At 39.3% G+C, this 60,948-nt stretch overlaps 1 protein-coding gene across 1 annotated transcript; it reads right to left on the bottom strand.

The window, feature by feature from the left end:
- Positions 1–22,168: 22,168 nt before the first annotated feature.
- On the bottom strand, positions 22,169–28,525 carry LOC104094963 (thioredoxin O2, mitochondrial-like). Its single transcript, XM_009600987.4, has 6 exons — positions 28,099–28,525; positions 26,712–26,777; positions 26,573–26,623; positions 26,254–26,333; positions 23,927–23,971; positions 22,169–22,488 (listed from the first exon to the last, which is right to left on the bottom strand). Exons 1-6 carry the CDS (start codon positions 28,352–28,354, stop codon positions 22,390–22,392), a joined length of 597 nt encoding a protein of 198 aa, XP_009599282.1. The 5' UTR covers positions 28,355–28,525; the 3' UTR covers positions 22,169–22,389.
- Positions 28,526–60,948: the final 32,423 nt, after the last annotated feature.

Genomic DNA, 60,948 nt, shown 5'->3' with positions numbered 1-60,948 from the left:
CATGCAAGCTTTTCCTTGCTGAATAAGCTAGTCAAGAAGGACCTCGTCCGTGGATTGCCAAAGTCAAAGTTCAAGGATCACAAAGTGTGTGATACATGTGTGAACGGAAAGCAAGTCAGGTCCTCTTTCAAGCCAAAAAAGGAAGTAAGCACTTCAAGGCCACAGGATTTTATCCATATGGATATGTGTGGACTTATGAGGGTGCCCAGCAGAGGAGGAAAGAAATACATTTTTGTCATTGTAGATGACTACTCCAGATTCACATGGACCCTTCTCCTCAGAACCAAGGATGAAATATTTCTAGTCTTTGCTGCCTTTGTGAAGCAGATTCAAGTGAAGATCAGCCATAATGTTGTAAGCATAAGATCTGATCATGGTACATAGTTTGACAATGAACAATTTGACGAATTTCGTGCTAAAAATGGTATAAGTCATATTTTTTCAGCTCCCAGAACACCCCTACAAAATAGTATTGTGGAGAGAAAAAATAGGACTCTTGAAGACATGACAAGGACGATGCTAATTGGCAGTGGTGTACCAAAGAGCTTTTGGGCTGAGGCGGTGAACACTACCTTCTATTTGATAAACAGGTGCATGATCAGGTCCTTCCTAAACAAGACCCCGTATGAATTGCTAAACGGGAGAAAATCCAAGCTGACTTACCTGAAAACATTTGGTTGTAAATGTTTTGTTCTAAATAATGGTAAGAAAGCGCTGGGAAAAATTGATGCCAAAAGTGATGAAGGGATCTTTCTTGGATATTCTTCACAAAGTAAATCATACAAGGTCTACAACAAAATGACTCAATGTGTTGAAGAAAGTGTATATGTAATCTTTGATGAATCACACTACTTAAGTGGGAAAGATGCACATGCTAAGAATGATCAAGACGAAGAGCAGTCAAAGGTTCCTCGAGAAGTAATGGATATGGAAAACGGGAAGGCAGATCTAATGAGTCACATCAAGGAGTCTAACGAAGAAGAAGCAACAGAACCTCCAGCTGATTCAGAAGAACCTGGTTCCTTCATTACAACATCTGAAGCAGAAAACAAAGTTGCTGATGTTGTGCAAGGAACTCCCGATGCTGAGCAGAGAAGTGGAACTCACTCTTCCGTGGATGCAAACGATGGATCCCACTCGGAGGAACCTAGGTCTTCTCACAATGAGATTCAGGTGTCCAACTAGAAGCACAAAAGCTCATATCCTCTCTAGAATGTGATCACTCTTCTTGATTCAGGGATTCAAACTAGATCAAATACAAGAAGCATGTTTGCCTTCTCAGCTTTCCTCTCTCAAATTGAGCCCAAACATTTCAAGGAAGCATTGAAAGATGCTGAGTGGATTGTTGCTATGCAAGATGAACTCCATCGATTTGAGAGGAACATCGTGTGGCACCTGGTTCTTCGACCTTTAGATAGAACTGTTGTTGAAACCAGGTGGCTGTTCAGAAACAAGCTTGATAAGTTTGGAAATTCAACAAGAAACAAGGACATGTTGGTAGTTCAAGGTTATAATCAAGAAGAAGGAATTGACTATGATGAGACTTTTGCTCCAGTTGCACGGATGGAAGCCATCAGAATTCTCATTGTATTTGCATCTCATAAGGAATTCAAGTTGTTCCAAATGGATGTCAAGAATGCATTTCTGAATGGATATTTAAAGGAAGAAGTTTTTGTCAAACAACCACCTAGTTTTAAATGTCATGAGCATCCTGAACATGTATTCAAGCTCGACAAGGCACTATATAATTTAAAGCAGGCCCCTCGTGCATGGTATGAAAGGTTGTCCAGGTTCCTTTTGGAAAATGGCTTTACAAGAGGGAAAATTTATAATACTCTCTTCCTGAAGAAAAGAGGGAGGAACTTGTTAATTGTGCAAGTTTATGTTCACGATATCATATTTGGTGCAACAAATGATTCCTTATGTGAGGATTTTGCCAAGCTTATGGGAAGCGAGTTTGAGATGAGTATGATGGGGGAACTAAAATTCTTCCTAGGTTAGCAAGTTAAGCAAACCTCTAAGGGAACGATGATAAGTCAACATAAATACATTAAAGAGCTTTTGAAGAGGTTTGATATGGAAAGCTCAAAGACTATTGATAACCCTATTGCCATAACCACTCATCTGGACATGGACGAACCTGGTTTCCCTGTGAATGAAACCATGTATCGGGGTATCATTGGTTCACTCACTAACCTGAAATTCAGTTTATTGCGGAATTATGTGCTAGATTCCAGTCAAGTCCAAAAGAATCTCATCTGAAAGCTGCAAAGAGAATTCAGTGGTACCTCAAAGGAACACATGACCTGGTCCTCTACTATCCCTCATGAGATAATTTTGACTTAATTAGGTATGCTAATGTTGATTATGCTGGTTATTTGGTCAATAGAAAGAGTACATCTGGGATGGCACATTTTCTGGGATCATGCATGATTTGATGGGGGTACAAAGAAATAAAACTCTGTATCTCTTTCTACAGCTGCAGTTGAATATGTTGCAGTTGCTTCCTGTTGTGCTCAATTGTTCTGGATCAAGCAACAACTATAAGATTTTGATATGTTTTCTGATTTTGTGCCACTATTGTGTGACAACACAAGTGCTCTCAACATGGCAAAGAATTCGGTTCAGCATAAGAGGACAAAGCACATTGATGTGTGACATCATTTTCTTAGGGACAATATTGAAAAGGGTCTAATTTGAATGAAGTTTTGCAAAACAGAGGACCATGTAATTGATATCTTCAACAGAGCATTGAGTAGAGAACATTTTGAAAGAATCGACTGTAGTTGGGACTAATAAAATTGAACTGAGAACCTGGTCCCTCAATGACTGGCTATGAAGGAATGTGATGGTAAACTACTAAAAAGTATTTTCTGGCAATTTCTAACTTAATTCTATAGAGTTAATGATGTTGCAATTTGGTAGAAAAATGAGGCTCATATTTTCAAAAATCAGTCACGGAACCTGGTTCGTTTCACTTAGGTTAGTAGTTCCTCTTACACTCATACACATTTTAAACTGTTAAAAGTTCCACGTCATTAAAATGTGTCTGTACTTTCTCTCATATCTTTTTAATCCCAAACGTCTCATTTTTTACAAACCAACCCAATCTGTTGCACCCAGTATTAACCGATCCCTCATTCCCTCTAAATAACCCCTAAACACTTGTCTCCTTCATAACTGTCGATATCAAAAGCCATCAAACTCTCATCTTCTCTCAAAACCCCTTTTTCTTGTGTCTTTATTCTTAAAAATTACCATGTCTTCCCAAAAGCCAGAGTCCCCTAAAGCCACCTTTGTCACTCCCACTGTGTCTTCATCTTAAGATGCACAACTGCCCGAGTTTGAGTCTTTACCGTCACCCAGTGAAAACCCCATCTTCGACCAAAAACCACCCACTGTCTCTTCTCCGACTCTATCAAGTTCTTCTTTCCACTGTAGCCGAAAAAATCTAACACCCAAAAAGTTTGTCGCGACAAACTCTCCCTCTGCTATGCCTAAAAATAGCAGAAGACGAAGAAGAGGGAACATAGGTTTCTAGTCAGCAAGTTGACAAAGTAACTGTAGCCCAAGAGGATGTTGTAGGTTTTGGTGAAGTATCTGGTGTGTCTACCACTCCTTCTGCTTCGGCATTTTATCTGAATATTGCATCACCATCAGGTAATTCCTCTCTCGCTTGTACTGATTCTACATTGGTGGATGTGAATGAGAAGGAAGCCATAGAGAACATGCTATTTATTGCTACTAAAGGGGGTTTGGTTGGGGAGTATGTGTCTGGTGATTTGAGTGCTGAGACTCAGAGGGAAGAAAAGGGTAAGGAGGATGGAAGTGTGGAACGGGTACCTCAAGGAGAATTGGTACCGGTTAGTATTACGGGAAAGCCATTAGAGGGACCTGCTCCATCTGTCCAAGAAGATCACTTTGCTACTACTTGAGATGAAACTCCATGCTCCATTAAAAAGCCACTGATAGTATTAACCCTCTCCCTTCCGCTCATCTAGATGCAGTTCCTTTAGATTTTGTGATTCCTGAGATGAAGCCTTTATCTGAAGAGGAATATGATGAAAGTGAGAAGGATTATGATGATATGCATGTGGCATAATTTTTAGTTGCTAGAAGTAGTAGGGCAGTCCCCAAAGAGCCTGTTCTTAAAAGACCCACTACTAGGCAGCAGAAGAAAGAGGCCCTTGAGAGTGCTTTGAAAAGCAATAAGGAGAAAAAGAAACAAAGAAGGTTGGTAAAAGGAGGGAAATTAGTGATTGAGGAGGATTTGCCTCCGGCAAACATTATGGATGTTAAGGATGAAGAGGTGAATGAGGAACCTGCTTCTCTTGTTCGTAAATCCGCTAAGAAGTCGGTGCTTGTGAAGCACAAGAGAGGATCGTCTGTGAAAGATATTGAGATTGATAAAGAGAAGAGTATTGACGAGAAGGAGTCTGGTGAGAAAGGTAAGTCTGAGAAGAAGGAGAAAAGTGTGAAAAAGTCTTAGAAGAGAAAGGTAAGTGACAAATAGGAACCTGGTTCCTCCGAAAAGGCCAAAGTGGAGGTGTCGGAAGCTCACATAAGAGAAGACCTGGAGAAGCAAAGGGTACTATGGGACAACGTGTTTAGTGCTGATATTCTTGAAATATCATTCATGAGATAATTGGTTGCAATCTACAAGTTCCAGAAGTGGACTCATCTGTTTACCATTCAGAGTCCTAAAGTTTATGAATAAGAGGTTCGCAGTTTCTGCGGGAATCTGTTCATTGTGGAAGACGACAATACTAACTGAAGATTAATGGAGTGGATTTTGTGATGGATGAAGCTGTACTAGGAAGTATCTTGGGTGTGCCCACTGATGGTCTCTCATCTGTTAAAGAGAGTTGTTCCCCTGACTTTAGGAGGATCATTCTAAATACTTAGACTGTTCAGAGAGGGGAATGGGTGCACAAGAAGGCTTTGCTTCCAGAATATCACTCATGTTTGAGATGGTGAACAAGGTCCTGCTCCCTCTCGCGGAAAGACGTTCCATTACTTCAATAGCGGACATGTTCCCTATGGAAGCATTGAATTGATACACTACCATCAACCTACCTGGTATCATGATTGAACATATTAAAAAGTTGGCAGACTTCAAGGACGGGAACCATGGTTTGCCTTATGGGTTCTTACTCACTTGAGTGTTGGAATATTTTCAACGTCCCTTTAGGAAGAGCGGCGGTGGGAACTCGAAAGCAAACGTTCTTAATGACTACCTTGGAGGAGTGCGAGTGTATAGATTAGAAGGGAGGAGTTGGAAGGAATTCTACGATGCTCAAATTGCTGCTAACGAGGAAATAAGGAGGCTGAAAGCTAGGAATGCCATTCTTGTGGGAGAGACCAGTCAAGCCAAAGAGGAACCTCGTTCTAGCAGTGCACAATGTATAGAGGTTGCGCGCTTGACGGCTGAAAATGGAGACCTAAGGAAACAGGTTGAGAACCTGAAAGAGCAGCTGATAAACGAGCAGTGGTCTGCAAATGCTCGAATGGATATTATTCTCAAAGACCTTGCCTCTACATCCTTCCCTCCCTCTTCTAGTTCCCCTTAAACAATCCCCTTTTCAGTGTCCTGTTTATACGAGCTTGTCTTAGTCTAGTGTCCTGTTATGGCTTGTTGTTGTTTTGACTATGGTACTTTAAGTTTGTTTATTGTTTGGATGTTTTGTAATAATGGTACTAATGCCTATGTTTTTTTCCCTCAAATTAATCAATGAGCATCTCGGTCTTATGTTATGCATGTTATACTCATGTGCTATGTTTTCAGCTATGTTGTGTGCACACAAGTGGGATGAATTAATTTTGTTGGACTTCTTTTTGCGTTTACTTGCATAAATTCTTTTTATGATGCAAAAAAGGGATAAGAATAATTGAAGGGGAGAAGGAGAAACAAGTTCTCAAGGGGAATATAACTAATCTACATGGTGAATTGTATGAAGATCTGGTTCTCAAGGGGAACTTCAATTCTAAGCTTGTCATCATGAAAAAGAGGGAAATTGATAATTTATGTGCCTTTATATTTTGATGATTTAACAAACTTCATATGAGAACCAGATAGGGAACCTAATGCAAAGCCCCAAAGTGCTCAGAACAGCAAGTCACATATCTGACACAAGTTCCAATAATATTAGTCAAAGAAATAGTAGAAGGAACGAAATGGCTATCCGTTCCTACGGTCACACTACAAGTTAACTCCTTACAACTGTTAAAACCCTTGCACTGCACACGCAACAGTGCAACAGTTACTTTTTGGAGCATGCTGTGTACCAGATACTTGATTACATCATGTCAATGACCTAACTTATATATTACCAACATGAGGCAAGGCAAAACACACTTACAAATCCTAAATCATTAAGTCTCACTCAAGTGTGTTGTCACCTTCATTCACTCCAAGGCTTGAAGAACAAAGTAGCAATAGAACACAGGACCAGATCCCAGTACTGAGTTCATAGTGTGTCCTTAGTATTGTTGTATCTTTGTTAATGTTATTCACTTGTAATTCCTATTCAACTTAGTTAGAAGCATTTATCACGCCCAACTATGCCTTATAAAAAGGACTAAGCGGTTGTTACAAATATAATCCGGTTTACAAGTTCGGAGTCGAATCCCACAAGAAATTAACGTATTAATCACAAATGCTAGTTTAACTAGAATTCAAGTAATCAACTTTCAAAAATATTGAATAATGAGTGGAGTGTTTACCAATTAACAACGAGATAATTAAAAAGCTGTAATTTTATTACTAACAAAGCAAATGTTGTAAACAAGATTGGAAAGGCGAAAGGTTATGATTTCACCTCTTATCGGAATCCTCTCTACTACGTCTCCTATAAATTTGCCTAGATACTCTCTACCGATCATGAACACTTTAGGTGTCGTAATTCTCTTCCGAGAAAATACAACAATTTACTACACGTATTCTTCAGAACTACTCTAGCTAGCACTAGTTTACCGCTCACTAAGGTCGCACTAAGGTTTTGTTATTCCTAATCCCACCTTTAAACCCTCCGTATTGATCCCTCAAATACGTTAGGAGTGACGTTGTTCAACAACTACCTAAATATGTACCCTTTTCCAAGTAATACACACTAAATAGGCATAACCGATTGGGGGCCCTTCAATCAACCACAATAATCACGTTGTTGAACAAGTAGAGAAAATCCAATGGCAAATTTATATTAAACGCAACAAAAATTCATACTCCAAGAGGTTCCATTAAACCATATAATACGGAGTTTAGATACTCATAATTGTTTTCACAACCACAATATAAGAATGCATCACCAATACTAGAAAAAGAAAGATAAAAACTTGTTTTCTAATATTCCATCTTGCTCCTTGCATGTTCTTGCCTTCAAAGTTCTTCAAAAAACCAAGATACCCTCTTTTTGGACGAGTTGGGCTTCATATAGGTCAAGGGAAGTCGCCTCAGGAATTACAATTTTAGCCCTGAAATATTTTTTCTCAGAAGGACATGCGCGGCCGCGCACCTGCGCAGGTGACTGCGCATCTGGCCGTGCACTTTGGCCAGTTTCTGCTTGACTTGCGCGGCCGCGCACCTGGGCAATTTACTGCACTCTCCTTCGTTCTTCTTTTTAAGTGCGCTAACCTCCTTTGATCCTGGAAAGAATTCTCAATTTATTCCATAAGCTTTTACTTGGCCTTCAACGCTTCATATCGGCTCAAAAAATTGTCCCTAACCTCATTGTAGCCCGAAATTGCTCCCGTAAAGCATAAAGTACTCAGTCAGAGTAATTTACTGCCTTCTAACGCTCAAACATAAGTAAAGTGCAATAATTTAGAGTTCAAATAGTGGCCAAAATACATAGTTATAGCCTACCATCAACACCCCACACTTAAATCGTTGCTCGTCTTCAAGCAATCAAACCATACTTTACATAGACGCAACCTCACTGAGCGACTTTCCTAACTCATCACACCAAGAATATTTAAAATATACTAAGCACAGTAGTGTAACATCTTCACCTCAAGAATTTACTCACAAGCACCACACATTATTCACAACTTACTCACTTACTCTAACACAAAGGTCAAGAATTACCTTTTCTTCATGAATCAAGTGCCCTCCCACAACAAAAGAGGATAGTTCCACAATCAATCAAATTCAAGAACAATTAGGAACTCAAGATAGACAGAAGTCATTCACTCTCAGAAACGACATTCATGTGCCACAAAAGATGCACCATAGACTTGCCCGTAGTGTACTACTCTACTAATTGAGTTCATTCAGTCAAGGATCAAGTAGGACTTTTAACTGGTTGTAATGTAGGCTGCAGGATGGGTAGGATACATTTAGATATAAGCGCGACTACACCTCCCCAAGAACTTTAATACATACACTTTAACAGTCAAACCCCACACTTATGTCAAACCATATCTCCAGCTTCATATCATTATGCATCAACTCCCTACTTATTTAAGCACATTTACATCAAGAGTCACCATTATTTTCACAACAATACAAAACATTTCCAAGGTGACTCTTACTTTTTCCAGAACATTGCACCCTTCTCCTTATTTCACTAGTTCCACTCAAAAGCCAAACCAACCACCTCACACTTCAACTATTACAAAGTTCATAGAAATTTTAAGTGTTCATGGTTGGTAAATGGTTCAAATAGATGGTCAATTCAAACAAAAGGGTAAGGCTTGTAATGTGGCTGCCAACAAAACATGATTACAGTCTCAAAGGGATTAACTAAGATACATAACAATTAGGTGGTAAAAGCATATCACTAGCTCAACAAAGAAATGCTTATGTCACTTCCTAGGCTGACAAAACTACTATTTCTCTTTGCAAACACACGGGGCAAGTTCTAGACATCAAATGTAATGCACAGAATACAACAAACATCACACGCACATGGCACATGACTCACTCAAGATTGGATCATCAAGACACTCTAGTCAAAGCAGTTAAGAAAAGTTAAGAACATACAATTTAAGACATTTATACAAGAGTCAAAAACTGAGCCTAAGCGTCACACTAAAGCACTCACTATTCTCAAGGCATAACGAAGTCAAGAGACATGTTTTCATTTCAGCCCATAGCACAAGGGTACCTACACCAAAAAAAATAAAAACTAACTACACCCGGTTCAAACAAAAATCCTTAGAAAAGAACCGCGGCACAAAGAAAAATCAAGGGGGATTTAATACACTACCTACAAAAGAAAATCTTTTTGTCATTTTCTTTCGATTTAAATTCCTCAAGAAACCCGTCGATTAATATCCATCGTCAGGAAACGTCGAAAATTTTAAGTTTTCAGGTTTTTATTTTTACTACTCAAACTCCCAAAAGAAACTAAAACTAATATACATTACTACATATATACAACATAAATACAACATATCCCCCACCCCGCACTTTAAGTGGTGGCATGTACCCATGTCACACAAAGAAAAATGTAATGCAAAGAAAACTTTCCTGATAGAGTCAGTCCGTGTCGGAGACCGTATCGGGGTCTAGATAGCAAGCCCTGCCAAGAGCACGCAGCCATGCCATGACCTTTGTCTCGGACTTGGCATTTTGGGTTGCAAGGGCATCCACTCGAGCTCCCAAGTCTGTGATAGAAGGACACATCCCCGCCATTTCCTTCTCTAAGGCCCCCATTCTTGTGTCCCATCTGACAATTGAGGTTCCCTCAACAACCTGCTCGTGCGGGGGTGAAGCAGCAACAACCTCAGCTTGCACTTCATTACCCTCTTCTGGTGCATCAGACTCATCGCTATTTGCCTCAATAGGTCCAACAGGGTCCTTTCTAATTACTACTTTATCAGCCCGAAACTTATGTTCCTTTTTTACTTGCCCATCCAAGTCCCTGTATTCCGGTACTCATGCCGTACGGCATAACCGAGTGATTGTGGATGGAAATAAGAACCCATACCTTTGCACATGACAGTGAATGAACATCTCGTCGTGAATAATCTTAGCCACATCAAAATCATGGCCATTGATAAAATACCATATCAGTTCAGCCCTGGGACCATTCACCTCAGTGGTATTGGAGGAAGGCAACAAGCACCTATTTATGACATAAAGCCAACACTTCCCTTCAAAGGTAAGCGATGCCGAATGAAACTTCCGCCCCGGCATAACCCACACTACCTCCTTGTTGGGCACACATATTGTGCTAAAAAACAATTGCCACGAGGTTGGTTCTCCGATATATGTGTCATAGTAGACCCTCTGAATGGCCTCTATGGATGCGCCCACACTCTTCTTTCGAACCGTGCAAACATGGTTAACATGTTCCGGGCAGTTCGCATAAAACTCCCGCACAACCATTAAATTGACTTCGTTAGGTTCTTCAAACAATATCCCCAACCCTCGCCAGATCAATTCACGATACATATTGGGGCAGCCATTTTGGAGGGACCTCATATCAATTCCCCTCTCAGGTATGGGTTTCTTGGATGCCTTATTATAGAAACGTTCCTGGGACTCACTAGATACGAACATGTTAGTATCAAACTAGCAAACATTGGCAGAAGATCGCGGCGGGGACGAGCCAGCGTGATCCCTGGAGGAGGCACCTGTGGTTCTTCGTTTCTTGGATGGTGTCATAATACCTGAGGAAAACTTATGAGGATTTGGGTTAGGGAGAAAAGGAAGGAAAGCAGAAGAAAAGAGATGAGAGAAGGGGGTATGGTTTGATTTATTGGGGGTGTTTAGGAAGGGGGAGTTCCAATTTAGGCTAAGTAGAAGGGGGTCAGGATTTAGGTTAAGTAGAAGGGGGGTCAGGATTTAGGTTAAGTAGAAGGGGGGTCGGGATTTCAAAAGACAAAAAGAAGAAAGAAAAGAAAAAAATAAAAAAATAACATACAACACGGGTGCCCAATGTGCGATCGGTGCACGGCCGCGCACGTGTGGCAGTGAGAGTCCGAAAATTCGCGGCCAGTTGCGTGCTCGATGCGCGGCCGCGCACGATCTTTTTTTCCTGCCACTTTTATCCTTTTTTCATGATTTCTATACCCCGAGTCGTTCCAATTCAAAATCAAACATGAAAAATAAAGAAAAACACAAAAAATCGGATTGTCTCCCAAGAAGCGCCTGATTTAACGTCGCGGTACGACGAATTACAATAAACCCATGGTTTGACTCCCAAGAAGCGTCTGATTTAACATCGTGGAATGACTCGGGCTATCCCTTATCAAGGATCTTTCAAGTACAAGGTCGAGATCACTTTATCTTTCTAACCATGCCCTAATAATGTTTTAGTCTTTGACCATTAACTTTGAACTTGCGAGCGCCTTCTTCCGATGTATTCTCGACGGCTCCAGTTGAATGCATCTCTACCACACGAAATGGTCCTGGCCATCTTGACTTCAACTTGCTCGGAAATAACTTCAATCTTGAATTGTATAGCAATACCATATCTCCAGGTTTAAAATTCTGCTCAAGAATATTTTTGTCATGCATCATCTTCATTCTCTCCTTGTATAGTCTTGTGCTCTCAAAAGCTTGGTAGCGAAACTCATCAAGCTCGTGCAACTCTGTGACTCTATTTGTACCTGCATCTTCTATATCGAGATTCAGCTGCCTCAATGCCCACAAAGCTCTATGCTCCAACTCCACTGGTAAGTGACATGCCTTCCCAAATACCAATTTATACGACGACATGCCAATCGGAGTTTTGAAAGCGGTACGATATTCCAAAAGTGCATCATCTAACTTTCTCACCCAATCCGTTCTTGTAGCACTCACGGTCTTTGTCAAAACGCTCTTTATCTCTCTGTTCGAAACTTCCACTTGCCCACTCGTTTTTGGGTGATATGCGGTGTTGACCTTGTGGCACACACCATATTTTTCTAACAACTTTGCAAAGGCACGGTTGTAGAAGTGAGTGCCTCCATCACTGATTATTGCCCTTGGAGAGCCAAATCGGGTGAATATATTCTTTCTCAAAAAACCAATGACCCCCTTTGCATCATTTGTAGGGAGCGCTACAGCCTCCACCCATTTTGACACATAGTCCACAGCTACGAGTATGTACTTGTTTCCATATGAGCTGACAAAAGGCCCTATGAAATCGATTCCCTATACATCAAACACTTCTACCTCCTGAATTGGGTCCATGGGCAACTCATGTCGGCGGGAAATATTCCTGGTTCGTTGGCATTAATCACAACCCTTCACCCAGAAGTATGTATCTTTGAACACTGTCGGCCAGTAAAAGCCTGACTCCAACTCTTTCGCAGTTGTCCTTACTCCCCCGAAATGGCCACCATATGGGGATGCGTGACAAGACTGCAAAATAGAATATTGGTCTATCTTGGAGATACATCTCCGGATCATGTTATCAACACAAATCCTAAACAGATAAGGCCCATCCCAATAATACATGCGACAATCACGGAAGAACTTTTTCTTTTAGCCAGAGGAAAGGTCGTAGGGGACAATACCGCTCGCCAGGTAGTTTTCAATGTCTGCATACCATGGTGCTACCTCAAGGCTCGTGGCCAACAATTGTTCATTCGGGAAAGTCTCCACAATCTCCTCCACCTCAACCTTCTTCTCTACTCCTTCCAGCCTAGACAAGTGATCAGCCACTTGGTTCTCCGTTCCATTTCGGTCACGACTTTCTAAGTGAAATTCTTGCCACAGTAATACCCATCGAATCAGGCGCGGCTTTGACTCCTTCTGTTCAATTAGGTACCTGAGAGCAACATGCTCAGTATAAACAATTACCTTCGAGCCTATCAGGTATGACTTGAATTTGTCAAATGCGAACATCACTGCTAGCATCTCCTTCTCGGTCACTGTGTAATTTAGTTGGGAACCAGTCAAAGTTCTACTTGCGTAGTAGATTAGATGTATGACTTTATCTTTTCGCTGCCCAAGAACTGCTCCCACAACATAGTCGCCTGCATCACACATCAGCTCAAATGGTTACTCCCAGTCGGGTGCAACTATGATAGGTGCAAACACCAACCTCTTCTTCAATTCCTCAAAAGCCACCCTGCAGTCATCAGAAAACACAAAATGGTGATTTTTTTCAAGCAATTTATATAACGGGTTAGCAATTTTGGAAAAATCTTTTATAAACCGCCTGTAGAAACCGGCGTGGCCAAGGAAACTTCTTATTGCCTTGACGGAAGTGGGTGGTGGCAACTTTTCTATTATATCAACCTTTGTGTGATCCACTTCAATGCCCTTACTCGACACTAGGTGCCCCAAGACTATACCTTCATGTACCATAAAACGGCATTTTTCCCAGTTTAGTACAAGATTAGTCTCCATACACCTCTTCAATACTCTTTTCAAGTTCATAAGGCAATAATCGAATGAGTTCCCCACCACTGAAAAGTCATCCATGAAAACCTCCATTATTTTCTCTACCATATCTGTAAAGATGGCCATCATGCACATTTGGAATGTGGCGGGTGCATTGCATAGACCAAACGACATTCTCTGAAAGGCATAGATGCCATATGGACAGGTGAACGACGTTTTCTCTCTATCTTCCGGGGCAATAGAAATCTGATTATACCCCGAGTATCTATCCAAAAATCAAAGTGGGACCTCCCTGCCAATCTATCTAGCATCTACTCAATGAATAGCAGTGGGAAATGGTCTTTCCGGGTGGCCTTGTTCAACCTTCTGTAATCCATACAGATTCGCCATCTTATGACTGTTCTTGTTGAGATCAACTCGTTGTTCTGATTTTGCACTACTGTCATTCCACCCTTCTTTGGCACACACTGAACTGGGCTGAACTAGTTACTGTTAGAGATGGGGAAGATGATTCCCACATCTAACCACTTAATCACTTATTTCTTTACCACTTCTTTCATGTTGTGGTCCAGCCTTCTTTGATGTTCTTTGGACGGTTTGTGCCCATCTTCCAGTAGAATCTTATGCATACAAAATGCCGGGCTGATACCCTTAATATCAGCAATGGTCAAACCAATTACAGTCTTGCACTCCATCAACACCTGTAAAAGTTGTTCTGCTTGCACATCTAACAAACTAGATAAGATAATAACATGTAAAGTTGAGTTAGGTCCCAAGAAAGCATACCTGAGGTGAGACGATAACGGTTTTAGCTCCAACTGTGGTGACTCTTCAATTGATGGCTTAGCTGGAGGGGTCTTTCTTTCTTCTAAGTGTAAAGGCTCGAATTAGAGCTCTCTTTTCCAGTACCTTTGGCCTTCAAGGGCCAAAACTCACTCAACCAAGTCCTCACCATCTACCTCTTCTAAATTCATGAGGCAGGCTGCTAGAGGGTTTTTTACGTTCAGAGCCTCATCTTCCTCCTTCAAAATCACATCCATAGCTTCTATGAGAGAGTAGTTAGCAAACTCACTGGGTCGCCACATAGACTTCTACATATTGAATGTTATCTCTTCATCGTTCAGTCTCATCTTTAGCTCTCTAGTTTCACAATCAATTAGAGCTCTCCCAGTGGCCAGGAATGGCCTTCCCAAAATTATGGGAATCTCCTCGCCAACCCGGCAGTCCAGAATGACAAAATCTGTCGGAAACATAAACTTTCCAACCTGCACCAGAACATCTTCATGTATACTTGATGGCCTCTTCACCATTCAGTCAGCTAGTTATTGTAACATGGATGTGGGTCTTGCTCCTCCAATGCCTGACCTTTTATAGATAGCCAAGGGCATCAAGTTTATGCCCACCCCTAAATCACACAATGCTTTAGCAAAAGCATAGTTACTTTTTGTGCATGGGATTGTGAAACTTCCCGGGTCGGATAACTTCTCAGCTATGGGTCTTGTCACGACAGCACTACAAGTCTGAGTTAGTGTAACAGTGGCTAAGTCTTGAAAGTCGAACTTACGAGACATCAAGTCCTTCATCATTTTTGCATAACCAGGCATCTCCTTCAAGGCGTCATTCAATGGAATGTTCACCTGGATTTGCTTTAACATCTTCATGAATTTCTTATATTGCTCATCCTTATGATATTTGGCCAATCTCTGTGGGAAGGGTGCTGGAGGTCGCTTCTTTCCTGTGATTTGAGTTTGATCCTGTTCAGGCACTGTTTCTAAAGCCTTCTTTTTCCCTAACTCAGTCTCCTTCGCAATTTTTTTCTTTGCTTGTTTCTACTGGTGCATGTTGTACTGTCACCTCTGTTAACCCTATTGAATCCTCTACCTCAATTGGTACTGACACAAGTATCTCAGTTGGTCAGCTTTCATGAGCAATTTATTGCTTTAGATCAAGATCTCTACCATTTCTTAGACTCACCGCCATAAGTTGCTTCGGGCCTTGCTCTTTTGGATTGACATGCGTGTCTGCAGGTAACGTCCTTTTGGGACGATTATTCAGAGCCATGGATAACTGCCCTAATTGAATCTCAATGCCTTTTATTGCTGAGTCATGTGCTTCGACTTTCTCTAGCTGCTGATTTTGTTGATTGTATCCCTGTTGCCTTTTGTAAGGCACAACTTGACCCTGTTGTCATATAGCTCCAGGATTGTTGCTATTATTGTATTGTTGTTGTGCTGGTCTATACTGCTGATTCTGCTGCCCCCAATTCTGACCACCTTGCCTTTGTCCTCCATAGTTGCCCACGTAGTTCATATTCTCTTAATAGTTCTGGTTATCACTTTCACCACTCCACGAGCATACATATGGTTGGTTAATACATGGTGTACATAAGCCTCCATTAGTCGTGTCAACTATGTGTACCTGCTTCTGGCCTGATTCGTCAATCTTCTTGGCAAGGATACTCATTTGCATCATCAGAGTGGCCATATTCTCGGCTATGGAATTGTTTGGGTCCAAAGCCACTGACTGAACTATATGAGTGATTGTAGAGTCTCTTGTAATCCATCTTGAGTTTTGATCCATTTTATCTAGCAGGACTTTACACTCTCTAAATGATTTGCTCAAAATGCTCCACCTACTGAAGCATCAATGTTGGCCTTCCAGCTATCTGCCAATCCCATGTTAAATCTTTGTCCCAACATCTGATCTGGAATACCATGATGTGGACACTTAACCAGCATCCCTTTGAATCTATTCCATATTTTTTGTAGTGTTTCAGCTGGTTTCTGCCTGAAGCTCAATATCTCATTAACTTGTTTGGCAGTCTTATTGAGTGGGTAGAACTTGTTCAAGAACTGCTTGACTAAGTCCTCCCAGGTGGTGATGGAGTTTATGGGAAGCGAATTAAGCCAAGTTTGAGCTTCTCCAGTCATTGAGAATGGAAACAATAACAATATAATTACTTTCGGTGTCACATTCGGTTGCCTTTGAGTGACACAAATTGACAAAAAGTTTTTCAGATACTGTTATGGATCTTCAATGTAAGACCCGGAGAACAGTCCCTTGTTTTGCAGTGGAAGTAGCATGTTATTTGTGATTTGAAATGACTCCGCTTGTATCTGAGGGACTGCAATTGCGGTTGCCAGATTTTCAGCGGTGGGTTGTGCCCAATCATACAAGGCTGCTTCTGGCACAAGGGGTTCCACATCCAGATTGTTTGGGTCATTCCCATTGTTTCTATTGTTTATGTTGTCTATTACATCACCCATGTCTAGTTCGATTGATTCTGTTGAGTTCTGTTGTCATTTGTTCTTCTTGTTTGCACGATTTAATGCCTTGAAAGCTTTTTTAGGATCCGATAATGATTCAAATAATTCACCAGTTCTTGAGGAGTTTCTAGTCATGCACCTGTAACACCCAAGACGACAAACGTTAGAATTTCAATATAATGAATTTCAAGCCTAGAAAGCTGACTAAACTACGAATTCTAGCTATTCTTCTAGTTGTAATTAATAACACCGTTAAGTCCCCGGCAACGGCGCCAAAATTTGATCATGCCCAACTATGCCTTATAAAAAGGACTAAGCGGTCGTTGCAAATATAATCTGGTTTACAAGTCCATAGTCGAATCCCACGGGAAATTAACGTATTAATCACAACTGCTAGTTTCACTAGAATTCAAGTAATCAACTTCCAAAAATATTGAATAATGAGTGGAGTGTTTACCAACTAACGACGAGATAATTAAAAAGCTGTAATTTTATTACTAACAAAGCAAATATTGTAGACAAGATTGGAAAGGCCTAGGGTTATGATTTTCTCTCTTATCGGAATCCTCTCTGCTACGTCTCCTATAAATTCGCCTAGATACTCTCTACCGATCATGAATACTTTAGGTGTCGTAATTCTCTTCCGAGCAAATACAACAATTTACTACACGTATTCTTTCGAACTATACTAGTTAGCACTAGTTTACCGCTCACTAAGATCGCACCAAGATTTTGTTATTCCTAATGTCACATTTAAACCCTTCGTATTAATCCCTCAAATACGTTAGGAGTGACGTTGTTCAATAACTACCTAAATATGTACCATTTTCCAAGTAATACACACTATATAGGCATAACCGATTGAGGGCCCTTCAATCAACCACAATAATCACGTAGTTGAACAAGTAGAGAAAATCCAATGGCAAATTTATATTAAACGCAACAAAAATTCATCCTCCAAGAGGTTCCATCAAACCTTAGAATACGGAGTTTAGCTGCTCATAATTGTTTTCACAACCACAATATAAGAATCATCACCAATACTAGAAAAAAGGGAAGAAGAAAGATAAAAACTCGTTTCCGAATCTTCCTTCTTGCTCCTTGCATGTTCTTGCCTTCAAAGTTCTTCTAAAAACCAAGATACCCTCTTTTTGGACGAGTTGGGCTTCATATAGGTCAAGTGAAGTCGCCTCCGAAATTATAATTTTAGCCCTGAAATATTTTTTCTCGGAAGGACATGCGCGGCCGTGCACCTGCGCATATGACCGCGCATCTGGCCATGCACTTTGGCCAGTTTCTGCTTGACTTGCGCGGCCCAGTGCGCGGCCGCGTACCTGGGCAATTTTTTGCACTCCTCTTCGTTCTTCTTTCTAAGTGCGCTAACCTCCTTTGATCCTCGAACGAATTTTTAATTTATTCCATAAGCTTTTACTTGGCCTTCAACGCTCCATATCAGCTCAAAAAATGGTCCCTAACCTCATTGTAGCCCGAAATTGCTCCTGTAAAGCATAAAGTACTCAGTCAGAGCAATTTACTACCTTTTAATGCTCAAACATCAGTAAAGTGCAATAATTTAGAGTGCAAATAGTGGCCAAAATACATAGTTATAGCCTACCATCAAGCATCTTGTAGGATATCTTGTAATCCATAAATCGTATGTTTGTGTTTGGCTAGAGTTAGTCAAAGTGGTGAGCTTTGTAATAGAGTTATTAAAGAGAGGCTTGCAATAGAGTTATTGTAAGTAAGCGAGGGATTAAGAGTTTAATTCCTAGGTTACGATAAGTTGTAATCTAAAATTGCTCGGTTAGTGAAGTTGAAATCTTACGAATGTAGGTCGTGGTTTTTAATCCTGTGAACTGAGAGTTTTTCACGAAAACTATTGTTATGCTATTTACTTACTACTGTGTGTGTTCTGTATGAACTAATAGAGAACCAGGTTATCTATACAGTTTGGTGGACTCTTAGTTTACATCGTATATGTAAAGCTTGGTAAAAGAAATTTCAGAGATATAAGGTGCATACGCGTATTGGATCTAAGATTTCTGCTTCTACTTATATTATTACTATCTTTTAGGCGATAACTTATAATGTATACAAGAGTTCAATCGAATACATCTACTTGATCGAATCCGAAAGTTCTGCTTGTTCTAATTCGATATTGTACTTTTTGCTCAGATCATTTACAAGAAATATTTCTTTGCATGTTAAACCTATGCTTTATGGGCAGATGCAGCTTTACGTTACTAGATTCATCTGACTTATGTACTGTTGATCCGGAGAATAAATTTATGTTAAAAAAATTCACTTAAATTACAATAGTTAACAAATATAAAACTATTAATTTTAACAATACCGAGTTTAATATTATAAAATTTTTAAAATTGAATAAAAAATTTAAATTCTGAATATGATTTTGTAGGTGTTTGTAGGGAGGTAAGTGGCGGTCAGTCACGAGATGCTGGGATTAGGGGAGTAGAAATTTTAACGGCAACCACAACATCTACTCCATTTGATTCAAGTTCCCAATGATTGACATGTCTGCTAGAGGCTTGAAAAGCAAACATCCCTATTAATTGCCTCGTTATCTTTTTTGCACATGAAAAAATGAGTTGGGACCAAAAGACACTTTGGAGGGACATGCCTAATACCCTGTGTGTTATGTGAGGTGTGAGATGATGTTATCTAATGAATGAGACTTAAGCTAAGAAGAGATTCAAAATAGAGTAATGTCTCATCTTTGTCATACTTCCAATACATAGCCTGCAGGCCTTTTCAACTCTGCAGCTGGCAATTGGCAAAGGCTTCTTACCTCTTCTTTCCTTTTCTTCCATTTTTTCACTCTTTGGCGGCTTGCTCTGCAGGGGTAACATAGACCACAAGTTCATCTAGTAAAACGAATAACAAAGAGCAAAATATAAAAATAAAAATAGTACTAACAAGAAAAACATTGCTCCCACTTTTAGATAGTTTAAACTTAGATCACTGTGTCATAAATATTCAAAAAAAATAATTTTACGACCAGAATACTTGTTGGATGGATGAATCCCTCCGCCCTCAATTTGAAGCCAAAAAAATATTTTTAGTTGAGCAACTATACAATATCATTTCATCTATATTTAGGTCTACCGCATTTGTGTACGAACTTTCTTAGGTGGCATTTGTTTCTATTTATCACCTCACATTATTACAAGTAAAACTGATGACCACCCTTATCTATCAGGGCCCCTTTCTTTGTACCATTCCATTCTCTTCTAACAAAAAACATGAGAAACTGTGAACAGAATGGACCCAACATTCAGATGTTACAGACCCCCTATCATTGCCCAAATCACTTTGACCAATTTTTAACTTTTTGAATTTCTACGCCCCCTATTCTTTTGACCCTATAGGAAAGGGGTATAGGTCTATAACTCTACTTTGTTTCATTTTCTCTTGTTGTTCCAATAGTGTACTCTCTGGAGTTTCCTACACAATATGTAGAGTTTTCTTTTCACTGAAATGGAAGCCTATGTTATAGTATCCTATGGACTATTAATGTTTGTTAGAAGTGATGGGACAGTAGAAGCATCAAATAGGCCTTAGACTTTATGAGCTTCCTGTAAACATGTTGCTCCTCCAAAATTTGCTAACATCTATTTTAGTAGGCGTTTGGACATAAATATTGTAGTACTATTTTTTTAAAAATAAATTAGAGTTAAGTTGAAAAATAGTATTTAAAATTATGTTGTATTTTATTTGAAAAAATATTGCAGTTTTGTGAGTGTCGAAAAAAGTTTTGCTGAAAGTTTTAGAATTTTAAAAATCATAAAAAACTAGCAAAATTTCATAGACGACCACGTTTTTGAAAAAATAATCTATGGACAAACGGGTCATTAGTCTTCTACTTTTAAAAAAAATTAATCTTAAATGTAAAGTAGTAGAAAAAAGTGATGAAATTTGGGAGTACATTGAAGTTTATGGCTGGATTTTGATTGTTAAGGTGTTCTCACAGAAAGCGTCTAGCTAGGTTTTTTAATTGCTAGCTCAATCCATATGAGGACATATTTTGGCTTGAGGTTAGCCAATAACGACCTGGAAAATTCTATTGGTAGTACCTATGTAATTCAAGGCATTTAGATATTATTCTATATTAGAACATGTTGTTTTATTAGGTATGTGTTACTTTCCACAAGTACAGTTGATCGAATAATTTTTCTCCATCAGAACTTAAGGATCATTTAAACTAGTTTTGGGGTTGTTAAAGATTTACTAATTATGCCTATCATCGTATGTTACTCATATTATTGCATCATTGCTTAGAGCAGGAAGCAAGGACAGTTCCTAGTCATATTTACAGAAATACTTAACTAGTTTGCTGTAGTATTCACTCCTACAATTAGGGGAAATATGTGACTCAAATAAAACACAATCGAGAGGACCAATTTGGAAATTAAGGCAAGAAAATTTTGGTCAGAATAAAATAAGAGAAGTGGTAAAAACTCTAACATTTCATGTAAGATTCTCACATTTGTTTATTACTTTTTATATGATTTTTTATAATATTCAAAATCTTGAAGAAACTACATATATTGGTGAAATTTTAGTTATAAACAATTACTAGTTACTAGATGAAAGTAAAAGAAGTTGTTCAATAATTCATCATTATAGAATCTTCAAAAGCTGAAGAAAAACTGAAGAAGAGACAGATCTCGGTAATTGTTTCATATCTACGTTACATTTCCAATGAATGAATAACCCAACTAGAGAAACGAGAAAGTTTTAACTTTTTAACATGTAAATGAAAAAGTTACACTATCAACTCACGTGAAAGATAATTTACATGTATATTTTCAACAATAAGAGAAATTAGTTATGGGCATGAGAAGCTACAATAAGAGATTAGTTATGACGTTGTTAGCGTATACAAGTTAAATAAGAAATAGGAGTACTTATTAGGAAGAAAAAAAAAGGAACTAATCACCAGCTGATATGACTAAAGTTCCATGCTTGTGGCTTACATAGGGAAGGTCGGGTAAAAACGTATTTTCGTATTAATTTTAACAGAATAATAACTATTTTTGCTCAGCATTAAAAATATTGGATAAAAATTAAATATCATGTTAAAAATGGTTATCGCACGCCATTTTTAATAAGTATATCCGGTAAAGGAAAACTATGACGTGGTTAAGTAAAAATGTTCTACCTCACTAGACTTGGGACTTTTATTAAGTACACAACTAAACGTTACGTTGGCCTAATTACCCCTGAACTCTAATATTTTCACTTTGTTTTATATATTATAAAAAATAAAAGTGTAAAAATAAATTCACAAAATACATTAAAATCTTAATTCCGTATAAATACAAGTTCATCAAAGTAATAATGTTAGAAATCTTATAGAATAATTTAACTTTGATATAACAATTTAAATATAACAAAAGAAAGGAGATTGAGACACAGATGTGTTAAATTAAAGTCCGGAATTTTTCGAGAGATACAAACTTTAGCAAGAATAATTTTATCTTTACAATTAATCTAGTGTTTTGCTTTCAGGGGTGTTTTGGCACATCGCATTCCCAACTGTATCATTGTCCCATAGTGCCTTGATAGACTACTGACTATAACAGAAAATCTACTCAGAAAATTGCTGTGAAAAAAGAGAAATGCCATTTTGCCTCCATCCAGACACACCTTATGAACAAGAAGCTTTCGAGGAAAACCAAAATATAACAATCAGCACCAGATAACAATACATTCTAGCATACTTAAATTCTAGGAATGAGTGCGAAACGCCATAATTACTGTTTGTAGAACCAGAACTGATATCAGCCTCAACACAGACATGAATTGTTTCAACGTAAAATATCATTTGTAGAGCTCTTCCATGGTATCTTTCAAGCGTTGAACATCAGCACCAATAACTTCAGATGTTTTCTTCCCATTTTGAAAGAAGTGTAATGTAGGCTGCATATAATGAATAGTTTTTTAGTTTATATAGAGGAATTGACTACCGATGAACCATGTATAACTCAAACCAGATTTTGACGTTTCTGTTTAACCATCTGACCATGAACTTAATTAATGTACATCACCAGAATCATCAATTTTTATTTAATTTTGAAAACCTCATAATGCTAGAGTAGGCTCTCAGTCTCTTGTCATATCTTTATCTTCTTTGATTCAAAGTATTCCCCTTTGATGAAATATCACATGATCTGGAATTTCCACATTGAATACATTCTAGAGGAGAATACTCATGAATAACCCAATCTTCTCTAATTGTACATGCATCTCCACTAAGACATAAATCTCCACTCTCTCAAACATTACATCTTTTTCATGTATTTCCAGCACCCTCCATGACACAAAATCCTCTTTTCATGTTTCTCCTTTCTAACATTTTCTGTTCTTGACAATAATTTAGCCATCACATTGTAGTCAATATGTCCATTTCCCACAAAAACAATCTAAAACTTAACCTCAAATTTTGAGAAATGGATAAATCATCCGTGGCCCTGAGTTAATTAACTAGTGGACCTCTGTGGCTCTATCTAACCAAGCATTACCTTCTCTTCCCAACAGTGTATGAACCTGAATAACCATCACATGACAAGGGGTTGACAGCGTCTAGAGGATCATGCTCTCTAAGATGCCCTTTCTATTGTTCATAAACAAGAACATCTTATTTTGGAAAGGCGTGCCTTGAATCTCTATCCCAGATTGACTTTGCCCAACATCATTCTACATTACTGGACAGTACATCTCTAGAAGTTCCTACAACCTAATCATTAAATATTCTATAGATTTTTTTCCGAGCTAATTTGAACTTAGCAGCTTTCTTTTTTCTCCTTTATATGAAAGGTGGTGGCCGGGCCAGCTTGCACACACTAATCAACCGAGCAGTCTGTTACAACCCACAAGCACAGGTGCCGGATGAAGATAAACCGACTCACAAGGTTAGAGCAGATGGGTTCACACAAAGTGTTATCTGGGATTTGAACTTGGGATCTCCAAATTGTTATTCCTACTCAAGCACTCACCAATCCATTGGGAACAAACTTCATTCTGCTTTGTGTTATTTACATGTAGAAAAGCATGCATATCTAATTCCTAAACAGAAAGTACTATATATTTCTTGCTGAATATATCTTACCAGCACAGCAGAAGAGAATATCTGGAACAAAAACTTGTCAAGTATATGTTTATGATGATGGACAAAGAAAACATATTCTTTAGAAATCTTTTGATAGATATAACAGTATCATGTATATAAGATTTGTACTCAGTTATATATAAAGTTTAACTGCTTGATCATGAGAGTCTTTAAATTGACTTAATCCTTTTGCATATTCATGTGTCTGCTTTCAGAGAAGATAAGGAGAAGAAGGAAGTTGATGTTTACCACAGAGTGAATGTTCAACTTGCTCAATGCATTTCCAAGCCCTTCCTGCATGTGGAAACATGCTCAGTATACAAGTGGATAGGATTAATCGAATGCAAGTGGATTAACCACAAAATAGGAAGCTTGGAGAAACAAAACGGACCAAGTGAGTTCTAAAGGATTACAAAAATTTAATCTCTAAGGAATTTTTGAAACTAATGGCTAAAAAACAAACAAATTTAAGCATCATAACATATTACCAGAAAGTATTCGAACTAGGACACGTAGCATAGACTTCATCTTTTATCAAAAGGCAAGCCTATGATCTTAACGAATTAGCCATATGTTGTTCTTTCTCCCAATTCTTCCTTTTTGTCAAACTATGATATAAACTCATCCACTTGCTATATGCCGATAAACTCATCACAACAACAACAACCCAGTGGATAAACTCATATCCAGACTAAACATATTAAAAGTACTTCGATTGCTATCTGCAGACAAACTCATCAATGTCCAAACTAAGCATGCCAAACGTACCCACAGGTGAGGGATGGCAAGCAACAAGCTCCAAGATACCTCGCTTATTCACACAAAGAACACTATCTGCTGATGTCCCTTCAAGTGCAAGTCTTAATGTATAGAAATGACAGGCATTCAGCACTTCAATGTGCCAGCATGTCAAACTAGAATCAACACTCACAAAGATAAGACTAGGAACGGGATCATTTGACTATTTTATCATTATTTTCAAGAAGCAGCTTACAAATCTAGGCTGGACGACACATGTCCCAACAGCGGTAATAACGGGTTCCATCTCATGGGAATTTTTGTGATCAAATAAAATCAGGTGGACATGACTTACTGCTGGCTAAGAGCCTGCAACTTTAATGACTTAGGTATGCCAGAGACCATCATGAGGTAACTAAAACCACCCTAACCTTCAAATATTACACTGGAGTTCAATGCGACAAAAGCAACAACCAAAGGAGCTGTGTGTGCCAGTCAATCCAGTAGTTCTTTCTGTTTGGTTTGGGCAGTTAACTTTCCCCATTGCCTAATGTCATAAAATCAGGATTCAAGGTTGGCACAATTTAAAGAAATTAGATGTATCCAAGACATATGCAACTTAATATCAATTTCAGAAATGTCCATTATCTATTTCACACACACTCCACGAGAGTTTCTCCATAATCTTCTAAAGTTTGCTGAACAGCCACAATCTGGAATCAAGACTCAATTTTATCGGTGATCATATCGGCCAGAAGACCAAAAAGGATAGAAATAAACTAGAAAGTTCTACAGGTACAAAGAGCAGAAAAACATAAGATCTCCTATGAGTTACATTATTAAGAATCTAACATAACTATCCAAGTCCTACTATTAACGTATTTTTTAAAATTATTTTTTTATTTTTATCCAATTCTGATGCTTATTTTCTCGATATGTATAACATAAAAGAAGATTCACTAAACTCAAATCTAGAGTCCAAGACAGACAGCATGTCAAAGTTAGGTTATGGCTATCAAGCTAAATCTTTCAGGCCACACAGTAGTTATAGTGAGACCAAATATAACTAGTGACGCTGGTTGCTTGTCAAGAAGGGAAGAATAGTAATCTCTCTGTCAATCAGAAATCTGAAAGGAAGGGAGGAACATGTTTGAACTGAAGAGATTAACATCCCCATTGAATTATAAAGGAATAGAGAGCATAAATACAAAAGGGGTAGTTGTCAAGTAAATTGAAAACAACTGGAGTGTCAGGCACCTCACGGAATAAAAAAGCGATGATCTACGTGGGTTAGAATAGGTGGAGATCATCTGGAACGTGTTTGAAAGGAAGAGTATGGGAATTCCAACAGATTTAACAGCATAACTATGATCGTTGGGGCAACAGAAAGGAGTGAAAAACAGGAATACATGGATATTCAGTATTCACTTGCCAATTGGGATGCGGTGGCAAATGAGTATGCTTTTGGTTAGAGTTTTGCTGTTGATAACAATTGAGACATTGCTGATGATCTGGACAATCATGGCATCAACAATCTGGAGACTCAAATCTCAGTTCTGTTGTTATTTGGCAAAAGGAGGGCTACACTACTTTATAGATGATCTGATGTTGTACTTTAGCATATAGATATATCTTAGTGGCCTGATGTAGCTTCTTTTTGTATATGAGCACTAGTTTGGCGATTCCTTAAAAAAACATAAACAACTTATCCAAAGAAAAGAAAGAAAGAAAGGGAGAATTGACCCATAGCAGCACCCCAGAAGAGTGGGTTCCATGACACATTTAAGGGTTCCTGAAAGGAATCCAAGAGACATTACAACAGGAAGACATTTCTTTACCTTGTCAATGTCAACTTTATATGTTGTCACATGAGGGTATTTCTCACTCAATTGGCCAATTACAGGGGACAACAGCCTACCTGGAAAAAGAATGGAGCAGAGAAGTAATTACTTATAACATCCAGGAGATGCTTTTCTAGAAAAATTAGTTACTTATTAAAGAAAGGCTAATTGAAGAGCAAGCCATTGTCCTTTTCATTGGTTTGACATGATGTTCAATGAGCGGTCTTCAAAGAAAGGTAAATGAAGCGAATAGAAATTTATGCATAACAATTCCTCTTAGAAATTATGCATCGATAAGAAGGATTAACTAGCTTACAGGGCCCACACCAGACAGCAGTGAAGTAAAATATTGCGGGCAAAGATTCATCTGCAACAATATGTACAGATGCTTAGCAAGTGTAGGAGCCAAAAGACATAAAACAGGTATGTTATTGAGCCTAATCACACTGAAATACCTTGTACTTTGCGAAGTGAAGTATTGAACTGTTCTTCAGACTCAATTGATACAATATTTGATGGACCTGTAATTAACGAGCCCCAAAATGGTTAACAAGCAGCAAGGACCTTAGTGTCGAATAAAACATCTTTTCATTTGTAATAGAAGAGAAAATGCGCAGAAGAAATCGAACTCCTAACGAAATTGTTTCTTCCCCAACCTTTTGGTTGTCTTTTTTTCTTTGGGTGTGGGTGTGTGTGTGTGTGTGTTGGGGGGGGGGGGGGGGGTTCACATCAACCATTATCATCAAGTTCTCCTTGGGTTCAAATTGCACATTCATGAGGCAAGAAAACTCTTCTCACAGTAACTGAGGATCCTCACCTATCAAATGATTCAAATCCACTTACTCTACAAGAAAAGGTACACCCTTACGTCTGCCCAGTGCTCTTAAAACACAGATTGGCTGACAACTCTAGCTCCTCCCTGTGAACCTCAACTTCAGGTGATTGTTACATGCTTATCCTGACTGCAGGCGTTACATCTATATTTTCTGAACACAATTGGTCATAATCCAAGCAAAGTATTACTAGGAAACTTTTCCATGAACCTAGTGTGAGCCATCCTAAGCTAAGCATTAATAACTGTAGATACAACTAGTATATATGCTGTTACTCCTCCAATATCCTTCAATTCCTTAACAGGATAAACATACACCGTCTACAGTGTCCTTAATTGACAAGGTTTGTTGCTACACGACCTCCAGCATCCTTCAGGTTCTTGATATTTACAGGGCAACATTTTCAGCACTTCCAGCAGTAGGTAATTCAGTAAAACAATCAGTCACTAATTTTGGAGCTGTTTTCTCTTTCTGCTCTTTCTTTCTCAAAATGTAGTTACAGCAGATAGGTGGTCTTTTTTTTAAGATAAGAAAAATGCAGCAGATAGGTGTTTGAACATCTAAACAGGACATCTTTATGTTTTCAGACAAATTCTATAATTGAAGATCAAAAATTGTTGGACCAATATTTCTTCAATTTGTCATAGTCAACTGACCAACTCTGTCCTGCAAAATCATCAACCTTTTTTCGGGATAACCAAGAAGTTAGTCGTTTACGGCTTTGGAACTCAGTGGATAATGAGCCCATCCCTCTTCCCTTCTCTACTTAAATACAAAACTTAGTTCACAGCAGGATTCAAACTCCTGACGTACCTCTACCACAAAACCCTTGTTGTACTAGCACTAACTAGATTTTACATATTTCACGCTAACCACGGGATAACCTAAAAACCGCTAGATTTGTCAAACTAAATGCAGTTGGACTAGTTTTCTGATTTAGCATACAAATATAGACTTTTCAGTATTCAAAACTAAAATGCTATGAGGCTATCATATGTAGCTAACAAACCTGAGGAAGATGGACTGGAGAAGTTTCTAGAATGATTTTGAACGTGATGAGACTGCAAATCAGGGATGAGGTTTGCCGTAATTTGGAATCCAGGAAGTAGATTGGGCTTCTCCAATAGAGTTAGGGTTGAGTAGGAGACGGTGGCGGCTGATGACACCATTAATGTCTGGCTCAATTCAGAAGAGCGTCGTCCTGATGCTGTGAAAGATGGTCTGCAACCAACTAAACGCCGTAGTATCACTGAGATTCCTCTCATCTTTTCTCTCTTTGGCTCTCTGTCCGATAGTAGTGCTCGCTCGTTGAAATCTTGAGAAAGGGTTTTAGTTTTTAGTTTCTTTACTCAGGGTTTTCCAACTTTTTTAGGACGAGTTCGGCAGAAGTAACAAGATGGGGAATGAGATTGTGAGGAATAGAAAAATATGGGGTCAATTGCGAAAACGATTTTCCTCTTTGGGCTTCTTGACTATATGGACTTCTTTGTCAATAGGCCCATTTCATCCGATTTTCATGGCAAAGGATACAGGGTTTGTTTTATTGGTAAAATTTTCATGTGATGCGCAGGTTTGCGATCACCGATTGTATCAGTACCCATTTTTTTTAAAATGCTTAACTGATATTCAATTTTTTAGCAACTTCAAAAACATACATTTTCCTCTTCTTCTTCACTCCTATTTTCTTCTTCTTTGTGTTTAAGGTTTATTCTTCTTCTTCTTTTTTTAGCAAATATACCACTAGGATGACTGTCTAGTGAAAATTTATTCTTCTTTTTAGTTGCAAAATAAATTTATTAAATTTGTTGTTATTTTAACAATTTGATATTTGGGATTTGTTCTTTATGATTTTTGAAAGTTATGTTTCAAATTGAGCTCATTTGGAGTAAATTTGGGTATTGAATCGTGTGTTGGATTGTTGAAATTCTAAGAATAAATTCACGTTTGAGAACTTCAGATTTTGAATCTAAAGTTGGCTGAAGTTGTATTGAAAAATTGAACTACTTAAGATTTTAAATTTTAAATCTGAAGTTATTTGAAGTTGTACTGAAAAATTGAACTAGTTAAGATTCAAATTTCTGAAGTTGCAATTGAAAGATAGAAGAACTTGAATCTGAAGTTGTACTAAAAATTGAACTATTTAAGATTTGAATTTCTGAAGTTGTAGCTAAAAGATATGAGAACTTAAGATTTGATTTCTGAAGTTGCACTGAAGAGATTGAACTACTTCAGATATGAGCGGATACACTTTGCAATTTTTTGTGTAATGCGGGTATAAATCAATGATGGTCCTCAAAATGGGTATATATGCAAATGCCCCATTTTACTGGGCTTGCAACAAATTTTGGAAAATTATTTTGCAAAAAGGAATTTGCATATAGCGCTATAATTTAGAGCTTAATTATCATACATAACTATAGTTTACCTAATTGCAATTCGTAGCTATTGTTCAATTGTTACTAGCTTGTATCACTTGTATTTAGACGCACAACGAATACAACCTGTGTCAACTATATTTGTTCACGTAACGAATACAACATGTATCAATTGTATTCGTTCGCGCAGCTAATTCAACCAAGGCGAAATACAAAAATATAGAATAATAGAATGCTCTTATTGTGAATCAAACTCAAGACTTTCGCTTACTACGCGTACGCTCTAACCAACAAGTTGCGAGCGCTTGTTGCTCTCTTATTTCAGTTATAAACAATTGATCTCTTATTTCAGTACTATATGTGAATTTGCTATAAAATTCAAATATAGCTACGAATGGTAATTTTTTAAAACGAGCGAAAAATATTATGTGTCGCGTAATTTTTCCTTTTAGCAAAGCTTTTCTTTCTAACCCACTAAACAAGCTATTAATGGAAATGAAAGGAATGAGGCATTGGCATAAAATACCTGGTTAGTATCATATATAGTCTTTTTATGGGTATCTACCTTAGCAAGTAAATTTGTCATCAAATAATGTTAATTATTGTATTTTTTTTACATATGCATGCCAACAAAATACCTAATACTTTGGAAGGTATTGTTTCTAAAACATTAGGATATATGGATCCTACACGATTATCAAATTTTGATGTGAACTTTAGAAGAGCAAGAATTATTCTTGTGTCATTGCATGCATTGGTTTGTTGCGTATATCTTAAGTTTTTTCAATCAAAGCTTTAAATAGTGTTGTCATGTTGTGTAAACATTGATGTTATGCGCGCACCATCTCCGATTTATACCTTACCGAGGCTAAACTCATTCAGTGGAAATCTCATTTAAACTTTTGAATAAAATCATTGTTGATTATAACTCAATTAGAAAAGCACTAACTTTTATCTCTGATTTATTTTTTCTTTCCCAATAACTATACGAAATAAAATAAAAAAGTTTAGAATTCAAATGATGCGCGGAAGAGTCACCTCTAAGCTCCCCTACGTTTGACAACATTAAAGGATAACTTCAGAAAAGTTGCACTATTTTCCCTTTCAAAGGAACAAATGATACCAATAGAAAAGCAGACTCATGACCTCTAAAGCACTCTCTCGTTTAGCAAAGAAATATACACCCTATGTTGCTAGTGAAAAGTGGATATTGAAGAAAAAACAGATTAAAGTAATGTTTTGAAAGTACATGAAAGGGAAATGAGGAAGAAAACGTTAAGAGATTCCGTAGAGCAATGAAAAACTTTATTGGGGAATGAGGATGAAATACACAATAAGAAATGATGATTCGGAAGTTACTTTTGAGAAATGAATTAGTGTAATTTTTTTATATATAAACTGCGCATTTTATTCATCTCCAAAAAAGATACATTGAGCTGAGGGAGTATAGATAAACTAGCTAACTCCCTAGATCACCCTTGTAAGACAGCAGATGCCAACTTTTACAGTTGAGATGAAGTAAATGCATATGAGAAACATTACACAAGCTATGTGCCTGTAAGAAGGAGATCCAGCCTATACAAAAAAAGTACTACCAGGAAGTCTATTCTTACTGTATAAGATTGCATGGTCATGGAGGATCAAAGGTAATACATATTCTCTTTAGTCTAGTCCTTCGAAATACCGAAAGTCCCATCTATCCATGTTCATGAGACCCTTGACTTGAGGAGGAAGTTCAGAAAACACTCGAAACAGTTGGGAATGAGGGATAAAGTGACTAATGGATGCAACCTTGTCTGTAACTTGATTTCCCTCTCTATAACAGTGATTAAGAGAGAATCTGGACTGCTCCATGAACTTTTTAAGTTCTTCTACCTCTTTTGCAATATTTCAAGGAATTTTATTACGGCCATTAACACAATCCACTAATAATTTAGAGTCGCTTTCAGCACTAATAAGATGAAAACCATTAAATAGACACTATTTAATGTTGTAGTGAAGAGGAACTGCTTCTGCCCGGTTGCTTGTTCCTGAACCAAGTACTAAAGAGTAGGAAAAGACAAGGCAACTCTCTTTATCCTTTATCACACCTCCAGCTCCACACTTTCCCTCTTTGCAACTATCATCAAAGTTTAATTTAGCATATGATGACTTCAGTTTAATCCATTTAACAATAATGGATTTCTCAAAATGGATAATACTTCTCAAAAGCTGACTGATCTCCTCTCAGCTGGGAACAACCGAATTTGCTGGAATTGAAGATTGACAAGTTGGAACATGGATAAAACAATCAGAGAAATTGTTCTTCTCACATTAGTCCTGATAGAGTCATATTTGGCACTACATCTAGCTCTCCAAACCTCCCAAGATGTGATAATAGGCATGCATTTAACAATGAATGCATGGACAGTAAATCTTTTTCAATGACTTTAATTTTTCTTTTTTTCACCTCTAGTTACACTACTCAACGTCTATCAATTTATCCGATTCACGTTTACGAATTTCAAATTTTTTTATCTTAATATTTTTCATTTCGAGTCTCTAAATTTACTATCAAGATTTAGTGCCAAATATAAACCACATATTTTTATAATTGGTTACCCTTAAAACGGATAACAATTAAATTTGTACGCGATTTTAAGGATATATGGATTGATTCAACACAAGTAATCAAGAATGTTAGATAAACGAATTAAAAATGAGATAAATAACCAAACCAGTTGTGATGTTGAGCCCGGGCTCGGATTTTAGCTTAGTAATGGTGTTTTCCTCGACCGGACCCTCGATTCGAAGTCAAATACTTATGAAGAACTATGATTAAAATAAGAACCTTTCAATAGCTAGAAAGTAGAGAAATAATTTAGTATTGCCTTGATATGCATGTTACAATATGTATTGAATGAAAAATCTTCCCCTTTATATAGTAGGAGAGTTTCATCGCTAGTACAACTCTAAAAAGGATAAAAATCCTCCTTGTACATCAATCACGGATACGCTACTGGCATCGAGCGAGATCCATACCGTGATATCCGGTTGGATGCGGATATCACAGCCCTCTGTTAGTCGTGTGCACCTGTTTGTAATGCTTTACGAGGTCTTGGAACCAGAGATTCCGGGTTCGGGGGGTGGGGGGTGTTGACTTGTCGGGCCTTGAACTAAAGAGTTCTCAGATTCGGTCTCTATCTCATACATTCGTACTTTGTCTGACTCACCGAGAACTTGGGGTGTGTGCTGACCCCGAGTTTACCCGTATACAAATAGTTCCCTCGTTTCTCAAAGAGTAGGTTTGCCGAAATGATGGAAAACGATAGATGTACCCCGGTTCCTTCCTTTGTACGTTACAACCAAGACGATGAAGAAGCCAAAACGTCCCATCAGTCACGTCGTTCTGACTTCGGATACGTGTCAACCATCGGCCGGTCGCCTCCGAATGTGAAACGTCATGTAATGATTATATTTTCTCCTATAAAAGCTTCAACCTTTTGTACTTCTTTAACTTTTCGATCTTAGCTTTTGTTACACCCCATATTTTTGTACGTGAAAGTACGTCGTAAGTCAATTGATGTAAGTTTGAAAATGAGATCCTCTTTGAAAGTATATAAAGTGATTTAACGATGTTACGTCCCATTTTCGCAAGCCTTTAAGAGTTATCATTCAGGGACAAATATTTCTAAGGGGACATGTTGTTACACCTCATATTTCAGACATCACTATCATCATAAGATTATCTAATGTGTGCTCAAAAAGGACGAAATCCTTCTACAAGTATAAAAAAGGTTTACCGAAGTTTTAAGTAAGTTAAGATGAATATGTGACTCGTTAATCATTATTTAAATGAGTTTAAAGTCATGATATGACTATATATGATGTTTGGATATAAAATATAAAGATTGGGAAAAATCAGATTTAAGTTGCGGAAAAAATGACTAAGGATTTGCCTCGTAATGAAGGCTCTTGAGCAATATATTTAGTGTGATATATGGGGTCTTTTGGGACATATTATATATCAAATTGAATGTCTTTGAATTTAGTTTCCAACGCTCTTAACCGTTCGTTCATACGACGTCTGGATAAAAAGATATAAGCGTCTGAAGAAGGGCCAATCATAGGTGTGCCAAGTAGCACTTTTTTTGACTTTTTAAAAAATGGGATATTTACATCCCTTAGCTCGCCTCTTTCTCCATTTTTCCAGAGATCACTCCCAAGTTACACCCCTAACCTTACCCTTAAGCTCTCTACAAGTGATTCAAATAAGATTATCATCCCGGGCACGAAATCAAGTAGCGATAACATTAAAACGATCCTTACGATGTAAGTATCGCTATATCGTCTCTCTTTTTCTTTGTAGTTTGAGTTTTGGAATGTATTTAATAGTTAATAATATGCCTACTTTCTGTATTTAAGATTTTAAATATCAAGAAAGGTTGATAAATTCGTTTTCTAATAGTTAGAACTCACGGGACAGTGATCGGAAGCCGTGAGTTCGAGTTATTTGACTTGTAGTGGACTGTTTTGTGGGTTGTTTCGTGTTGCCTTTGGGCTGTCTATTTTGCTACTATTTTATAGAGTTTTGGAGGATAAATTGTGTGGAGAAACACCACATAATGACGGAATGGTGGACTGGTCGTTCGTCGTTACATTTGTTTAGGTTATTTGATACTACTTTGGTTGTCGTTTTATATATGAAGTGATTAGGGTGTGTGGGCTGTTTTGTGGTATATTGTGATGGATATAAGGTTGGAAAATGATGCTTACATGTTGTTATTATTTTGTTCTTGTTGTTGTTGGTATATGGTATTAGAGGAGGGCCTAGTTACATGGGAGATGCTGCCTAAATTTACGTAAACAAGCTACTAGTTTAAGTTGCGGACTTAGCCTTTACTTAACACTGATTTTGAATCTCCTTATGTTGTGGTAGATTGAGTTGAGTTATTTGAAGAATTTCTTGGAAGGTATTAAGGACTCAACGGAGTTTAGGTATGTTAAGGCTAAACCTTTTCTTCATTTTGGCATGATCCCGTAACTACATATGTTTGACAACGAGACATAAAGAGAAGTTCATATTCATGAATTTATTCACATTATCCTAGTCTCATAAGTTACAGTATTCTCCCTTATCGGGACTTTATATTCAATTGAGTATTGTCTTCTTCCAGTCAAGAGAGTAGAGGGTCTATATATATAAACAGTATTACAATATATATATATATATATAGTATTACAGTATTTTCACCACCATCGAGCTATAATCGGTGGGCAGGCCCCTATTGGGCAACCTTTGATCAGATGGTAAGTTATATACCGAGCCTATTGTGGCCGAGCGCCTATGAGCGAGCCCAGGATGGCCGAGATATAGAGCCTAGTATGGCCGAGCGCCTATACGGCCGAGCAGTTACACGTACCGAGCCTTATAGGGCCGAACATTTATTTTACTTACTATATTGAAGGAGTTTAGTCAGTATCAACAAGTAAGTATATCTCCAGATCATCTTTGACTCCCAGTTACTTTCAATTATTATACTATCAGTTCACTTTCAGCTTTCAGTTATGTTATTGGCTTACATACTCAGTATATTATTTCGTACTGACGTCCCATTTCTGGGGACGCTGCATTTCATGCGTGCAGGTTCAGATAGAGAGACATATAGAACTCCTCAGTAGGTGTTTCCCGAGTTCAGCCTGATCGGTAAGCTCCATGTTCTTCGAAGTTGTCGGGTCTAGGATTTTGTGTACATCTTTTGTATGTATGTATATATGTTATGGGTAGATCGGGGCCCTATTCCGATCATAATACATCCATCATTAGAGGCTTGTAGACGAGTCATGTATATTTTGTATATCAGTAGATGTTCATGGCGGCTTCGTCGGCCTGCACAGTTATATATATCAGCTTTTAGGTATGTTTACCACACAGATAAAAGAGACGTTATTTTCAGACGATTCAGAATATGGCCTCATCGGACTAAATTGAGGGTTACCCCTCCAGAGTTCACAGTTACAGAGTGGTTCACTCGAGCCGAGTATGGCACCGGGTGCTGGCCACGCCTCTTCAGGTTTGGGGCGCGACAAACTTGGTATCATAGCAGTTCTGTCCTAGGGAGTCTACAGGCCGTGTCTAGTAGAGTCTTATTTATGGGTGTGTTGTGCACCACACTTATAAGCAGGAGGCTACAGGGCATTTAGGACTGTCACTATTTCTTCTTACTCTAGATCGTGTGGTAGAGCTCAGTTGTAAGAATTCAAACTACTAAATTTTATTTTATCGTAATACAACGATACCTACATCTAGAAAGACAGTTTTTAAGACATTGAATGTAGTTGTGGAAGAGTTGAGTCAGAGGACGATTTTGCATCATACTTATGATGAATAAATGTGAGGTCTTCAGTAGATCATGTGTGTACTAAGATGTGTAAGCTTCTTGATAAGGAGCCCTAAGGTAAGAATATCTATCCACCCATATGGTAAAAAAAATAAGAGAATTAGAAGGTAGATACAAGTTTCGGCAAGTAAAAGAAGTAAGATGAAGAAGGGCACGAGGTACCTAGTTAAGGAAGATTATAAGTATTTGTAATTCAGACAGAGAAATACAAGCATTATGAGTTACTTTCAACAGTAATAGAGTTATATACAATTAGCCACACTAATCTTAATTATGCCCCATGGGGGCCAACAGATATAGTTTAAGAGAAGGATAGAATATCAGAATTCAACTGGGTTAGAGTAACCCAAAAATAGTGGATGGATTGTTATCATTAGCTAACATTTCCGAAGATAATGCAAATGTGGTAATAGATCTCCTTGTGAGATACACAGATGGTGAATTATAGAATAGTACAGTCAGATATGAATACTAGAATTTTTAGAAATTTCAGAAGATAGGCAGTGGAATCCTAGAAGGGATAAATATTTACCTTAGTATGACTCCAGTCCCGAGTAAAAAAAGGAGAATGTTAAGCATTCCGAAGAGCCAGCGAGATGAAGGAAGGGGAGCTAAAAGTGAAAGAACGTTTTGTTGAAGTTTTCAGAATAAAGTGATAGACAAAAATATTATCCGGAGAATAAGAAGGGAGTAAATGAAGCATCATGAGTAAGATGTGATATATGGGTGATAACGTTAAATTAAAATATGACACGATGATAGAGTCTATAGTCAAGTAAAGGAAAAGACAAGAGGAGACATGCCTTGAAACAATAAAAGAGTATAAGCCATAAAGTAATATCATTCTTTCGAGAAATAAGTTGGTGACTCCAACGTGATTGCCAGAAAGAAACGTTAGACCCCGGAGTAATAGAAATTAGTATGAGCTGGTGAACAAGATAAAATGAATATAAATTAGGGACCGAATGATTTGACAACTGGCATTATGAGAATTTTAGAGATCACGTTCCGGCGATAATAAAATGGATAACAGAAGAATAACCTTTAAAGGTCATTCAGGAAGACGCTTCCCTAAAGATAGCACTGTGAGCAAAGTTAAGCTTAAGGGACTAAGTGTGCCAGTTACACTAGGTGTCACCTCGTGGGTAAGAACTTTAGTTATCCTTAGTACAGAAGGGTTACCGCAAGGCGGGTAAGATATCAGTAAAGATGTGAAAAGACGCCAAAGATGAAGAGGTAACTATGGAATAGTAAATAAAGAATGTGGTAAAAAGGTGAAAGGAATGAGATTGTATTTATTCAGATCCTACATATACGATACGACTCTAAAACATTATGCAAGCATGACACCGGGGAGGGGCAGTAAGGGTTCCACACCAGATGATACTGATAAATAAGTGGGAATGAACACTCGATACATAAGGAGCCAGTACGAGAGGTAACTTAAGGCAAAGGACATAACCCAAAAGGGGTTACGTAGAATATAGATATGAGAATGGACAAACGAGTAGTCTGTAGTGGATTCAGGAAGAGTCTAGTAATGGTTAGACAAGAGGATACAAATAAATCAACAGATCATGCAAGATAAGCATAGTGAACCCCAACATAGGGAATCCGGTCTCACAGATACGAGATCACAATTGTTGAAAAATTTCCAGATAGAAGTTGGGTAGTTAAAGGTACTGTATAAGTGTTCTAGAAATAAAAGAGAGTGCCACTGGGGAGACATTCAAAATTTTAGTTTAGAAGCAACCCTACGAGTACAAGGGCGCAGAGGTATGTAACTAAGGATAATTATAGGCAAGTAAGAACATCAAAGATTCCTTCGGGTATGCGATATAATAATCTCGTAGCTTTACAGGAGTCAGAGGGTCTCCACTATGTACTACCCCAAAAGACTAGCTGAGAAAATAAGGAAGAAGGCTTCAACCTAAGCATAGTGACATAAAGAAGAAATGGTCTTGTAACAATAGTCTCACTACAATATTGTATACACTCCATAAGAAAGTGGCACCATCGTGGCTAATGAACGAGAAGTAAAAATCAAAGGTGATATTTGAGATCATATGAGTTACAGGAAATTCCAGTATCCGTGGGCAATAAGATAAGCTAAGTATTCATGCAACAAGTGGCAGAACAACCAGGAAAAGTAATTGCTTACATTTAAAGACAACTGAGAAGGCACGAAAGGAAATTTATGGTGCTAGAAATTTAAAGGAAGGTGACGAGAACATGTAAGGCCTCGAGACTAAGCCTATCAAAATAAGAGAGCTGATGGTTTTCATAAGTTATAGAAAGCCCGGTACAGTCTAAAGGAAATCAGAGGAGTCTAAGAATATGAGCAATTAGAAGAGATGAAATGTTGCACCTAGTAGTAGAATAAGGGTGTAATGGTGATAGATAAGAGGATGACGTTTAGGCTTTTGAATGAGTAATGATTTTAAGAAAAGGGATTTCATGAATTGCATAGGATCAGAATAACCATATAAGATGAATCACACTGGGATGCTACGAAATACGGTTATTGAGGTATAGTATCACCCCTAGGTGGATCAGGAAAATCATTTCAGATGTTCCCTGAATGAGACGTGAGCCCTAGTGACAATGTATTACGCAAAAGGTCTCAAATTATCAGTGGTAGATATAGATCAACATTAAGGTGAATCAACAATAGATGGATAAAAATTCCAAAGTATAAGAGGAGGTTATAATGCCATTCCTTAGGTGAACAGTAATAAGGAAGCATTAAAGGACTTAGATTTATACATATGGGATAAGCAGTGAGAGAGTAACCTAGAGTTGTGTAGCACACCTCTGTAATAATAAGCTGAAGTAAGTGTTATAGTACAGTAAATTATTTGGATAATTCTTTAACCATAACATCGTTAGAGCTTGCATTATCAATAGTCAGTGCAAAAATTTTATCCAATCCCCATTCAAGCAACACCACTAGCTAAATCTTGACCCTTGTGACTAGTAATTGGACAAAAATTCAATATTTTTTTTATGCAATTCCCAATTCTTGTCAATATAATGTACTGTAACACACATATAGTTAGTTCGTTGAATTGAAGTCCATGTGTCAGTTGTAATGCAAATTCTCTATTTTGATTCTTTGAAAATTCTCTTCAAAACATGTCACTTTTCATTATAAATCTCAAGACAATCTCTAGTCACAGTAGTACGAGAAGGAACATGAAATAAAGGTTGAAGAGTTCTCACAAAATCTACCCACCTTTTCAACAAAAATAAAGGGTTGCTCATCAATAATTATCATACGAGCTAAAGCCTTCCTACATGCCTCTTGATCAAATTTCCATGGGATTACTGATACATCACATGTTTGACCACCCTTTTTTGGTTAAAAAGCTAGCCTCTGTTGGCTGGTGTCCACCTTATGGGGATTGTTCGGGCACTTGATCATATGGGATAGCAAATTACTTGTACCGTTGGTTTTTGTATTTGCTACATATTCTTCTTGACAATACTTGAATCTCACTTTTTTAATCCCTTCGTCATCAGTGAACTTGTTGAAATGGCCCCAAGAAACTGATCTTTCTTTCATGCCTTTTCTTTTCTTAGAAGCAGATTCACAATGGAGTGTGTTCGTTGTGGAATTATTTGAAGCACCACTTTCAGTACCTTTTAGGATAATTTGAAGCTCATTTCCCTTCTCTGCCTCTGGATCTGTCATCTATGAAACAAGTATAAAATAAAATCCATGTAAAAAATCAGTACCCACAAAAGTGCTTAAGTGCACGAGCTAACACGAGACAAAAATTCATGCAAAAACTTAATATTTAAGCTTTGAGAAAATCAGATGAGCAGTAGTACATTTTTAATCAAATAGCATCTTTGAAAAAATTAAGTTCTAAAATGGAAAGGAGGGAGAGAATAAAAAACCAAAACCTTAGATCAATCTAAAATAAAAATTGACCATAAATAGAAAAGAATCAATCAATAATCTAAAATGGAAAGGATGGAAGGAATGAAAAATCAAAACAAAACCAACAAACCTTACTTCTGGAGAGCAAAGATGAAGCGGTGATATTGGAGATTTGGAGTGATGGAGGCAGGTCTAAAAGCTCTAAGAGATACTTGTTGTCTGCTGATGTGAGAGAAATTAGACAAATGAAACCTTATTTGATGTCACCCTCACTTTTATATGTAGGCCTTATATTTCGGATTTCGGATCAGTTCGAATTTAAATTAAGCCAAACAGTATCCGATCCGATATCCAAAATATTTAAATCTATAATCCGAAATCTGATCCAAATAGTTGAAATCCGATCTGAACCGATCCAAATAACATGGATCGGTTCGGATTTTCGGTTCGACCCAAATAATGCACAACCCTATCTAGATCCGCACGGACAACTCACGTGTTTCACAGACAACTCGCATGCTATAATATCAATATCTCACAATTAGGCCCTCGGCCTCACTCAGTCATCAATCTCTCCAGTCTCTCGGGCTCTCAGTAATCATGAAAATCAGCCCAAACAGAAATGATACAATGTATTAACAAGGAGCAATAGAGACTGAGATATGATATGCAAATAAACTTTGACTGAGTACAAAACATCAATTTAAAAGATAACTCAACATGTACACGACCTATGTGGGTCCCTATAGTGTCAACACATGGTTTAAACATGATTTATAGTTCGATTTCTCTAATACGTAGAAAAATGTACCGATAACAATAAACTATTCAACTACGCAGATCTATGCAATTGATCGAGTCACAATTCCTACGGTGCACGCCCACACACCCGTCACCTAGCATGTGCGTCACCTCAAAACCAATCACATGTCACAGAATCCGGGGTTTCATACCCTGAGGACCAAGTTTAGAATTGTTACTTATCTCAAACCGTATAATTCTTTATTCTGCTATGCCTTTGCCTCGTGAATCAGTCTCCAAACACCTCAAATCTAGTCACAAATAATTCAATTCAATCAATACAAATTATAGGAATTAATTCCATATGAAAATACTAATTTTCCAACAAAATCCGAAAATGCACTAAAAATAAATTACTCGTAGGGCCCACTTTTCGGAACCCGACAAAAGTTACAAAATATGAACGCCCATTCAACCACGAGTCCAACCATACAAAAATTAATAAATTCCGATAACAATTCGGCCCTCAAATCCTCAAATTTATCCAAGAGGGTTTTCAAAATTTTCCAACTTAAATCACCAATTAAATGCTAAAAATAGCAATAGAATCGGGTAATTTGACCAAAATTGACTTAAGAACACTTACCCCATTATTTTTCCTATAAAATCTCCCAAAACTCACCTCTCCTCGAACTCCAAATCGTTAAAAATGGATTCAAAACTTAAACTCTTTGCCGAGACATTTGCTCTACGCGATCGCGGACCTTCTCACGCGATCGCGAAGCACAGATTCCCTACTGACCATTTTAACCTTACGCGATCGCGGATAATTGCACACGATCGTGAAGCTCAACTCCACAGACCCACGCTATCGTGGACTTGTCCACGCAATCGCGAAGCATAACCTCGCGGACCGCCTGCTACCTCACTTCCTCTACGCGAATGCGACATGCCTCACGCATTCGTGATGCGTGAACTACTCCAGCTACGCGATCGCGGTCCTCCCCACACGATCGCATTGAACAAAGACTCAACAACCCCAATTAAGCCTACGCGATCGCAGACCTGTCCATACGATCGCGTATAAGGAAACCAGATTAGAGACACCAAAAAAATTCAGCAAAAATACTAAGTCCAAAATTAATCCGTTAACCATCCGGAACTCACCTGAGGCCCCCGGGACCTCAACCAAATACACCAACAAGTCCTAAAACATCATACAAACTTAGTCGAGACCTCAAATCATATCAAACAACGCGAAAACCATGAATCATACCCCAATTCAAGCTTAATGAAAATAAGAATTTTCAACTTCTACATTCGATGCCGAAACCTATCAAATCAAGTCCGATTGACCTCAAATTTTGCACACAAGACATAATTGACATAACGGACCTATTCAAAATTCCAGAATCGGATTCCGACCCCGATATCAAAAAGTCAATTTCCCGGTCAAACTTCCCATCTTAAATTTCTATTTTAGCCATTTCAAGCCTAATTTAACAACGGACTTCCAAATAATTTTTCGGACACGCTCTTAAGTCCAAAATCACTATACGGAGCTATAGGAATCATCAAAACTCTATTCCGGGGTCGTTTACACATAAGTCAACCTCTGGTCAACTATTTTAACTTAAGCTTTAAACCTTGGAACTAAGTGTTCCAATTCATTCCCAAACCTCACTAGACCCGAACCAATTACCTCGGCAAGTCACATAACAAATGTAAGGCACAAATTAAACAGTAAATGGGGGAGAAAGTTTGTAGTACTTAAAATGACTGGCCGGGTCATTACATTCTCCCTCTTTTAAATAAACATTCATCCTCCAACGAGTTAGAATCATACCTGGAGCCTCAAATAGGTGTGGATATTTTCTCCGCATCTCCCGCTCAATCTCCCAGGTAGCTTCTTCGACTGGCTGGCCTCTCCACTGCACTTTCACTGAAGTTATGTTCTTTGATCTCAACGTTCAAACCTGCCGGTCCAAAATGGACACCGACTCCACATCATAAGTCAAATTACCATCCAACTACACGGTGCTGAAATCCAAAACATGAGACGGATCTCCGATATACTTCCGGAGCATAGATACATGAAACACTAGATGAACACCCGATAGATTAGGTGACAATGCAATTTCATAATCCACATCTCCAATCTTCTTAAGTATTTCAAAAGGCACAATATACCGAGAACTCAACTTTCACTTCTTCCCGAACCTTAACACACCCTTCGTGGGTGAAACCTTGAGCAAAACCTTCTCCCCAACCATGTAAGCAACATCACGGACCTTCCTGTCGGCATAACTCTTCTGTCTAGATTGTGCCGTGCGGAGCCGCTCCTTAATCAATTTAACTTTCTCCAAAGCATCCTGAACCAAATCAGTACCCAATAGCCTAGCTTCACCCGGCTCAAACTAACTCACTGGAGACCGACACCGTCTCCCATATAAAGCCTCGTATGGAGCCATCTGAATGCTCGATTGGTAGCTATTATTGTAAGCAAATTCTACCAGTGGCAGAAACTGATCCCAAGAACCCCAAAATCTATAACACAAGCACGTAACATATCTTTCAATATCTGAATAATGCGCTCAGACTATCCGTCCGTCTGAGGGTGAAAGGTTGCACTCAACTGAACATGTGTACCTAATTCTCGTTGTATTGCTCTCCAAAACTTTGATGTAAATTGCGTGCCCCGATCTAAAATGATGGACACTAGCACACCGTGTAGGCGAACAATCTCGCGGATATAAATCTCGGCCAAATGCTCCGAAGAATAAGTAGTACCAATTGGAATGAAATGTGTGGACTTGGTCAACTGATCTACAATCACCCAAACAACATCAAAATTCCTCAAAGTCCATGGGAGTCCAACTACGAAGTCCATGGTGATACGCTCTCACTTCCATTTTGGAATTTCTAACCTCTGAAGCAATCCACCCGGTCTCTGATGCTCATACTTTACCTGCAGACAGTTGAGGCACCGAGCTACAAACCCTACTATATCCTTCTTCATTCTCCTCTACCAATAATATTGCCTCAAGTCCTGATACATCTTCGCGGCCCCCGGATGAATGAAATACCGCGAACTGTGGGCCTCCTCAAGAATCAACTCACGCAGCCCATCTACATTTGGCACACAAATACGACCCTGCATCCTCAACATCCCATCATCTCCAATAGTAATATCTCTGGTGTCACCGTGCTGAACTATGTCCTTCAGGACAAGCAAATGGCGATCATCATACTGGTGCTCTCTGATGCGATCATATAAGGAAGACCGAGAAACCACACAAGCTAGAACCCGACTGGGCTCCGAAATATCTAATCTCACAAACTGGTTCGCCAAGGTCTGAACATCAACTGCAAGAGGCGTTTTACCAACAGGAATGAATGCAAGGCTACCCATACTCACCGCCTTTCTACTCAAGGCATCGGCCACCACATTGGCCTTCCCGGGATGATACAGAATAGTAATATCATAATCCTTTAGCAGCTCCAACCATCTCCGCTGCCTCAAATTTAGATCCTTCTGTTTGAATAGGTGCTGAAGACTCCGATGATCTGTAAATACCTCACAAGACGCACCATAGAGATAGTGTCTCCAAATCTTCAATGTATGGACAATAGCTGCCAATTCTAAATCATGAACATGGTAGTTCTTTTCATGTGGCTTCAACTGACGCGAAGCATAAGCAATCATTCTACCTTCCTACATTAAGACACACCCAATACCGATCTGGGAAGCATCACAATACACTGTATAAGAGCCTAAAGCTGTAGGCAAAACTAGAACTAGAGTTGTGGTCAAGGCAGTCTTGAGCTTCTGAAAGCTCTCTTCACACTCATCTGACCACCTGAATGGAGCACCTTTTAGGGTCAATTTAGTCAAAGGCGATGCAATAGACGAAAAACCCGTCACGAAGCGACGATAATAACCAGCCAAACCGAGAATACTCCGAATCTCAGTAGCTGAAGATGGCCTGGGCCAACTCTGAATTACCTCTATCTTCTTCAGATCCACCTTAATTCCCTCACCGAACACTATGTGTCCCAAGAATGCCACTGAACTAAGCCAGAACTCATACTTAGAGAATTTGGCATAAAGTTTTTCCTCCCTCAGCCTTTGTAGTATAATACTCAAATGTTGTGCATATTCCTCCTTGCTACGTGAATACACCAGAATATCATCAATAAATACTATGACAAATAAATCAAAATACAGCTGGAATACATTATTCATCAAGTGCATAAATGCTGCTGGGGAATTAGTTATCCCAAAAGACATCACGAGAAATTCATAGTGACCATAACGGGTCCTGAATGCCGTTTTTAGAATATCCGAATCTCGAATTTTCAACTGGTGATACCCAAATCTCAAATAAATTTTGGAGAATACCCTCGCTCCCTTAAGGTGGTCAAATAAATCATCAATACGCAGCAAATGATACTTATTCTTGATTATAACTTTGTTCAACTGCCTGTAGTCGATACACATCCGCGTAGTACCATCTTGCTTTTTCAGAAACAGAACCGGTGCACCCCCAAGGTGACACACTAGGCCTAATAAACCCCTTATCAAGAAGTTCCTGAAGTTGCTCTTTTTATTCTTTCAATTCAGCTGGTGCCATATGATACGGAGGAATAGAAATGGGCTGAGTGCTCGGCACCAAGTCAATACCAAAATTAATATCCCTGTCAGGTGAAATACCCGGCAGGTCTGCAAGAAATATATCCGTAAAGTCTCTCACTACCGGTACTGAATTAATAGTAGGAGTGTCTGCATCAACATCTCTCACAAAGGCCAAATATGACAAACACCCCTTCCTAACCATACGTTGGGCCTTCAAATAAGAAATTACCCTTCTGGGAACATAATTTAGAGAGCCTCTCCATTCAACCTTCGGCAACCCTGGCATCGCCAACGTCGCAGTTTTTGCGTGACAGTCCAAAAAAGCATGACATGGAGACAACCAATCCATACCCAAGATTACATCGAAATCAACCATACTGAGCAATAAAAGATCAACTCTAGTCTCCAGACCCCCAATAGTTACCACACACGACCGATACACGCGGTCCACAGTAATACTATCGCCCACCGGCGTAGATACACGAACAGGTAAAACTAAGGACTCACTGGGCATATCCAGATAATGAGTAAAGTACGATGATACATATGAATAAGTGGAACCAGGGTCAAATAATATAGAAGCTTCCCTGTGGCACACTGAGACAATACCTATGATCACTGCATCTGAAGCAACAACATCTGGCCTGGCAGGAAAAGCATAGAATCGGGCCTGACCGCCACCTGATCGGCCTCCCCCTTTTGGGCAACCCCTAGCTGGCTAAGCCCCACCCCGAGCTGGCTGGGCGGGCGGTATAACTGCTGGTGTTGGTGCCGTCAACCGAGAACTCTATTGTGGAGCCCCACTCAACAACCTAGGGCAATCTCTCTTGATATGACCAAATTCTCCGCACTCGAAATAACCCTTCCTCTAACGGAACTGTTGCTCCTGATAACCCGGGGAATGACCTATAGAAGCCTAAGCGGACGAGTCATGGTAAGAACTCTGCGCTGGTAGTGCACTGAATGAAGACTGGTCTGAGTGAGCACTGTAAGAACTGTGGCTAGCTTATGCACCACGATGAGCTGGATGAGTCATCTGAGCGGGCCTATAAGGGCGACCCCTGCTATGGTAGGACTGCCCCCAGAATGTACCCCACCAAAACCACTCGAACCTCGAGGCCTCTTAGCCTCCCTCTCACCACGCTCCTGGCTATGGACCACCTCTATTTGCCGTGCAATGTCAACCACCTTGTCAAAAGTGGCACTAGATACCCTCTCCCTAGTTATACGCAACCGCAGCTATCAGTGGGAACCAACCAAACTGCATGACGAGCCAACTCAGAAAATCTCAACTCATACTGCGTCATAGATATGCCATCTTGACGTAACTACTCAAACTGTCTGTGCCGCTCCTCTCTGCAAGACTGCGGCGTGAACATCTCCAAAAAGAGAACGGAGAATTCCTGCCATGTAAGTGGTGCTGAACCGACCGGCCTACACCTCTCATAAGCCTCCCACCATCTGAAGGCAGCCCCAGAAAATTGAAAAATAGTGAATGAGACCCCACTGGTCTCCAGAATACCTGCTATCTGAAGCATTCGCTGGCACTTATCGAGAAAACCCTGAGCATCCTCTGACTCAGCACTGCTAAATGATGGAGGTCGAAGCCTCCCAAATCTCTCAAGTCTTCTCTGCTCATCATCTGCCATAACGGGGACTACCGGGGCCTGAGCAGATGCAACCGGCTAGGCTGGTAGTACCCCCGGTATCTGAAGTCCCTGCACTACCTGCTCTGGAGTACGGGCAACAGGGGTATGAGTACCTCCCCCAGCCTAAGAAGTGGCTAGTGCGGCCTGAGCCAAAACCACTTGAGCAAAGCTAGTGCAGACTGTCACTAGCTGGGCCAAAGCCTCCTAAAGGCCTGGAATCACACACAGCTTGGGCCTGAGCTGGTCCCGCCGGCTCAACTATATCTGGAATCTGCTCCTGAGCTGGAGCAATTGGTGGTGCTACAGGTGTTGCTCCAACTGCCCCGGCCTCTACCTCGGCCCCGGCATGTACCACGGCCTCGGCCTCTCGTGGCCCTAACTGGTGGCACTGATGGCTGACCGTCCGATCCGGTAGTACGTGTCCTCGCCATCCGTGAGAGAATAGAATAGCAAAAATTTATTTTCCGGAATCAACAACCTCGCACGACAGAATAAAAGAAAATGAAATTGTCCCAAGGGTTCGGCAACCTCTCGAAGATAAGTACAGACGTCTCTGTACCAATCCGCAAGACTCTACTAAACCTGCTCATGACTCGTGAGACATATGTAACCTAAGCTCTCATACCAACTTGTCACGACCCAAAATCCTAACCTGTCGTGATGGCGCCTATCTCAATACTAGAAAAGTCGACAACCTCAATAAACCACAATTATTTTAAGTTTGAAAACATAATATTTAAATTCAATACAAAAAGTCTCACTAATTTCGACATAAAACACTCCCAAAACCCGGTGTCGCTGAGTATATGAGCATCTAAATGATAACAAAGTCTGACTGATAAAATACTATCTAAAAATATAGAACAATACAATAAATGAAAGGAAGAGAGAGTCAAGGTCAACAGACGCCAAGCAGCTACCTTGGTATTCTCTAACTGATAACACTCTAAGATCTAACAGTCGCCGTATCCGGGAGCACCTAGATCTGCACACGAGGTGCAGGGTGTAGTATGAGTACAATCAACTCAGCAAGTAACAATACTAAATAAAGAACTGAAAGTAGTGATGAGCTTCACAGTTAAGTCCAATTACAGTAATTTCCAACCTAAGAAGGTAGGCATGCTTTCAAGTTTAACATTTAAGGCCAAAACAGTAATTTCATGTCAAGTTCAACTGAAACATAGATAATATCTCTAATTTCCAAAATAGTGGCATATGACAATTGTAGTACAACAATAATGAAATCAATTCATCCTCTCAGAGCAACAGTCACTCAGTCATTCCACTTGCTCAGCACTAGGCACTCGCACTCAGTAGGTACCTACGCTCACTGGGTGTGTGTAGAGACTCCGGAGAGGATCCTTCAGCCCAAGCACTATAATTCGCACAGACAACTCATGTGTTGCACGGACAACTCACGTGCTAGTATAATATTTGGATCCGTACGGACAACTCACGTACTGCACGGACAACTCACGTGCTAGTATAATATCTGGATCTACGGACAACTCACGTGTTACACTGACAATTCACGTGCTAGTATAGTATTTGGATCCGCATGGACAACTCACGTGCTATAATATTAATATCTCACAATCAGGCCCTCAGCCTCACTCAGTCATCAATCTCTCCAGTCTCTCGGGCTCTCAATAATCATGAAAATCAGCCGAAACAGAAATGATGCAATGTATCAACAAGGAACAATAGAGACTGAGATATGATATGTAAATAAACTGTGACTGAGTACAAAATAGTAATTTAGCAGATAATTCAACATGTACACGGCGTTTGTGGGCCCCTACAGTGTCAACACATGGTTTAAACATGATTTATAGTTTGATTTCTCTAATACATGGAAAAATGTACTTATAACAACAAATTATTCAACTACGCAAATCATGGAATTGATCAAGTCACAATTCCTACGGTGCACGTCTACACGCTCGTCACCTAGCATGTGTGTCACCTCAAAACCAATCACATATCACAGAATTCGAGGTTTCATACCCTCAGGACCAAATTTAGAACTGTTACTTACTCAACCCATGAAATTCTTTATTCTGCTATGCCTTTGCCTCATGAATCGGTCTCCAAACGCCTCGAATCTAGTCACAAATAATTCGATTCTATCAATATAAATTATTGGAATTTATTCCATATGAAAATATAAATTTTCCAACAAAATCCGAAATTGCACTAAAAAATCTCCAATGGGGCCCACGTCTCGGAACCCGACAAAAGTTATAAAATATGAACGTCCATTCAACCACGAGTCCAACCATATAAAAATTACTAAATTCCGACAACAATTCGGCCCTCAAATCCTCAAATATATCCAAGAGGGTTTTCAAAATTTTCCAACTTAAATCACCAATTAAATACTAAACATAGCAATAGATTTGGGTAATTTGACCAAAATTGAGTTAAGAACACCTACCCCATTATTTTTCATTAAAAATTTCCCGAAAATCGCCTCTCCCCGAGCTCCAAATCGTTAAAAATAGAAAATGGGACAAAGTCCCATTTTCAGAACTTAAAATCCCTGCCCAGATATTTGCTCTACGCGATCGTGGACCTTCTCACGCGATCGCGAAGCACAGATTCCCCACTAACCATTTTAACCTTACGCGATCGCGGATAATTTCTTGTGATCGCGAAGCTCAACTCCACAGACCCACACGATCGCGAAGCACAACCTCGTGTGACCCCCTACTACCTCACTTCCTCTACGCGAACGCGACATGCCTCACGCTTTCGCGATGCGTGAACTACTCTAGCTACGCGATGGCGGTCCTCCCCATGCGATTGCATTGAACAAAGACTCAGCAACCCCAACTAAGCCTACGCGATCGCGGACATGTCCACGTGATCGCGGATAAGGCAACCATATCAGAGAAACCAGAAAAATTCAGCAAAAATACTAAGTCCAAAATTGATCAATTAACCATCTGAAACTCACCCGAGACCCCCGGGACCTCACCCAAATATATCAACAAGTCCTAAAACATCATACAAACTTAGTAGAGACCTAAAATTACATCAAACAATGCTAAAACCATGAATCATACCCCAATTCAAGTTTAATGAAACTAAAAAATTTTAACTTCTACATTCAATGCCGAAACCTATCAAATCATGTTCGATTGACCTCAAATTTTGTACACAAGTCATAATTGACATAACAGATCTATTCAAATTTTCAGAATCGGATTCCGACCCCGATATGAAAAAGTCAACTCTCCGGTTAAACTTCCAAGCTTAAACTTCTGTTTTAGCTATTTCGAGCCTAATTTAACTACGGACTTCCAAATAATTTTTCGGACACGCTCCTAAGTCAAAATTCACCATACGGAGCTATTGGAATCATCAAAACTCTATTCCGGGGTCGTTTATATATAAGTCAACCTCCGGTCAACTATTTCAACTTAAACTTTAAACCTTGGAACTAAGTATTCCAATTCATTCCAAAACCTCACCGAACCCGAAACAATTATCCTGGCAAGTCACATAATAACTGTAAAGCACAAATGGAGTAATAAATGGAGGAAACAAGATTATAGTACTCAAAACGACCGGTCGGGTCGTTATATTTTGACCTTTGAGATTTCATTGCCTTGTGGTAGCCTTTTAAACGCCTATTATTCCTTTCATTCATTTGTTTAACATACTTTCCCGTCCTCTGTTTATGGCCTAAAGGGAAATTAAAACCTAACTCTTTCAACAATAATTTTATTCTTACCTTTGCCTCATATTACACGACAATTAAGGGTAATTGACACACTGCCTTTTGTCTCTTTGATGTCTCTTCTTTCATTTTGTACGTTCTTCTTTCATAGTTACTCCTCATGTGCTGATAAATTGTACTAAACGTGAAGTACATACCTACTTACTTATTTTAGGTATACAACATATTCGTCTCCTTATCCTAAGTAACCATTTCCTTTTCTCCTCCTCAAACTCACCTAAAAGCAAGCCTCCAGCCAGTAAGCATATTTTTGGTATCACACCGAGCATATACTGATAGCTCAACTTCTATAATATTATAACCCCTTGGTGAAACTACATAGCATACACATATAATATCTAATTCACCATAATGTACTTAATGTTATAATAATTTTATCTAACAAATGATGGGCTTGGGCCCGGGTTTAGTACGGGCCATCTTTAACTAGTTTTATATATATTCCAGAATATACTTACATAGGCCCAATAAAAACAGCTTCAAAACAAATAAAAAATTTACATAAGACAAAAACTAAAAAAGTACTAAGGCATCTACGTCTAATCTTCACTAGGGCCCAACTCATCGTCGGAGCCGTCAGAGCCTTCGGATCCCTCCAAGCCCTCGAAACCCTCTGAGCCTTTGGCACCTTCAGGCTCGTAAAGCTTCTTCACCTCGGGCTCAAATTTTTTGGCTTCCTAGATCTCAGCCGACATGTCAAAACCTCGGGCATGGATCTCTTTGAGGGCCTCCCTTCAGGATAGTCGTTTTGTATATTCAGCCTTTGCCTTCAAGCGGACTTCGGTTACCTCCACATTGGCCTTGTATTAGGCCACCATTTTGTCAGCATCGATGGAGGTTGTATCCAACTTGGACTTCATTTCCTCGTATTCTCTACTGAGGGCATCCCGCTCTGTGACAGCCAAGCTTAGCTATGCTCGGAGATCGTCATTCATCTAAGACCACTTGTCAGCTTTCTCCTTCACCACCCGGAGTTGGACCTCTACCGATGCCAACTTCGCCTTCGCGGTTTCCTTCTACAAAGATAGCAGGTCCATTTTGCTTTTCTACCCATCAGCCATGGCTTAGACCTCGTTCATCTCGGCTCGAAATTAGTCGATCAGGTCGATCTTCTGTTGAACCTGGGAGGTTGTGTTGTTAGTCATCACGACTAGCTCATTATTTTTAGCTTCAAAGACCTTTACCTTTTCAACAAAGTCGGCATGTTCCCGCCTCAGGGCCGAAGCTTCCTTCTGACTCCTGTCCAGCTCAGCCTGAAGGTCCTTGAGGGGCCCGTCCTGTTGCTCACTGCGGAGCTTGAACATGTCTTTTTTTCGGGCCTGCTCCTTAAGCTCGAACTCGAGCTGGCTGATTTCGAAGCGATACTAGAGGAAGCTCTCATGGTGAAGTACTGAGGCCTGTAAAACAACAAAAATAGTAAGAGATAGCGGAATCTAAGTAGAATTCAAGAGGGAGTATTAATGCTTACCTGGTTCAGCGCCTGTTGTGCCTCGTTGAAGAGACACGACGTGCGCATCTTATTCATCTTTGTCTGGTCCTCCTCGGCTACCAAGCATCAGAGGTAGCGGGATATGCCCACGGGAGCAGACATAACTCGAACATCCTTCGGGACCGTAAGAATGACCGTTATCTTGCGGCCGGGGTCCACACTCGAAGCAGGAAACTGCTTCACCAATTTTGGGCTCGAACTCGGCCAGCTAGCTTGCGAAGACACGGCCTTCTTTGGGACCTCCAGGTCGCCCAGCCCGGAAAAGTCTTCCAAAGTGGACGAGTCCACGCCATCGAAGAAGGAGTGAAGAGGGTCGCCCGCACCATGAACCCCTTCACTTGACTTTTCTTTCCCTGCTTGGGCCTACTCAAGCATGGACTCGGTGTAAGAGGGAATCTCCATGATGTCTATTACATCGACCGCCTCCTTCGGAGCAGAAGCGGCTTCTCAGAAGGTCTCAGCCACTATCTCCATCTCGGCCTCTCGAGTCGGAGGGAGGTCGGCCTCATGGCTTTTCCTCTCGGCTGCCGCCTGTTCCCCGACAAGGGTCGATCCATGAGCAACAAAAATATCATCTTCTTCAAACTCATCCCTGAGCCGGAGAAGTGAGTCAGAATCTGGCACCTGGGAGTTGGTGCTCTTCTTGGGCTTATGAGCCCGGGAAGCCGCCGTCTTCTTTGGCTTCACCTAGGGACCCGGGGAGCCCGAAGACTTTCATTTCCTCTTCTTCTTCTCCCCCACGGCAGCCTGGGGCTATCCCGTAACAAAGGGATCAATGAGTAGGGAGGCATCCTCATCCCCTTTCAGTAGACTAAGTTTGGTAGTCTTAGGCAAACCTGCGAAGGAAAAAGAAAGGGTCAGCGTTATGTAAGTTTGGGGCATAATAATAACTGTTCTGAGAAGAGCCTTACCATGAGAACGGGCCTCACATCAGCCCTTCGAAAGCTTGCACCACGAGCGCTCAAAGTATGACATCTGCTTGCAGATGCCTTCGATCCACTCCTTGAGCTAGGGGACCGTATCAGAACCCGAGCAACAACTGCACAATCACAGATACTTATGGTGAGAAAAGGAATAAAGAAGACTCGATACTTAAGGAAAGATTACACTTACGAGATGCATTCCACTTCTCTAAGAATGGCAGAAACTCTAAAGGGATCAAATCTCCAGTCTTCACCCGAACGAAGCACCCTGCCAGCCTCAGTCTCGATCCTCGTCGATGCTCGAAAAGGGGGCCTTGATGGCCTGGCGAGTGAGCTTGATTAGTCTCTCTCAGAAAATTCAGGGACTGTATAGACGGAGAAGGTGGTCGAGAGTGAACCAAGAAGACTCGGTATTATTCGCAAAATAACGAAGGAAGATCATGATCCTCCAAAGAGACGGGTGAATTTTCCCAAGGCATACCTAGTATCTCTTGCAAAAGGCCAAAACAACTGGTCTACCGGGCCTAGTGTAAAGGGATAAGTATAGACACTTAAATACCCCTCCACATGAGTGGTGATATCATCCTTAGGCCCGGGGACTACCACGTCCTTACCTCCCCAGTTACAATCCTCTCGGAGAATGGGAAGGGTATCTTCGGTTACAAAGCATATATATCTCGATGCCCCTTCACCTCGGTCTTATTTGGATGAGGCTTTCACGACTTTGAAGTCACCTAGGATTGAACAGTTCCGGGGAATAAAGCTTTTCATGGGGGGTTCTAGGGACGCTTCGGGGACAACTACTTCGGGAGCTACCACCTCGAGAGCAGCCATTTCGAGAACAACCACATTGGGAACGGTCGCATCAGTACATGTGGATGAATGGGAAGATGAAGAGGCAGCATGCTGAGGAACTAATTCGAAAGTCTTGGCCATTGTGATCTGATAATAAGAAGATTTGAAGGAATATATGAAGATTTAAAGGAAAGATATGAATGTTTGAAGGAAAGGATATGAAGGTTTGAGGGTAGGAGGAAGATCTAGGTAGAAACTTAAGAACAATTATGAAGATTTGATGATCAAAGTAAAGAGATGAAGATTTAAAAGAGTTGGTAGTTGCTAGAGAATTCAAAGATAAAAGCTTGTCATGCCACAAACCTGAAGAGGCGTGGCCGGCACCCGGTGCCATACTCGGCCCGAACGTACCACTCTGTAACTGTGAACTCTGGAGGGGTAACCCTTAATTTAGGCTGATGAGGCCATATTCTGAATCGTCTGAAAATAACGCCTCTCTTATCTGTGGGATAAACATACCTAAAAGCTAATATATATAACTGTGCAGGCCGACGAAGCAACCATGAACATCTACTGATATATAAAATATGCAGGACTTGTCTACAAGCCTCTATTGATGGATGTATTATGATCGGAACAGGGCCCTGACCTACCCAAAACCCTAGACCCGGCAACTCGGAAGAACGTGGAGCTTACCGATTAGGCTGAACTCGGGAAACACCTACTGAGGAGGTCTACCTGTCTGTCTATCTGAACCTGCACGCATGAAATGCAGCGTCCCCAGAAAAGGGACGTCAGTATGAAATAATGTACCAAATATGTAAGCCAATAACATAATTGAAAGCTGAAACTGAACTGATAATATAATAACTGAAAGTAACTGGGAGTCAAAGATGATCTCGAGATATACTTACTTGTTGATACTGACTAAACTCCTTCAATATAAAAAGTAAAATAAATGTTCGGCCCTATAAGGCTCGGTACGTGTAACTGCTCGGCCGTAGTAGGCTCGCTCATAGGTGCTCGGCCATACTAGGCTCTGTATCTCGGCTATCTTGGACTCGCTCATAGGTGCTCGGCCATAGTAGGCTCGGTATATAACTTACCATCTGATTAGAGGTTTCCCAATAGGGGTCTGGCCACCAATTATAGCTCAATGGTGGTGAAAATACTGTAATATTGTATATATATATGACCCTCTACTCTCTTGACTGGAAGAAAACAATACTCAATTTAATATAAATTCCCGATAAGGGAGAATACGATAACTTATGAGACTAGGATAATGTGAATAAATTCATGAATACGAACTTCTCTTTATGTCTCGTTGTCAAACATATGTAGTTACGGGATCATGCCAAAATGAAAGAAAGGTTTAGCCTTAACATACCGTAACTCCGTTGAGTCCTTAATACCTTCCAAGAAATTATTCAAACAACTCAGTTCAATCTACCACAACATAAAGATATTGAAAATCAGTGTTGAGTAAAGGCTAAGCATGCAACCTAAACTAGTAGCTCGTTTACGTAAATTTGGGCAGCATCTCCCATGTAACTAGGCCCTTCTCCAATACCATATACCACCAAAAACAAGAACACAATAATAAAAACATGTAAGCATCATTTTCCAACCTTATATCCATCACAATATACCACAAAACAGCCCACACACCCTAATCACTTCATACATAAAATGACAACCAAAGTAGTATCAAACAACCTAAACAAATATAACGACGAACGACCAGCCCACCATTCCGTCATTATGGGTGTTTCTCCACACAATATTTCCTCCAAAACTACATTAAACAGTAGCAAAATAGATAGCCTAAAGGCAACATGAAACAACCCACAAAACAGTCCATTGCAAGTCAAATCACTCGAACTCACGACTTCCGATCACCGTCCCGTGAGTTCTAACTATTAGGAAATGAATTTATCAACCTTTATTGATATTTAAAAGCTTAAATACAGAAAGTAGGCATATTATTAACTATTAAATACATTCCAAAAATCAAACTACAAAGAAAAAGAGAGGCGATATAGCGATACTTACGTCGTAGGGATCGTTTTAATGTTATCGCTACTTGATTTCGTGCATGGGATGATAATCTTGTTTGAATAACTTGTAGAGAGCTTAAGGATAAGGTTAAGGGTTTTATTTGGGCGTGCTCTGTGGAAAAATGGAGAAAGAGACGAGCTAAGGGATGTAAATATCCCATTTTTTAAAAAGTCAAAAAATGTGCTACTTGGCACACCTATGATTGGCCCTTCTTCAGCCGCTTATATCTTTTTATCCAGACGTCGTATGCACGAACGGTTAAGAGCGTTGGAAACTAAATTCAAATACATTCAATTTGATATATAATATGTCCCAAAAAGACCCTATATAGCACACAAAATATATTGCTCAAGAACCTCTATTACCATGCAAATCCTTAATCGTTTTTTCCGCAACTTAAATTCGATTTTTTCCAAACTTTATATTTTATATCCAAACATCATATATAGTCATATAATGGAAGGGAGTGTGTCTATTGAATGAATAAGACAAGCTGTCAGGTACATAAGGCAATCTCCCGCAAGATGGAAGAGGTTTAAAGAATGTTGTGATATTGATAAGATAACATCTAAATAATCATTGTGTCTGGATGTTCCAACTAGGTGGAACTCCACATATTTGATGTTGAAGGTTGTGACAGTTTATGAGGATGCTCTTACAAAATATTGTGATATTGATTATGGATTGATGCATTATATTTCTAATTGTATTTGTGAGGATGGGCTGCCTGCAGGTCCACTTTTAAGTAGTGATTGGGAAAGTGTAAGACGTACTATGAAGTTTCTTGAAATATTTTATGAACTCACCTTGAAGGTATCAGACACACTTTATATTACATCTAATATACATTTTCTTGAGATATGTGTGGTAGGTTCTTCTTTGAAAGAATTGATGGAAAATGAAGATGTTGTCGTGCGAGAAATAGAAAAGAATATGAAAGAGAAATTTGACAAGTATTGGGGTGATCCTCACAAGATGAACAAGATGATATTTATTTCATGTGTGTTGGATCCACGCCACAAGTTTCACTCTCTTTCTTTCGCACTTGCTGCTATGTTTGGAGAAACAAAAGGTGTGAAATACAATCATCTTCATGTCCATCTCCTCCATCTTCTCCATCTTCATATTCTTCTTCATCATCATTCTCAAAATTCATGCTAGATTTAAAGAGGCATAAGAGTGGTGGTGGTATTGACTCAAAATGGAGTTGGATAAATATTTGGTTGAAGATGTTGAGGAAGAAAAAAATAAATTTGATGTTCTGGGTTGGTGGAAGTTGAACTCACCTAGATTTCCTATTCTTGCTGATATGGCACGTGATGTGCTAGCCATACCAATTTCTAGTGTTGCATCTGAATCGGCCTTTAGTACTGGAGGATGCATACTTGATCCATTTAGGAGTTCATTGGCTCCTAGATTGGTTCAAGCTCTTGTGTGTGTCCAAGATTGTCTTCGTAACGAATCAACAACCCCAGTTAAAATTGAGGAAGATTTAGATAATCTTGAACAAATTGAACTTGGTAAGACTATATTTCTTCTTTTATTCTTTGTTTTGATATATATTTGATAACTTATTTGTATGTTTATTTGGATTCTTTTTATGTTAACATATGTGTGGTTTTAAACTTTCAATAGAAATGGTCAATACTGGAAAAGAGCCTTGCATCGTCGACATATAGTATTGATGAAGATTATTGAACTATATTTTGCTGGTATAATTCTTTCACTAGTTATTCTTTTGTCCAGTGTGTTGGTCTTTGATTTTATGTTTCAGTTTTTTCACTAAAGTCTAAACCTTTCCTTTGTTATTGCAGAAACAAAGGGGAGTAGTACATCTGGAATTGGGAGGGAGATAGAAGTTGGAACTCTTTAATGTTTTTTTGCCTTCTTGAGTTCATCCTTTAAATAGTGGAATACCTATATCTATTTTGTTGATCTGTTGCCTTGTTGGTACTGCAGTTTATTCAGTTATGTTGCTACAATTATCAGCTTGTATTATTCAGTTTAACCTTTTGGGTTTATTCAGTTCTATTGCTACAATTATCAACTAATATTATTCAGTTTAACCTTTTGAATCCATTTTGAATTGTTGATGTTGTTTATCCTTATAAAGTATGTATTTTCTTCTCGTTCTAGCTGGGTAAATCTTTATGGATCAGTTGTTAGATCCCCTCTTTATAGAGTATGTTGATGGTTATGCTACACCGATCACTAAGAGATGAACTCATGGAATAAGCATCTTAATATATAAGGCTTACAATCTGAACCGTAATCCGAAATATTTATCCGATCCAAATATCAAAATCTAATCCGAACCGAATTTAATTTGGTTCGGATTCGGATTGCAATTTATCAAATCCGAAATCCGATCGGATAGTCCAAAATGTGCCAAATTCGATCCAATCCGATCAATGAACATGCCTAGATCCAGATACTATACTAGAACGTGAGTTGTCTATGCGGATCCATATATTATACTAGCACGTGAGTTGTCCGTGTAGCACGTGAGTTGTCCGTGTGGATCCATATATTATACTAGCACGTGAGTTGTCCATGTAACACGTGAGTTGTCCGTGCGGATTATAGCGCTTGGGCTAAAGGAGCCTGTCACGACCCAAAATCTGATCTGTCGTGATGGCGCCTATCTCAATACTAGGCAAGCCGATAATATCAATAACCCCCGATTTTCTTTAAGTTTGAAAATATAATATTTAAATACAATATAAAATCCCACAAATACTGATACAAACACTCCCCAAAACCTGGTGTCACTGAGTACATGAGCATCTATGTTGAATACAAGTATGGACGAATACAGTCTATAATAGTCTGAGACCAAATACAGTAAACAAGGAGATAGGGAAGGAGAGACAAGGTCTGCGAAACACGGCAGCTACCTCTAAATCTCCAAAAAATTAACTGTGCGAGAGAATTAGTACCCGCTATGTCCGAACATACCTGGATCTGCACACGAAGTGCAGGGTATAGTATGAGTACAACTAACTCAGTAAGTAACAATAATAAATAAGGAACTGAAGATAGTGACAAGCTACACAGTTATAGTTCATTTTCAGTAATTCCAGCAAAGAATATATATGCTTTCAAATCCAGCATTTTAAGTCAAATCAATTCTACACAGTTCAAGTTCATGTATTCCGGATATAAAATCTTTCAGAAAATTTTACAACAATGATAGATAGCAACTAAGTGCAACAACAAATGAATAGCAAGTACAGCCTCTCAGGACAATAATCACTCACTGGGCTCCCAGCCCTCAGCACTCACACTCAATGGGTACCCGCGCTTACTGGGGGTGTACAGACTCCGGAGGGGCTCCTACAACCCAAACGCTATAATCTGCATGGACAACTCACGTGCTGCGCGGACAACTCACGAGCTATAATATCTCGCACGAACAACTCACGTGCTATAATATCTCGCACAGACAACTCACGTGCTGTACGGACAACTTACGTGTTGCACGGATAACTCACGTGATATAGTATAATATCTCACAATCAGGCCCTCGGCCTCGCTCAATCGTAAATCTCTCCAGTCTCTCGGGCTCTCAACAATCATGAAATCAGCCCAAAAAAAATAATGATATGATACATCAATCATGAACAATAGAGACTGGGATAAAATAATCAAGTAAGCTGTCAATGAGTACAAAACAACAATTAAGCAGATAGTTCAACATTTACACGACCTCTGTGGGTCCCAACAGTACCAACATATAGCCTAAACATGGTTTCTAACATGACTTATAGCCAAATTTCCACAACACATAGAGAGCACATAGCTAACAACAAGTTATTCAACTTTACAGTTTCCACTGGACGGACCAAGTCACAATCCCCTCGGTGCACGCCTACACGCCCCTTACCTAGCATGTGCGTCACCTCCAAAGTAATTACATGATACCAAAATGCGGGGTTTCATACCCTTAGGACCAGATTTATAGCTGTTACTTACCTCAAACCGTGAAATTCTTATTCCACTAAGCCTTTGCCTCGTGAATTAGCCTCCAAACGCCTTGAATCTGGCCACAAATAATTGGATTCAGTCAATAAAATTTATTGGAATTAATTCCATAAGAAAATGCTAATTTTCCATAAAAATTCAAAATTTAGCTTAAAATTTGCCCGTGGGGCCCATGTCTCGGAACCCTACAAAAGTTATAAAATCTGAAAGCCCATTCAACTACGAGTCTAACAATACCAATTTTACCAAAATCCAACCTCAACTCGACCTCCAAATCTTCAAATCTATTTTTCAAATCCCTAAGTTCAAATCCCTGATTTACACCTCAAAAACATATAATCTAGTCGGATTATTCGATGATAATTCAATATTATGAAGTAGAAATGATCACAAGGGACTTACCTCAAGATTTCCCGTGATTTCTCGCTCAAAAATTGCCTCACCCTCTTTTGGAAATGTCAAAAATGACAAAATCTCGGACTCCTCCGTTTTTAACATTCTGTCCAGGATTTTTGCACCAGCGATGATTTCTTCGCACCTGCGGTCTTCGCACCCGCGGCAAAACTCTCGCACTTGCGGTACAATCTGATCCATTATCAGAGAGCAATCCTGACCCCGACGGATCATTCCTTTTTCCGATATACGAAATAGTCTTCGCACCCGCGGCAAAATATTTCGCACCCGCGGTGCCTGGCCAGCCCATGCATTTTTGCTTTTGCGACTCATGCCTCGCTTCCGCGAGCTCGCACCTGAGGCTCTTTTTCGTGCAGGTGCGATCATACCAGATGCCCAACTGCTTCAGCTCCTCCTCCAAATCCAAATTCGATCCGTTAAGCATCCGAACTCACCCGAGGCCCCCCGGGACCCTAACCAAATACACCAACAAGTCCTAAAATATCATACGAACTTAGTCGAAGCCTCAAATCACATCAAACAACACTAAAACCATGAATCATGCCCTAATTCTAGCTTAATGAAACTAAGAAATTCCAATTTTTGCATTAGATGCCGAAACCTATCGAATCAAGTCCGATTAACCTCAAATTTTGTACACAAGTCATAATTGACATAACGAAGCTATTCCAATTTCCATAATCGGATTTCGACCTCGATATCAAAACGTTAACTCCCCGGTCAAACTTCCCAAAAATTCATCTTTCGCCATTTCAAGCCTAATTCCACTACAGACCTCCAA

Source organism: Nicotiana tomentosiformis, chromosome 2, assembly GCF_000390325.3.
Source record: "Nicotiana tomentosiformis chromosome 2, ASM39032v3, whole genome shotgun sequence".
Lineage (NCBI taxonomy): Eukaryota > Viridiplantae > Streptophyta > Magnoliopsida > Solanales > Solanaceae > Nicotiana > Nicotiana tomentosiformis.
This window is presented reverse-complemented; position numbering and strand designations above follow the sequence as displayed.

Excerpts from the sequence above, each read along its gene's own strand:
- LOC104094963 (XM_009600987.4), bottom strand. The coding sequence starts at position 28,354 with ATGAGAGGAATCTCAGTGATACTACGGCGTTTAGTTGGTTGCAGACCA. Across the intron at positions 26,334-26,572 it reads TGCTGTCTGGTGTGGGCCCT|GTAGGCTGTTGTCCCCTGTA; the intron begins GTAAGCTAGTTA and ends TTCTTTTTCCAG. Across the intron at positions 22,489-23,926 it reads AGTTGAACATTCACTCTGTG|CCTACATTACACTTCTTTCA; the intron begins GTAAACATCAAC and ends CATTATATGCAG.